Source organism: Nilaparvata lugens, chromosome 14 (assembly GCF_014356525.2).
Source record: "Nilaparvata lugens isolate BPH chromosome 14, ASM1435652v1, whole genome shotgun sequence".
Lineage (NCBI taxonomy): Eukaryota > Metazoa > Arthropoda > Insecta > Hemiptera > Delphacidae > Nilaparvata > Nilaparvata lugens.
Genome location: NC_052517.1, coordinates 12385747 through 12457835, shown reverse-complemented (window position 1 = coordinate 12457835; position 72089 = coordinate 12385747). Strand labels below are relative to the sequence as shown.

Sequence of the window (72089 nt, the reverse complement as noted above, 5' to 3'; positions counted from 1 at the left end):
CAAAGTGAAAAGTATTATATCGGTGATATACAGGTAATATTTGATAATGGATATATAGATGTTGATAAAGAAAGAATTCAATTAACTCGCGGATTACTCGAATTATTATTCAAAGCGAGACCAAACAGAAATCTTTATAATAATGATGACCTTGACAAGTACAAACGTATCTTATTACTTACTGGCGTACATTTAGATTGAAGAGGCTATGTTAAACGTAATCATGGAATTAAATCGCAATTGATTCAGAAATTATTTCCCAGTAAAAAACTTGTTAAAAAGAAGGGACAAGGTTTGTTGAATTTTGCAAAAAATATTTCTCATGAAAGAAATTACCAATACTTTGATAGTTTTGATGAACTAGTGGAAAGATTAAATTTACTCTATTCCTCAAAAGCTTCTGGAATCTGCTCATGATGTTGATATTTCATCTATACTAGAAGAGCTCAGAGAAGCAAAACTAATTATTAGTGTCACGATGACCTTGCATCGATTCGGACGGATTGAAACACCTACTGCTACCGCTTCAACTGCTGAGGTTTCCTGTAATATTGATGTCATAACACAGACTATTTGATTCAATAAATCAGCAGGGAATCAGTGAAGCTGTTAAAAGTTCATTACAGAATTTTAGTGCAATTATTGATAAAGTTATCATAGAGAGAACACAAACTCTTCAGAGTGCATTAGGAGAAGTGAAAAATTTATCAGATACCTTTTCAACCCAGTTGGTTAGTATTGACAAAATAAGTTGATAAATCTTATTTGGACGAAAAATTGAAAGCCATTTCTGATAAAATTAAAAATTTAGAGATCTTGGACAGAAACTATCTTAACACTAAACTGAAACAGCTTAGTACAGAAATTTTTACTAAAGTAAATGAAACACAACCGTCAGTAATTGATAATAAATATTTAGATACTGTTTTGGAGAAATTGACTAGTAAAAATATAACTAAGGAAGAATTTGAAAAAAGATTATCTGGAATGGCAGACGCAATAAAAGCTACTTTTTGATGGGATTAAACAATTCGTTACAAAGGATGCTGTTAATGGTCTGATTAACAAATTACTGAGCAATATGCACAAAAAACTGATTTAAAAAGATTTTATTAAGAAAGATGAATTGGATCTTGCTGTTAAAAGGTTAATGATGAACTAACAACCTTGATTACAAATTCTGAAAAAGATACTGTGATGAGACTGCAATGTTCACCCGCTTTTATAGATCATTTAAAATTATTCATTCAAAAATGGCCTACGATATTGTAAGGAATTACGCAAAAGTTAGTTTTAATATGAATTGGATAGAAGCTAAACAACATAATTTGACTGAGGAACAGGTGGGAGATTTGATTACATCGAAAATGGGTCTTGGTCAATATGCTGGGTTTGTATTAGCCCCAAAAGAAAATCTATAACGAGCGGTAAGCATTGTAAGCATAGCTGGCGAGGGAAAGCAGAGCTGGTGAGGAGGCCCGAATTGGGTGCATACCAGTCTGCTACTTGTCTAAAACACATAGGAGCGCATCACCATTTCTCTCTATAACCTTGGCATGAGCGATGGATTTCACTATGTAACATCACATTAGATAAGGAAAGTATAGCACGCGTCGAATTGCAGCAACAGAAGGTGTCATTTGCTTTGAAACGTTCGAACTGATAAGATGAGTGCTTATTTCGATTGCACAAGCTTTAATGAATTTTCAATTGATGCAGACCCACAAGCAAATTTGGGTTTTGACCATTTGGCTTACGATTGGTATACTGTAACCAATGTCACATTTCCTGTTAGTGGTGAAATTTGCATACACATAATTGATAGTGAAGGAGACTTTAAAGAGGTTATCAACTTGCCCAATGAGTATTCTCTAGTCTTAAACAAGCATAAACTTGAAAGTTTTCTTTCACTCTCGTGGGAACTTAATGTCAGTGGAAATCGAATTTTCCTAAGAGAACTGCACCGATATTGATGATGTTGATACCCCAAGTGATATAGGTCTGAGGATATCTATAAATATTTTTGGAATGCTTGTTCGTACTAAATTTACTATAGATATTCTCGGAGAGCACACTTAAAAAAGCAACGCCTGCGGTTTGTACAGCACATAGAAAATTTCAATATAAATTTGTGAAATTTTTCTTAACTGTCGGGTGGAAAGCAAACCAATCACTTAATAATTTTACAGTATAAGTTATTAGATGGATTCATTCATCTAGCATTCACTTTAATTTGTTAGTAGAGCATTAGATGGATTCACTTTAATTTGACAGTATAAAGATGGATTCACTTTAATTTGTCAGTAGAAAAGGGAAAAAGGGAAATTATTTTTTTTCCTCCCCCTCGTCCTCACTGGGAGAGGGGAGAGGGAGAGGGAGAGGGTGAAGGAGAGGGAGAGGGAGAAGGAGAAGGAGAGGGAGAAGGAGAGGGAGAAGGAGAGGGAGAAGGAGAGGGAGAAGGAGAGGGAGAGGGAGAAGCAGAGGAGAGGGAGAGGGAGGGAGAAGGAGAGGGAGAGGAGAGGGAGAAGGAGAGGGAGAGGGACAAGGAGAGGGAGAGGGAGGGGGAGGAGAGGGGGAGGAGAGGGGGAGGAGAGGGGGGCGCATGCGCAGAGGGGGTGTGGGGAGGGGGAGGGGGATTTGCGCAAAAATTTTTCCTTATTTCTCGCGGATTGCGCAAAAATTCTTCCTTGAACTGTCAATATTAGGCTACTACCGCTGATGTCACCGCTACCGCTGATGCCTCTGCTACAACCGATATCTCTGCCACAGCCTCTGATGTCACTACCACCCCATGCAATGCCACGACTACCACCCCATGCAATGCCTCTGCAACTGATACCACCACCATTGATATCTCTGCTACAACCGACACCTCTGCCACAGCCTCTGATGCCACTGCCACCCCAACCGCTGATGGTGCTGCCAACAATGCTGCCAACAATGCAGAGATGGCTGGAGCAATCTTCAGAGAGGGTATAGTATTCAAACCTGTCACCCTAGAGAATCTTGCCAAAATGCCCAAAGGAGTACAGATCAATTTACGCTATGTGAAACGTGTAACCAGTATAAATGGGGGGCGAATAACTGCCGAATAAGAAAGAGAGTAAGACTATGCACGTTGTTTCATGCCCAAAATGTATACCAACACAGCGTTCAAAAGAGTAGGGGAAGATCCATTTGATATGACTGGGTATAGTGTTATTATACATGAAGTTCCACCTTTGAAAAATCATAATCGTACACATACGTTGGAATTTTTCAAAGATGGAATTCCATGTTCCGTAGCCATAGACATGTAAATGCATGAATGTAAACTTGATAACAAAAACAGAAGAAATTGTTCAATAATATTAGTATAAAATGTTTTTCAGATTTCAAGACGCTGTCATATGGAGATAGAATGGAGTATTTCATGAACATGAGGAAAGACTTTAAAACTATATTGTTTGAGCTGATAACTGCATTGGAGAAGTATCAGTCTCATGAGTATCTTGCAAGCGAATTTAATTGGTTCATACAAGACCATTTTGGAAAAGATTTATTTGATCATTTGCCGGCATGTTACAGGCTGTCCGCAGCTGAACAGTCAAAATGCAGTTGTGCAATATTGTCAGAAAAAATAGAGGCACTCCGCATTTTCAATGTGCTGAATGATGATTTTATTGCAGGTTTAGGCGGAAAAAAATTTATTAAAAATTTACTCTTGATGTGTGCAGTGGGAGCAGGTATTTTTTATGATACAGACTAAACTGATTGGCTTGTATTATCAATAGGTATTGTGAAAGATGTTGTATACTTTGGAAAAATTTGCTTAAAATTCTTGAAAATTTGTTTAAAATTCTAAAAATGTATTGCTGTATACTTGTAGCATTATGCTTGAGAATTCAGAAATGTATTGTTTTATGAGAGTTATCTTGATGTAACAATTTGATGCTGAAAATTCTAAAAATGTATTGCTGTATACTTGTAACATTATGCTTAAGAATTCAGAAATGTATTGTCTTATAAGATTTATCTCGATGTAACAAATTCTAGAAAAAATGTATTGTTTACTTGTAATAAATTTCGTTCTCAAATTCTTCCTCTATCCAATAGTTTGACACATACAATACTTCCAGGTTTTCAAACTGTAAAATATATCAACTATTGTTCCTACAGTATACCTGTTTGATTGCCATAATGACCAATTCTGGCCCTTCTTGTAATTCCTATACTATGTATACTTCAACAACTATGTCCAAGCTCATTGCAGCTTGCTGTAAGTGAACTGTGACTGAACAGTGACTGAACAGTAACTGAACAGTGACTGAACAGTGACTGAACAGTGACTGAACAGTAACTGAACAGTGACTGAACAGTTAAACAGTAATTGAACTGACTGACTGATCAGTAATTGAACTGACTGACTGAACAGTGACTGAACAGTGACTGAACAGTGACTGAACAGTGACTGATCAGTAATTGAACTGACTGACTGACCACTGAGTGGATGACCCCTACCATGCCCTTACAGACATGTGACAGGAGGAGTGAGGGTCATTGAAAATGTCCATATTAAATATGTCATGTCTAAACATGGCGAAGATGGAGTGGGAATCGTTGAAGATATCTATCTTCAATGCCTACATTTCTGAATTCTTAAGCATAATGTTACAAGTATACAGCAATACATTTTTAGAATTTTCAGCATCAAATTGTTACATCAAGATAACTCTTATGAAACAATACATTTCTGAATTCTTAAGCATAATGCTACAAGTATACAGCAATACATTTTTAGAATTTTAAACAAATTTTCAAGAATTTCAAGCAAATTTTTCCAAAGTATACAACGTCTTTCACAATACCTAGTGATAATACTAGCCAATCAGTTTAGTCTGTATCATAAAAAATACCTGCTCCCACTGCACACATCAAGAATAAATTTTTAATAAATTTTTTTCCACCTAGACCTGCAATAAAATCATCATTCAGCACATAGAGAATGCGGAATGCCTCCATTTTTTCTGACAATAATGCACAACTGCATTTTGACTGTTCGGCTGCGGACAGCCTGTAACATGCCAGCCAATGATCAAATAAATCTTTTCCAAAATGGTCTTGAATGAACCAATTAAATTCGTTTGCAAGATACTCATGAGACCGATACTTCCCCAATGCAGTTATTAGCTTAAACAATATAGTTTTAAAGTCTTTCCTCATGTTCATGAAATACTCCATTCTATCTTCATATAACAGCATCTTGAAATCTGAAAAACATTTTATACTAATATTATTTAACAATTTCTTCTGTTTTGTTTTAAAAAAGTATTATCAAGTTTACATTTATGCATTTACATGTCTACGGCTACGGAACATGGAATTCCATTTTTGAAAAATTCCAACATATGTGTACGATTATGATTTTTCAAAGGTGGAACTTCATGTATAATAACACTATACCCAGTCATATCAACTGGATCTTCCCCCACTCTTTTGAACACTGTGTTGGTATACATTTTGGGCATGAAACAACGTGCATAGTCATACTCTCTTCCTAATTCGTCAGTTATTTCCTCCCCATTTATACTGGTTACACGTTTCACATAGCGTAAATTGATCTGTACTCCTTTGGGCATTTTGGCAAGATTCTCTAGGGTGACAGGTTTGAATACTCTACCCTCTCTGAAGATTGCTCCAGCTATCTCTGCATTGTTGGCAGCATTGTTGGGAGCATTGTTGGCAGCATTGTTGGCAGCACCATCAGCGGTTGGGGTGGCAGTGGCATCAGAGGCTGTGGCAGAGGTGTCGGTTGTAGTGGAGATATCAACGGTAGTGGTATCAGTTGCAGAGGCATTGCATGGGGTGGTAGTCGTGGCATTGCATGGGGTGGTAGTGACATCAGAGGCTGCGGCAGAGATATCGGTTGTAGCAGAGGCATCAGCGGTAGCGGTGACATCAGTGGTAGCAGAGGAATTCGGCATCTGTAATTTTCATATATATATATGTTAATAGTTTCTCATTATATTTCTACTGGTAATAGTTTGACCTATATTAGCAACATCCATAGTTGTAGGGGTACATGTTTGCAATATATAATAAGCAGTATTATTATATTATATTTTTCGTATTCATCATAACCGTCATGCATAGATATAATATAACAGGAAGAGGGTTGGAAGCATTGTTCATGCAGTGTTATTTGATGAAGCATTAAAACTTAATTTTTCAATGTCTAACCTTATTTATTCTGACGTGATGGGTGTAGCTGTACTGAGGGGTATGCTTGAAGGAAGGCTTGGGGTGGGAAGGTTGGGTCATCTGGCACCCACATTAATCGAAAGTCTCCATGGTTCCAGGATTGGAATTGATGTGGTTGAGGGCGTTGCTGAGTACTTGGGTTTCTTGAATTAGCACTGGTTTGGAAGCATGGTGGAGGAGGAGGAGGAGGAGGAGGAGGAGGAGGAGGAGAGGAGGAGGAGGAGGAGGGGAGGAGGAGGAGGAGGAGGAGGAGGAGGATGAGGATAAGGAGGAGGAGGATTTGATGTAGAACGGTTAGGCTGCTGGATAGAATTGTTGGAATGTTGAATACTGTTTGGTAGAGGAATGCTATTTGCTTTACGGTTGATATTGTTTGGTAGGGGAATGCTATTTGTTTGATGGTTCATATTGTTTGGTAGGGGAATGCTATTTGTTTGACGGTTGATATTGTTTGGTTGGGGAATGTTGCCATTGTTTGGAGTAAGATTCAGAGTTGGGAGGCTAGTAGTAGGATTGAATGGTTGTTGTGGGTGATTGATAGGTTCGCAGGGTGGGGGATTGATAGATTGTGGGCCATTGACGCAGAATGTTGGATTACAAGTTTGGGTAGAAGTAAGGCTTCCATTTTGTAGGTTGTAAGGAGCAGACCTGTGGGAATGGAGGTTATTGTTGTGGGGAGCTTGTCTAGGTTTTGGTCCAAATGTAATTCGCGGTAAATGAGAATTGTTTGGAATGAATTGTACTTCCATTCTACGCCTTGACATCAGTTCATTGTAAGCCCTTTGGTTTCCCTCATCATGAGGTACTCACATTATCACTAGGCGTCCTCTAGATATCTGGTCAGCTAGGTAGGCTGCTTCAAGCCTGCTGTTCATGTCAATACTGTTGGATCGGATCATGGCTGAAAACGATATACACACCTTCATCACTATCAATGTCAAACACACTGTGGGTACAGCCTAATTCTATGGCAAAGACTTGTTATACGTTTTTTAGGTTAGGATGAATTACAACCACCAACTCTATGTATAAGAACCTAATTGACAATTAAACTCTCAACTTGTATTGTACTCTATGTATTGGAACCTAATTCACAATTAAACTAGTCATTTTTGAATTTAATTTACTCTATGTATTGGATCCTAATTCACAATTAAACTAGTCACTTTTGAATTTAAGTCATTTTAGAATTTAATTGACAGTCTCAAACCACCTACTTCAAAATTCAAATCTTTTGAACTTGATTGTCAAATCAGGAATATAATATAAATATATATAGCTATAAAATGCACTGGTACTTACTCTTGATGATGATAAAGATGAAAGTAATCTAAAACAAATACACGAAAATCACATACACACGTACTGGTGGCACGACTGCACAAGACACAATGTCCCACTCCTTGCAGAACAACTCCTTTTATAGCCCCCAGTTCAAGATCCCCAGTGATTTATTCCCCATTTATTCCCGATTTTATGTGTTTTTAATTTTTTTTTTTTTTGACTTGGATGACCTTGAGGTTAGGTCTGATTGACTTGAGTGACCTTGAGGTTAGGTTTGGTCGACTTGGGTGACCTTGAGGTTAGGTTTGGTCAACTTGGGTGACCTTGAGGTGAAGGAGGACTCTGGGACAGTTGTGTCCCAGAGTCCTCCTTTTGTTACTACTCGCAACTTACAACTCGATATAATATTATGTATTGTTTGAAAAATATCAATTAGCACTGAGAAATTAGTTCTTTGATAATATTGAAATGGGTTATAGAATCGTTATAATACTAAACTCATTTATTGCATAAAACACACCATCTGATTGCAGGATTTGGTTTTCACCAAACGACGGGCATAATATTCTTTGATTCGCAATTTGATTGTATATCAATAGAAACTGGTATATGCCTCCACGGTTTAGATGTATGTTGCATCTTGATAAGCTTTGCAGGAACTCCATGTTACACCAAGAGGTACAGAGAATAGACTGTCTAATCTCTAATAGTTGGAAATTATAACTTCGTTGGACCTGTAAAGACTACGGAAATGGGAATCTCTGAGTGAAAGTATCAGTGTGGGATAACATCACTAAACTTAAGAGGATGGTAGCATACGCTTCATTGCACAAGGGTCGAGAATGTGCTAAATCTACCTCGCAATTGTATTGTGCTCGCTTGACCAGCCCATGCCCCTATTGAGATAGGTTTTACCCATTATAAGTAAGTTAGCAGCTCACCAATTTATTCCCAGAAAGCTTGATTTGTTCTATTAGTAGTGTTTAATCAATGTACATAATCAGTACAGTAGCAATATTTTTTAACTTCATTCATCAAATTTCTATAGATGAAAAAATAAAAAGAAAGAAACAAAAACAAAAAAATAAAGATGAAAGTAATCCAAAACAAATACAGGAAAATCACACACACACACGTACTGGCGGCACGACTGCACAAGACACAATGTCCCACTCCTTGCAGAACAACTCCTTTTATAGCCCCCAGTTCGAGATCCCCAGTGATTTATCCCTGATTTTATGTGTTTTTAATTTTTTTATTTTTATTTATTTTTTTTTTAATTTTTTTTAATTTTTTTTTAATTTTTTTTTATTATTATTTTTTTTAAATTTTTTTTTTTTTTGACTTGGATGACCTTGAGGTTAGGTTTGATTGACTTGGGTGACCTTGAGGTTAGGTTTGGTCGACTTGGGTGACCTTGAGGTTAGGTTTGGTCAACTTGGGTGACCTTGAGGTGAAGGAGGACTCTGGGACACTTGTGTCCCAGAGTCCTCCTTCTGTTACTACTGTTTTGGACCAGAGTGTTAGATTTTGGAGTATGTTTTGGAAATATATTGTGTGATTCTAAACCTATCTGGATGGGGGCAGATCTATTGTTCAATATTGATTGAGCATTGGCATGGGTTGACAGTTATTGTTTTCCATTCCACTTGAGTGGGTATTGTTCTCTCTCGATCATTCCATGCTCCCATCCAGATAGGTTTTACCCCCTATAACATTCTCTAAATATTCAAAAAAACATGTTTTTTATTTTAAAACAGCATGAATTTTCAAATTCCTTTATTAATATACAGGTATCCTACATACATTGGCGATGATGTTTTATGTAGCATATTCATTTATTTACCGCCGTGATATGATATTATAAGATCGGTTACGTCCAATGAGCGACTTTGGGGGTTAGCAGTCCGCTGAGCGATCCATTTTTCAGAATAATAATAAGGATAGGCAGACGCTAAGAATGCGAGGACTTGGGTGTCATTATTCATCAGAGGCAGGCCACAAGCGTATGTGTATAGGTACTCGCAATACGATATTATATTGATGATGATGATTGAATCAGTACCTACCCATTTTTGAAACGAAATAAATACAAGAAAATAGGATCAAATAGGGTAAGATTGGTATGATGACAATGCTCCAACTATTAATTAATGTTTGCCATTCATGTAATAGGTGAAACCAAATCCATTATTTCAATTCATTGCATATAACTACAGATAACGCAAATCAGCATTAAATATGAATCATGTTGCATGGAGAATATTCAAAGAAGTAAGGGAATGAGAATGAGAGGAACTAAATTGCAACTTGAAATGAAACAATGATTTACATTTTTCGACACTGCAAATTCTTCAAACTTTCTAGAAAATCTTATAGTACGTATTTTTCATTGTCCTACTTAGCATTTAGCAATCTCAATTGAATTCCTTTGTATCGAATAAAGATTTATTCTTCAAAGGTTATCAAAATAAGGGTACGAATTCAAATTCTTTCTTTTCCAGAGTTTTAGAATGAGAGAAGTGTTTTTACAAGAATAGCGGAAGTACTTATTTCAGTTGATATGAGTTTCTATTCTATTGCTGAAAAATTATCAAACTTAATGATTTAATTTTTTTTTTTTTTGACTTCAAGCTGACCTTTTCAATCGATTGGTACATCGAATCATGATGGGTGGACTCAATGCGTGGTTTAAATTACGTTTTTCTCATACTCTGTAGATAGCTGACGTTTTTCTCCAAAAACTTTACTTTTCTAAGAAGTACTGACGAGCTATTGAAACGTATCCACCCCTAGATCAACCAGCCAATGGAGGTAGCTGTGACTGAAAGGTTCAAGATTTATTGTGAGCTGGTCAAATGCAGTGGAGAGCGTGCCCAGTCAATTTCCTAAAAATTTATTCTGATAGAAATGAAACTTCTTTACATTAGAATTCATCTTTCGATGACGTTTTCGTGAGAGAATACACTTTCAAGTTTTGATGAGAAATAATAAGAAAGAATTGTCTATTATCCAGAATGTCTTATTGGATATACTCCCTATTTAATATCCTTTAAATCGTCTTCTAAAGGATACAATAGAAAAAACTTCACTTGTAGATTGACGCGCAATTCAAAAAGGATTATTCCTTCCAAATTCCATTGGAAAAATCCAAAAATATTGTGTTCATTTTCTGACCTATTATCAAGTATTCGTCGCTTTCACTTTTTCTAAACACTTATGACTTGATCAACAATGATTTAACAACAAAGCAACTCTTATGAACTTTTGATGCTTACAACAAGCACATATATAACTTCTCTCACCAAAACCACCTAGGACGGAGTTAAGAATTAGATAGAGTTTGTTTAGGTGTAACAATTTGAAACTACTGTTGTATGTTAATCATGCATGCATGTGTTGAGGCGATGATGCATGGGCTGCCCCGCCTATTGCGGTATTGATACAAAAGATTTCTCGGGCAGCCTTTAGAATGGGACAGGTCGCTCGGCAGAAGTCATCATAGAAGTCAATTGCCATTGTAGTATAGACAATACATTATACGGACAATAGATTATACTATGACCGTCGTCGGTTTCAGTCGGAGAGAACAGCCTTTGAAGCAGGTATCATGAAGGGAGTTCATTATGGAATTTATGAATTTTTTCCTCTTGGAATTGTATTGCCGTGCTTTATTACATGCTGCAGCAATATGAGTTAACATACTACACAGATACACACTCAGCCTTCAGAATGGATTGGGGATTTTCAATGCTGATGAATGGAACTATGATCTATAATCAATCTTGTATTACACCGGATATGAATAATCATCTCTTATACAAAGAAACACCAAGGAAATAACTAACTACCTACATAACTACTCTAATAATTTGCCCTATTATCGCCCTACAAACTGGACATGTTAGTGGTAACTGGATATCTGTCACTTCCACGCTTCCGTCAGAGTTTGTTACTGAATAGTGGCATTCTTGTGAAATAAATAAATTGCAGCATGCCGTGCACATATTAGCATGGCCGCATGGACTGCACAGCCTAGTTACCTTGTACTCTAAGCACAAGATGCAGGCTGTGCAGCCCTCTCCAGCCAGCTCACTCTCTTCCACATGTGCCGCACCAACCTGGAATTGGCCATTTTTTGTGTATTGGAATATTTTAAGTACACTCAACAATAAATTTTTCATTTTTCGACCGAATTTGACTCATGATGCATGATTTTGGACCGCCTTGACGAGCCGAGAAGAATGAAGTGTAGTACGATGAAATCTGAGCATTGTGTCAAATATTATAAGTGTTTGAAATTTTGATCCTTGAGGTGTCCTTATAAGCGTGCCTCTCCACTAGGAAATACTGAAATGAAGTGCATCTAACGGGTGATTCTTATAGAACATGATCTTATGAACTCATGTCATTTTGCGAAATATCAATGTGAGGACAATGTAGTTGGCGATTACAATGTAGTTGAAGCTGAAAATTAGGTGTTTTTCACAATACAAGGAGCATTGTTGTCAGGTGTACCTGGAAATCTATTTGAGATAGAGCGCTCTTCCTGATCTCAGATTATAGAGCACAAAAATACGCCCAGAGGGATTTTGAATTATACATTTAAATGTTAACAATCGGAAGATATTGTTGATCAAAAACTAAAATTCATCAAAATTGACCTTTACTTCAAATACCACTCATTTTTGAAAAATCATAACTCAGTACTCATTGAAGATAGAGAGTTCCGAATGATCTCATTTTATTCAGAATTTTTTAATCTAAAAAAAGGCAAGAGCAATTGTTTTCGATTACGAACGAGATTTGGCAGGAATAGCTGGAAACTGGAAATGAGCCGAAATTACGAGGTTTTGTCAGTAATGAACATGCAATGAAATATGAACCAATACCTAAGCTGAACCTCATTATGAAGTTTGAACTATTGGTTCTTGGAAAATGTAATATAACTCTTAAAAAAGCTATGAATGACTGGAGAAACAAGGCGTGATTTGAGGAAATCCATAGAGAAAGTGCATGAAATATATATGTCAGTTTACTCGCAAAAACTCCGGCACTCAGAGCGAGCGAGGAGCTTGGTTGTCGGGTTCGGTGACAACAACCAAGCTCCTTGCACGCTAGCGTCAACTAGTCTCTCCGACAGTAAATCCCCTACTGGTTCAGAGGGGACTAGTTGTCGGCACTGTAGATGACAACTAAGCTCCTCGGTCGCTGACGACAACTAGGCTCCTCGTCAGTGAAGCTCCTCTTTCAGGAGCTCAGTTGACGCCGTCAGTAAATCCCCTCGAATGTGGTTTCAAAAAGAGCTTTACTGTCGGGGAGACTAGTTGGCGCGTTCCCTATGATTGTATGTGCGTCTGTGTACACGATATCCCATCTCCCAATTAACGGAATGACTTGAAATTTGGAACTTAAGGTCCTAACACTATAAGGATCCGACACAAACAATTTCAATCGAATGCAATTCAAGATGGCGGCCAAAATGGTGCAAATGTTGTCAAAAACAGGGGATTCCGCGATTTTCTCGAAAACGGCTCCAACAATTTTGATCAAATTCATACCTGAAATAGTCATTGATACCAACTGCCACAAGTCCCAGATCTGTAAAAATTTCAGGAGCACCATCTATGCAAAGTTTGATCTTAGATTCCCAATTATCAGGCTTTAGATACAATTTAAACAAAGAATTTCAAGTGGAAAAGATTGAGCATAAAAATCTCTACAATTGATGTTCAGTAACATTTTCACCTAAAATTGAAAATATAAGCTCGAAATTCGAGAAAATATGATTATTCAAATTGCAATCTGTTGATAACTGTTGATTTTATTAAATCATTCACTACGAAGAGATAGCGGACTTCGTGTGTCTGCAGCGCTATTGTTTTGTCACCAGCTGGCTCAGATCTAAGAATAGTAGACTTGAGATGCGCGTGAGCACTAGCATTGGGTGATCAATTTTCATAACAGCACGGAAAATTGTGTGAGTGCGCCACAACAGATTTTTTTACACAAAATGACGCGCTGCATACATTTTCTATATTAGGTAGCTCAAATATATGTAGCCTACCAGGTGTTCTCTTGATCCAATTAAGTAAATAACTTTTTAATCTTAGCCATCTTCAAATTCAATTGTGTGTGAATTTTTATTGTTCCACTTCTATTTCATTTTCTCCTTTTCATCCAAATACTTTTTTTGTACTCAGCCTTGAGCAACTCCTTCTGCTCCTCAACCACCACCGCACCAGCACTACCACATTTTCAACCAACCTCTCTTCTTCTTCATCTTCATTAATAATTATGTGAATAGCCAATTGATGATCACGGCCAAATAGAACAAGTACCTGCCGGTAACCGTAACCGTAATGCATTCCCAGTATACTTTAGTGAGGTGCATGTTATAATGGTAGTGGAGAAAGGAGAAAAACGTTGCCAATCCTCAGAATATCTACAGAATATCTACAGAATATCTTTTAAGTTCTGTGCACTTATGCTCCACCATTCAATGATGATTACTATTGTATGACCTCACATAATTGATTGCAAACTGGACCATACAAATAGAGATATTTCATGTGTCGAGTTCGAGTCTAGAGTCTTTTTATTGCTGATACAGGCTTATTGATGCAATATTAACGCTCATGAATTTTTATAAATTAAGATGGAATATTTTGTTAATTAATTATTAATTCTACATTGGTAAAAGACAATCTTGCAACAGAGCAAAGCAAGAAAGAGATAGCACTATCCACTTTGTTGAATGATAGACAAGGATAGCAATACCATTGCTAATCAAACACTGCCATTATAACGTGGATCTTACTATAGATAATTGACCAAGCGTAGTGAGGTCTATGTTTTAACTCAGATATTCTCTTGTCTGTCTGTATGTAATGCAATGATGGTCAAACTCGTTGATAACATTTGATAAGATTTGGCAGGAATATTTGTTTTTCAATTGTGCATAGATGTATACATAAGTTTTTTTGAAATTTCAAAGGATAGTATGAAAAGAAAAGGAACTCCTCCATACTCGGATATCACTATTATTATTATTATTATTATCATTATTATCATTATCATTATTATTATTATTATTATTATTATTATTATTATTATTATTATTATATTATTATTATTATTATTATTATTATTATTATTATTATTATTATTATTATTATTATTATTATTATTATTATTTGAAATGTTCTACTGAAAGGGAATCTTCTTATCTTTTGTCATTCTTGCTTTTTTTTATTATTCTTCATTTTTTTTGTTTGTAAGATTTCTTTTTATAAGTGTATTTTTCATTTTTGTTTGTTATATTTTCTATAATAAACTCCCTTCTTCTGGGGGTACCAGGACGAAGGAAAAAAATATTATTATTATTATTATTATTATTATTATCCCTTTTATAAGCACGCTCTTGCGTAAATATTTTCAAAGAAGGGGCACTTTAATGCAACTTTCTTTTCATCTTTATAACACTGTTTGACTATTTTATGAACTTGCGCACAATACGTGCAGTGTCAAGGAGGACAGATTTTTGCATTCTCTTCAGCACCTCGTCTACCAAGTCAATTCTTCGACATATTTCCACAACCGACTTGAGTATCAGGCCATTGACTGTTATTACAATTGGAAGTACTCTCACTGTATTTAGCCCATACATTTCCTTCAGCTCAAATGATAGCTCTTGGTATTTTCTGATTTTCTCGCCTCTGGTCTTCTGAGCATTCTTGTCTGAAGGTACAGCGATATCAATTATATAAGCCCTCTTCTCGAGCTGATCCAATACTAGGATGTCAGGCTTGTTGTGTACTACTCGCCTGTCTGTAATCATTTGGACATCCCAGTAGATCTTGTCATGATTGAACTCAACCAGAGGAGGAGGCTGATAGTTATAGTAAGGGGGGACCTCTGCAATATTCCCAAACTTGATCTGCATCTCCAAGTGCACAATTTTTGCCACATTGTTATGGCGCAACATATACTCTCTTGGAGCTAGCACTGAACAGCCGCATACGATATGTTGGATACTTTCTACTGCACTGGCACACATCCTGCATTTGTCACTTATGGTCCTGTCTCCCATTACATGCCTCCTATAAGCATTATTATTATTATTATATTATTATTATTATTATTAAGAATAATATATTATTATTATTATTATTATTATTATTATTATTATTATTAACACGAAATAAACACATCTACAAATTTGTATTTCCTAAAACATTTCCATCCATAAATTCAAATCTTTGAAAATATCTCTGAGTATGTACAATGCCTCAATATAAGCTAAAATTAGCTTCATGGGGCAGCCACAAAAAATATAATATAAAATAGAACAATAATTGAAATCAGTAAAATATCACAGGCTAAACTTTATATTCTAGATTTATGGCACGAATCATTACCATGTGCCTTTATCTTAAAATCATATGCATTCTTTGCATGTAGCTGCGATATGCGCTTGCTAATACTTGTCGACTTGGACAATTCAATTAAAAATGTGTGCTTTAAGATCAGCTTGATAAATTAGCCACTAATAATCCAAATATATATATATTAAAATCTCTAGTACTTAGTAGATTTCTTTGTATCGATATATATTTTTATCTCAGGGTGCAAGATTCGGCACCTGACGGAATAGGTAGAGCCATTCATCTAGTGAATTAGAGCTATAATAAACTATCGCAAATTATATTGCAAAAAATTAAATATCATATGCATATGTTTTGATAGCCTAGATTTTGTACTTCTTTGAGTTAATAGAAATTTCTGAAATATTGATCTATATTTTTCTTTCAATAAAATACCTTTAATACTAATTTTACTTGCGCAAGTATTACTCTTATTAATTTCTTAATTTATAATAAAAACCCTTTCGGCGAGCTAGCTTTGATCATCAGATTAATTCGAAGCACTAGGGCGCCCATCACTAATTCAAATTTATCACTCACGTGTCGAAAATCTTCTTGTAAGCCGCCGATGTCGATCCAACTCCATGTGGTCCGGGAATATGGTAGCCGGAATCGTCTCCTCCAAGGGGTTATAAATTTAATTAAAAAATGAAAATGACTTCTGCTTCACAATAGCATCACGAAGTCTTTTAAGAATTTAATAATTTAATTTAACTTTAACTTTTACAAAATCATTATCAAGTACTACGCTCTAAAATATTTGGGGTCCTCTCCTGGTGGCATTTGGTTGGCGAGTGCTGGTTCTCCTTTCTCAATTTTACAGATCCTATTTCCGACTTTCAAATTAGCATAAAATTTAAATATCTTAGTCCTCCGCCATTAGGTTCAAATAGATCTTACAAAAAATGCCAAAATATTGCTTAGATTGTATGATTAATAATTTCTTGCATTCGAGCCATATCGATAACATAGACTATACAAAGTTTAACACAAAATCTAGTACATTTATATAAATATATAGAAATATTTTTGAATTGGCCTACAGTTGCCGCCTATTAACTGCCGTTTTACTATTGGTGCATGCAAATTTTATTCGGTATTCATGCGCCTGGTACCTCTTATTTCCTGAATACATTAAATTATTTTTATTTGGTTTTTTATTTATGCTCTTTACATGCTAGCTAATATTCTATACATTAATATTAATTCCATGCTACCTAATAATTAGCCACGTGATCAGGTGTTTTTTCACATTGCACACCATCTGATTGCAATAAAGCTCTGCCAAGGGGTTTTGGTCAGATTCTACGTTTCTCGGTTTGATCGATCTCTAGGTCACCGATCCGTGAATACATGTACATAACCTCAATCTTCAAATATTTATATAATAATCTATTTATGAGCAATAAAATTCCTTCAAATCCTTTTTAGGTTTTTGTACCATTTAGCCAGAACAAGCTGAGGCTATCTAATCTTAGTTATTATCTATTTGGCGATATTAGCCAGTTACTTTATTTTCAGACCTATTACTGTTTCTGTTAGGGATTTTTATCTACCCAAATTTAATACTTTACACGCGCCCCTGGGTTTGAATTCAAAATATTTGAGAATCACAATGTTTTTAATGAAAACCCACCCTTCAATACATCGATATACACTATACTTTATTATAAATTATACTCTCATACTTCTATCACCGTTCGCAGACATATTTGCTGCATCTCCTTTATACCTTTATCAAATACAATAACAAATTCTCCTCCTCAACACACATAAAATATCATAAATATAAACTTCTAAACGCACTCCTCCTGACAACACTTAAACATAGTAATTTTTAAATTCGCCGCTTGCAGGGCCGCCAACCTAACTACACACATTTCATAATTCTCACAAATGATTCCTTTTAGACAATAATTTCGATTCACAAAACTTCTGGGCTTATATCTTATAGTATTCTTAGGTCTTAATATAAATAATTTTCTATACATCAGGTACAATACTTTTCTTTTGCTAATGGCTCTTTGGTTTTTTGGTAGCTTGTATTCACTTTAGGTCTTTTCAGGTAACAAACGTGGCATAATTAAAAGTAATAAATATAAAACATATAAATAAATATACCGACATTAATAAATATAATAAATAACAATAATAAATAACAATAATAAATAATAATTTGGGGTAACCATACTTTTTCATAATCATATGTTTGCAGGCATTACATATTTGATTCAGGTGGCCTTGCCCAGCTGGTCACTGATTCTACAGAATTTGCTGTCGAATTTCATAATTAACCTAACTGCTGCATTTTTTCTCTTTAAAGGTAATTTACAAATTTTAAATATACTATCCCCGCTTGTGTCCTTTTTTAGTGGATGTAGCTAATTTAATTACACATTTAAAAATTATTCTTTTTCTTATTGCAGGCTTCTAACGGCTGGAAGGAATTAAAACATTGGATTGTTGCCACGCGGTCCTATGCCAAGATTAAATTTATTAAGGAAGGTCAGTAATCGGTTTGATAATAATGTTTTCCTTGATTTCTTATCGTATTTATTTCAAATTCGAAGATATAGCATGTAGAATTGTTATGGTCTTCCCATATCTTTTGACTTTCTGCTTGTAGCTATACCATAGGCCGGTTGGGTTATCTGCTATCCATTTGTTGTTTGTTGAGGCTGTCCTATTATTAATTTATCTTTCTCAAATTTAAAGCCCTTGTATCTGGTGTACTCTTTCTTCAAATAACTCCTTGTTCCTTTAATAATAATTTCTTTTAATTGATTCAAAGCTTCCTTTTATTTTCTTTCAAGACTATCCACTTAAATTCATTATTAGGCTTCATCATCATAATAAACAATTCAATAATATAACAATTCCAATCACACTATAAATTCTTTCAACAATAAATGTCTTAATTATAGCATCACTTTTCAATATTATCACAGCCATCATAACAAATATTAAACACCATATCCAAACATTTATTATCTCTTTAATAGTATAACTTCTCATCAGATAGTAGCCAGGTACTTCCATTTATTAATATTATTTTTTAATTCTTCAATCTTATTAGCCACTTTCCATTCTTCATTAGTCCATCTTCCATTTCCTTGTTGCCCATGCATGTTTTCGTGTTTATCCCATTTATTTGATCCGTTTTTTTGTTATATTTCTTTGGCCTATTTTCTGGTCACATCGTTGATCATCTTCCTTAAAACGAATGTGCCGTGGATGCATGACGTCGGTCTCCTGGGTTCGGTCCGGTGTCTTCTTCGGGCGTTTGAAGCGTGCATGTGGCTTCCATCGGCACGCGCGGTTCCTCCGTTTCTTCCGCCTCCGGGCCTTGCGGTGCATGCTCTTCTCCCGAATGCCGTCCTCTCGTTCCTGATGCCGGTCGGGTGTCCTCGGGCGCTTTCGTCTCCGGGCCTTGCGGTGGTCGCTCCTCTTGTCCTGGATGCCGTCCTCTCGGTCTTCCATCTTGGGGTCCTTGGTCCGCTTCGGTGGGGTACATTGGTGCAGGTGCATGGATTCTGTGCGCGGGTGCATGGTGGCGGTCAAAACAGGTAGTGTGGTGGCGGTCTCTTCCTGGCGACTGTTTATTTTTGGTAGTGACTCTTTGGTGGCGGGTCGCTCTTCGGTGGGAAACAGAATACTTAATATGGGTTGATGTTTGCGGCTGGTTTTTGGTGGTAGGCTGTCTTGTATTAACATCTGTTTTTCTAATATTTTCGGTTCTTCTAATAATGTTTTCGGTAAATCACTTCTGAATGTGGTGTATGACGTTGAAATATCCTGCTTTCTTGGTTTGTTTCATTTGAGCTTGTGCTTGTTATATCGGGGGTATCATATAGTCCTGGTTTATTAGCTGTAGTTTTCTGTATATCTGGTGGCGGGTTGTTGGGTGTTGGGTTCTGTGTTTTTTGGTGATTTGATCTGGACGCATGCTCTAATGTGTAGTTTGTACTTATTTGATGAGGTGGCGGTTGTAATTTTTGTCGTAATTATTCTGAGTGTTATCATTATTTGTGTTAATCGATCACGGCCATAATAATAATTTCTTTCATAGGTTGCTGTGGATAATGGTTTGTTTGACGATTCTGAAAACTTCTATTATTCCAGCTGTTATTTTGATTGATTATAGCGGCGTTTAAATTGAGGGGTAGATCGTGAGCGATCATATGGTACTGATTCATAATTTTGGCTGTTATACTGATTACTTTTTGAGTTATGCTGATTCTGTGTGTATCTCTGGTCTGAACGGTGGTTTGATATTGCCATCACAGACTGTATGCCATATAAATGATTTATCAGCTGTTTGCAATCAGTAATAGGTTGTGTGGCGAGTGCCATTCTAACTTGATACGGTAGCTTCTTTAAAATAATACTTGCTAATGCCGATTCCTTAATGGGCTCGCTCAATTGAGAATTTTTAAACTGTAGGGCAGTGACGAAAGTGGTACATGCACCGTCTAAGTTAGGGTTGAAATCGCATGATATAATGTCCGCTAGCACGTCCAACTGTTTACTTCTGCTCCAATACTGTTCCAGGAAGACAGCTACAAACTCATCCAATGATGTAAATTCATGGGCTCTACTCCGAAAGAACATCAGGGGTTCGCCAATCAATAAACTAGTCAAACGAAGACGCCAAAAATTCCAAGAGGTAGGTGCAAGAGTTTGTACTAATTTTATCTGATCAATGAATGGTTGAGGTTGCAAATGGCGATCAGTGTTATCAAATTTTCCTAGTCCTTGTAATATACTATGTACGTTGAGGTTGTCTGTTTGAATCCCTTGAGGTCGTTGTTGAATATGATTTTCTAATGCTGTTATTTTTCCTGTGTTATCTGCCATTGACTATTATGTGTAATTTTATTTGCGTTTATTTCTTGATTAATTGAGTCAGAGTGGATTTTTGAATTAGTAGAGTTCCGTTTAAAGCTTTACAGGTTTCAGTATTTTGATTGATGCTACCTTGCAGTTGGTTCATTTTTGTGGACATATTAATCTGTTTATTTTGTATTTCTTTAATACTGTTAATATTTTGTCAACTGTAGTTGTTAAGTTTGATTGGCAACGGTAATTTGTTTGTGGATTTCTTGGTGGCAATCGGCCTTAATGTTATTGGTTATTTCCTGAATGGGTGTAGTGATTTGTATGGTTAGGTTATCTATCCTTTCATTGAGTTCACATGTAACCGTATCCAACCTTTCCGATAATCCTGCCGTAACTTTATCCTGATTTTCGTTTTGTAGAGTTATCATTGCTTTTAATTCTTCCCTATGATTCTCTACTTTAGTTTCAATATTATCCAACCGTTGTTCTACTGATTTTATAGCGCCTGCGGTCTCTTTCATGCCCTGTTCCACTGTTTGTTTATTTTCCTCTTTTACTGTAGCAATCTCTTTTTAATCTCCTGCATCATATTATCCATTGTTTTTTGTAACATAATATTGAAAGTACTGCTAGTTTGTTCCATTATTACCTTTTGAAGCGGATCTAACTCTGTGATTGAAAATATACTTTGTTTGCTCAGGTGTGACTCGGCCTCCGGCGATGCGGGTTCTGCAGGCTGCTCCTCGCCCCCTTCAAAGTTGATCTCTGCTATCCGTTGATTCAATGGTGTGTCAGCGGCGTCGATTCGAGTGGATGATAGAGGTTGCAGACCTGGTGGATCGAAGACTATCGACCCGACGCTTCCTGGTTCCCTTTCTCGTGGCGTATTGGCATCTACCGTGGTGGGGTTTGATGTGCTTGGAGTCGACAAAGTGGGATCTGTGCAACCGCCGTACATATATGAAACTTCAGAGTTTGCGGGAGTGTGATTCATTATGTCAAATATGATAAATGCTAATTAAAAAGTGATAAAAATGATAAGCGAAAATGCTTAAAAAAGAGACACAAACGGGACTTACAGTGAAACAGTGATGTGTAAAGTGTTTGGATACTCATACGACAAGGTATTTATACTTAAGTTTTTATAATGCTCTAGCGCCCCCAATGTTTTGTTTTAATTTATTCTTGGCTAGTTTACAGGCTGTGACTTATTTTCCAACCGGCTTAAACACATAATATATTTTTGACTAGAAAGTAATAGCAGTTTAGGCTTATAAAATATAATCTCTCTCTATAAACATGTATTTTTTACAGTACTAATAATATAAAATTTTCTTTAAAACATATAATTTCTCTTTATTTAAAGCTATTGATTCCCCAAAAAGTAATACAAATTTCACTTCGCCAGTTTTCCTCAAAACTCGTATAAGTTATCTATAATTTTCAATATGGTTATTGACTTAATTTCAAATAATTATTCAATGAGCTTGGCTCTCATCATCAGCCCACGTTGGTACGGCATGTCTTTATGTCACGTTATTCTTTATATTTAAATAACGATTAGCCTCCTGCTTGGCATCAGTCGGTAAAGCATGAGATTTGATATATTATATAATTAGGTCGTGGTTTTCTAATAGTGTTCAGTCTTAAAAAATCTTGATAGGCCTAGGTATGGGCTTCTCCTATAACTCTTGTAATTCAATAAAAAATAAATATATATAAATATGATACTTATACAATAGTGTTGAGGAATAAAAAATAAATTGCACACCATGAACGTTTCATACATATATTACACAAATAATGCAAAAAATAAATCGAGGCAAAAAATATATAAAGAGCGATAGAAAAATATAATATAAAATAGAACAATAATTGAAATCAGTAAAATATCACAGGCTAAACTTTATATTCTAGATTTATGGCACGAATCATTACCATGTGCCTTTATCTTAAAATCATATGCATTCTTTTGCATGTAGCTGCGATATGCGCTTGCTAATACTTGTCGACTTGGACAATTCAATTAAAAATGTGTGCTTAAGATCAGCTTGATAAATTAGCCACTAATAATCCAAATATATATATATTAAAATCTCTAGTACTTAGTAGATTTCTTTGTATCGAATATATATTTTTATCTCAGGGTGCAAGATTCGGCACCTGACGGAATAGGTAGAGCCATTCATCTAGTGAATTAGAGCTATAACAAACTATTGCAAATTATATTGCAAAAAAAAATTAAATATCATATGCATATGTTTTGATAGCCTAGATTTTGTACTTCTTTGAGTTAATAGAAATTTCTGAAATATTGATCTATCCTTTTTTCTTTCAATGAAATACCTTTAATACTCAATTTTACTTGCGCAAGTATTACTCTTATTAATTTCTTAATTTATAATAAAAACCCTTTCGACGAGCTAGCTTTGATTATTAGATTAATTCGAAGCACTAGGGCGCCATCACTAATTCAAATTTATCACTCACGTGTCGAAAATCTCTTGTAAGCCGCCGATGTCGATCCAACTCCATGTGGTCGGGAATATGGTAGCCGGAATCGTCTCTTCCAAGGGGTTATAAATTTAATTAAAAAATGAAAATGACTTCTGCTTCACAATAGCATCACGAAGTCTTTTAAGAAATTTAATAATTTAATTAACTTAACTTTTACAAAATCATTATCAAGGTACTACGCTCTAAAATATTTGGGGTCCTCTCCTGGTGGCATTTGGTTGGCGAGTGCTGGTTCTCCTTTCTCAATTTTTACAAATCTTATTTCCGACTTTCAAATTAGCATAAAATTTAAATATCTTAGTCCTCCGCCATTAGGTTCAAATAGATCTTACAAAAAATGCCAAAATATTGCTTAGATTGTATGATTAATAATTTCTTTGCATTCGAGCCATATCGATAACATAGACTATACAAAGTTTTAACACAAAATCTAGTACATTTATATAAATATATAGAAATATTTTTGAATTGGCCTACAGTTGCCGCCTATTAACTGCCGTTTTACTATTGGTGCATGCAAATTTTATTCGGTATTCATGCGCCTGGTACCTCTTATTTCCTGAATACATAAATTATTTTTTATTGGTTTTTTATTTATGCTCTTTACATGCTAGCTAATATTCTATACATTAATATTAATTTCATGCTACCTAATAATTAGCCACGTGATCAGGTGTTTTTTCACATTGCACACCATCTGATTGCAATAAAGCTCTGCCAAGGGGTTTTGGTCAGATTCTACGTTTCTCGTTTGATCGATCTCTAGGTCACCGATCCGTGAATACATGTACATAACCTCAATCTTCAAATATTTTATATAATAATCTATTATGAGCAATAAAATTCCTTCAATCCTTTTTAGGTTTTTGTACCATTTAGCCAGAACAAGCTGAGGCTATCTAATCTTAGTTATTATCTATTTGGCGATATTAGCCAGTTACTTTATTTTCAGACCTATTACTATTCAGTTAGGGATCTTTATCTACCCAAATTTAATACTTTACACGCGCCCCTGGGTTTGAATTCAAAATATTTGAGAATCACAATGTTTTTAATGAAAACCCACCCTTCAATACATCGATATACACTATACTTTAATTATAAATTATACTCTCATACTTCTATCACCGTTCGCAGACATATTTGCTGCATCTCCTTTATACCTTTATCAAATACAATAACAAATTCTCCTCCTCAACACACATAAAATATCATAAATATAAACTTCTAAACGCACTCCTCCTGACAACACTTAAAACATAGTAATTTTTAAATTTGCCGCTTGCAGGGCCGCCAACCTAACTACACACATTTCATAATTCTCACAAATGATTCCTTTTAGACAATAATTTCGATTCACAAAACTTCTGGGCTTATATCTTATAGTATTCCTTAGGTCTTAATAATAATAATATAAATAGAGTACCTCTTCGAAACAGTTGTTAACTGGCAACTAAATTAATAATTTTGTCAGGTTGGCATTGAGTTGAGTTGACTTTGTTAGGTTGGCACCAAGTTGAAGATTTAAATGCATTTATCGCGGAAAAATTGATTACGCACTGCTACTTCAATCCTGGGAATATTATATTACTAGCAGTCAGGCTCGCTTCGCTCGCCATATCCGTTTAGTCTGGACCCCCGACTGGATTGTCCTAATATATGATAAAAATGCCCAAGTGAAAAATGCAGGCGAGCTAAGCGAGCCTGCTGATCTCATTCTTGGATGATCCAGTCGGGGGTCCAGGGGGCGGAGCCCCCTTGCTAGACGGATATGGCGAGCGAAGCGAGCCTGACGGCTAGTAAAATATAAATTTAAAGAAAACTGAATTTCCCAGCTGGATCCTTACAGCGAAAATATGGCCTCACATTTCAATGTAAAGATACAACCGAACATCTATTACTCAAACCGAATTAAAAATTAGTAATCTATCTATTCCCAATTACGATTCAAACACAGAAGGACTCCAATTCAGCACGTTTTAATTGATTAAAAAAAAAGGTTTACGTTTAATTTATTAAAAAAGTCTATAGTTACTAAAACCCATTCTGTCACATCCGGAGTTCCTGGGACGTTGATTTAATTTGGAAAAAGTTGTTACCTCAAAGCTGTTCCCCCAATTTGAATCTAGACTCGGTGATCGAGCTCTACACGTCCAGATGGACAGGAGACAGCATACCCCAAGCTTCTAGGACTGCCATCGATTCAGAGGCGTCTCAGTGGCTTAAAGACACACGTTCATGAACCCGTAAATTGATGGACTCGTACATTGATGGACCCATACTTTGATGGACCCGTACTTTGACCGCTGTTAGAAGAAAAGAATAAACTAGGATATTACAAATTAACTTAACTTCAGTTATATAATAAAGTCAACCTACTTTAGGTTATATAAAACTCAAATCAATACTTATTACTTTAAAACACAAATATACATTACCTACTTCAATATCTTGATTCAATAGAAAAGAATTTATTTGTAATCAGGGTCATGCCCTTTATACAAAGAGATGAGTATGTAGTATTCCATAATACCAAACTTCAATTCACTAGTTGATTGAACAGCTTTTCATAACAAGGTCTTTCGAGTTTTGTTGCTAGTTTGTTCGGTCAGTTCTCTTACATAAATTACATTTATATAGTGTAATTTAAAAAACAAATTACATGATAGGTGTTTCCTCAAGAATCAAGAAAGCTTTTTATTAGAATCAGCAAAACAAATAAATTTATATCACAGAATACTGATAGGACTCATAATAATATACTACACACATCAGTCAATTTGGATTTAAACAACAGTAATTGAAATTTAGGTTAATAGCTTCCTCTTCAAAAATAATTTAAAATCAAAAAATTTCAATTTCTTCCAATAGGTACTCTACATTTCTACATATTACACTCAAATGTATCTATCACAACAAATTTAACACTCTGATGGAAGCTTTCATCGATAATAGTTTCCTTAATTACATTATAATCATTCTATGATGTACCTTCAGTAGTGGTTATAGGAGGAAAATCTCCATTGTGAGGTGACAAATTGTTGATACTCTCTCTCTCTTCGTTACTTTTGAAAAACTTCTAAAACGCAAGCGAACTTGCTACTACAACAGAAGGTTGCAGAGCCAATAAAAGGAAAGACTAAAGCTGGCCGAAAGCCATAATAAATATCAAATCACTACTGTAAAGCGTTTATTTTACTCGCCTCACACACGTATAGTGAATCTTGCACTGAATCACCAGTGTCGAGGTTATAAATTTTGTAACTGCGTGCGTGGACGCTAAGTGTACACCAGACTGATTGATTCACTACAAGATTCAATACAATTGTCGGAATCGCGGGAGGCCTAAACACTCGCTCCCCCTTGATTCTTCTTATGACAGATTGTATGGCGATGAAATTTTTATAAGTAGTGTAGCAGTCGCTGAACACTGAATACGGATACCTTAAAATTATTACCTGTGATGAAAGAGCATACAAAATCATACAGGTCGAGCAAAAATCCCGATGTAGATAATTTACGGGACTGCGTCTCTAATAAGTTCTGAAGATTAAGATAGGGTACAAGGACCAGATATCGTTCGGAATATATTTCGAGAACAGAGTCTTGTCGGGCTTTAAGCTCTATTGTAGGAAATTATATGATCTCCGGCTGCATCTGCTCTACAGTTGATGTATTCGCTCCTAAGTCGAGGTTGGTAACAGATAAAAGCTGATATATGAGCAGGTAAGGACAGAGAATAAATAATCCCGATCTGACCCCACTCACTACATCCACTTAGACCTGTTCCAATATCCAGCTCACTTCAATCATTTCAATGATTGTATTCGATCGGTTCTTGATAATATAGAACGTATCAGACACAATAATTGACAGGCTTAAGAAATAATCGAACTCAGAAGATGAATTAACAGAATTGAAATATATTATAATAAAATATATGACAATATATATATAATATATGTGACAGTATATATAATATATACACAGTGCAGATTCAGAATTTGATTGACAGATTGAAAGTGGTTTAACATTAACAAAAATGATCAGCAATTTTCTTTTACTTGCATGACACCATGCATGATTCAACAGAATTTTACAATTGATAAAATTCAACAGTTTTGAGAAAATAGTGAAAATAAATTATAAAACATGTTAAAATGCTTGGGGTCGTGGTTCTGGCAGCGGAGGATAGTTAATCAACTACAAGTTCTTATAAATTCTATATTGAATAAATTCTAGGCTCTTAATGACTAATAAGCGCTTGTTGGCGTGGCCAATAATTTAACGAAGAAAAAATTTATATTTTCTGCACTGTAATATTTTTCGAAGCGTAGATTGGGGCCCCTTTAAATTTTAAAACTCACGTGAAACTCCTTGGCGGTCGTGGTTTTCTTCTTTAGATCAAAATCGTTGATCGGCAGCGGGTCCAGGCTTCAGTCTCAGCACGTGTGGAATTTTGATTTACCAAATTAATTAAGGGATAATTTAACTTTAAACTTTTGAATTATCGATTGATGAAAATAGATTTACGAATAAAAAATAGAATGGCCTAAAATATTGGCTCACAAATAAAACATATAAAATCAAACAAAAATTTTACAAATAGGTCATGGTAACTTTCAACGAGGTCTGAACGGTGAGGATTTCAAAAGGGAAGTGAAGTCTTTTTCTAAGCTTCTTGGCTAGAGCTTTCTTTCTGAGAATCTCGGTGTAATTAATTTGCATGAAAATTTGCCATTGGTAGAACGATTGTGACGTAGACATGATGTCAGTGGCAAGCAGTAAAATATAATTCCTTTAATTACAATAATAATTCAATTTGTATAATTCTTTAAACTACTTAATCTTCTAGACATAGTTCCTCTTATACAATGTACATGTGCTAGCATATATGATAAGGCAGGTTTGTTGTCTAATAACAGATTAACATATGATGTTTTCAAACGATCACCTTTTTGGTGCTATTTCTATGCACTATGATTGGCTTAGACTTGCCAAAGAGATTCAATCACCATGTGGTTCAGTTTGTCAAATATCGGCCTCACGTTGAAGCGTCATGTGTCAAGTTCTGCTCCTGGGAGGGGCATGAACATGCACTAAAATTGATAATTATAAACACTTACCAATTAAACCAAAACTACAATCATAAATCATGGGCAATATTCCTCAACATTTAATGCCCCACTGTTTTGTTCCGTAGAAAGAAGAGGACGCAAAATGAATAAGTGATTTATGATTAGAATAGTCTGATTAAATAAGATAATTAAACGGTTGTAATATTTGAGGTTATGATTCAATGATAGATATTTGTAGGTTAGATCGGTTGATGTTTGTTTAATCAAATTGTCGATATCACTTAAGTCGATGTATTGAAGCAGAATGACTAATATATGGATGGGACAGATTGAAAAAGTTAATTCGCACAGCAGAGGGTTTGACAGTCTACAAAGGTAGCCGAAGTAAGGGATCTGAGACTCTAACTTAATATTGTAGGTGGCTATAATATAATGAGGTGGAATTAAATTCACTTGAATAATAAAAGACAGTGCAACTTGAATCTGCTGAAAATAAATCCTGTTGTCACTATGATCAAACAGAGATAGTAACTTTGGAGTGAACCTTTTCTCCAAGTGATGATCAATATATCCAGAATCCAATACTTGTGCCGTAATTTGGAAAGATATTAGACCACATGAAACAACAGATAGAATGGCAAATCCATGCAAACCAGGTCTCTGATAAATACTATAGGTTATGTAGCGAAGTGCTGGACCAAAATAGTAAATATTTCGAGTACCGAGTTTAATTCTAACGTTGTCTATACGATCTATTACCTCTCTTTTCAACGTTGATCGGCTGATGATGCGGGATTCACTTCACCTCGGTGTAGCAGGCCGGTGGGAGTCGATTTACTATTTGATTCTGTGGGATACTCCCAATGACAGAATTTATTACTTGATAAGAAAAACGACCACCACTTACCACCAGAATAGATAATAGTCTAATGATAGATACTATACTCGCTACTGTCTGACTATTGCAAAACAGGACGTGTCCTGAATGATCAATGTGTGTCAGTCGAGAAAGAACGAATTTGGAGGTAAAATGAAGTAAATCCAGTTTAACAAAACGGTAATATGGATATATTCTGATAGATAAACTGTTACAGCAAATATGGAATAAATTAATGAACAAATTATGTGAATAATAATTTTCGATAGATACAAAATAAATATTGGTTGATAGTAGATTTGAATCTTTAATTTATAAATATTATGTAGAAAGTTCGGTATTCTTCAATTAAACAAAATGAAATGGATAATAGCCCTTAGGAAAGGGTCATAAACTGAACTAGTTAAACAAGAAAAAACAAGTTAATATGAAATAGTGATTCAGAAAATAGAATAAATTAACAATTGAAATTATTCTCAGGGTGTGGTTTCGCCTAAGGAAAATAGACCTTTTAGCTAAGTACAGCGTGGATAGTTAAATGTATTTAATATTATAAAAATTAATTATGATAAGTTTTTGTACCCTTAAGACTATAGTCATGACTTTTCTAACTGAACGAATTTATGCGCTGTACAATTTTCGCAGATTTATGGGGATCCCCTTTTATATTCGACAACTTACGTAGACTTTTGTTTCCGTTTTTTGGTTTTTCGAAATATATTCGGCCGTAGAATATATCGTTCCGGCTGGGTCCTTCCACGTGGCGAAAAATGTTGAACAGACTTCACTGATATAATTTAGGGGTTTATTTAAATGAAATTTAAAATCTTGATATCACAATTATTATAGGAACTTTGGAACAACTTTTTAAAAAAAACAGAAAACGAAGATTAAGTTACATGAAACAGAAATTAAAGCTTTTAAACAATTAGGTACGTGGACTAGGTCTGCATCCTACCGATGATCCTTGCAAAATGGCCTCGAGTCTTCCTCTTCTAATTTTCACTTCAATTTCTTCTCCAAATTTTATCTTGCCAAATTTACATATTAATTCGGGATTGGTCCGATCCTGTGACGTAACCAATACGCCGAATGGGTGGTGTCACTGTGTCCAACTTTAAAGCTTTAAATATGGTGAAATTCCTGGTTCAAAGTTGTTCCAAATTATTATATAGTTTTTATAATTAAAATAATACATAAATAATAGAATTCGTCTATGATGATATACTTTTAAATTGGTTTCAATGAACAGTTAATAATTATAAAACATAGACATGCTAGTATAAGATACAGTAGACAAGGATATATATGTTTATAACAATAACGAATAACATAATAAATAAATATTTCTTCCTATTTTTTTTTTTTTGTTTATATTTTTTTATACACTAGTATATCGACCCTCAAACGTTATATATGGCTAAGCTAGTTTGTTCATATATTTTCAACAAGTATATTTTTCTTTGTAGTTTAAATAAATAAATATTCGGGCTTATTTGGCCTAGAAACGAAAGTATAAACTGAAAAAATTTAATAATATATTATTTCTTTGATCGATGTTTAGCTGAACTGCCTTCTCAATTTGCTACTTGTTACTGAGCTGGCCTTGGTTTGTTTCGGGGTTATGTTTACATTTTGAAACTAACCTTCAAATATAACTTTACCGTTCTAATCCATTGGCATATAAACATATATGGTTTTTTCCATTGACTAATTTTTTGGAAGGCATACAATTACAGATTTATTTATTTCTTGCCTGGTGAGTTAGATAGCGATCGTCTATCGACCTCAGATAAGATTATATGTTTCTACGGTGATAGAAGCTATTCTGTTCTTGTACTAGCCTATGAACAAATTTATTTTGTATTTTTAGGGCTGTACGATCATTGGTACGTCACAAAAAAGTCCCTCTAAATTGAGTCGGCGGGTTTATGATACAGGAACAGGATCTATGAGCGCGCAGGCTCGATTTACTCAAGTACCAAATGATTGACTCGGTATCTGCTATCTTACGTAGCGGGTCTCAATTAACTGAGCAAATTTTTGGTTCATTGAACACAAAACGGGTGCAAAGTGCCCTAGATGGTGCGCAGACTCATCCGGTGCAACTTAAGGTGATAAGGTACCCCTTAATGGCACGCAGGCCATTGGTAGTAACCTTTAGGAGTGAGGTCTGTCCCTCTAGTCTCCTATGAATTAGATAGAGTCAAGCTGATTTTTTCAGGTTGATCTCTTTACAAAGGTGAGTGTAAACGATACAGTGATACATTTACCTCAAAGTATTGATTTTTGGCATTTCGCCATGCAATGCAATGTTTAAAACATAAATGTGACTTCAACAGTTAGTCGACATCGGGTAGCTAACTTCCGGCTACTTTTCTTTCGAGCAATCATGTGTACTGAGTTGATGTTTTCATTAGATACCGCCTGTCCTGGATGACTCTTACACAAAAATGGACATAGAACGTTTACAACATTTAAATTTGGCTAACTTTACATTAATCAGTAGGTATTATATGCTTAAATTTGGTACAGACTAGACGAATCGATTCTTTTCCATAATTTTGAACTATTACTTCATATCTTTGAGGTTATGGGTCGATATTTAATTCTTTTTCCATGCAATAACATAAAATAGACATATTATAATAAACATAAAATTATTTTTGGTTTTTCTCATTGGTTTTTGATATGGCATACATTTATAAATACAATATTTCCTCGAACAATTTTACAATTTTTTATATTGGGGAAGTTGGCACTTTTGCTTGATGTGTTCTTTCGCTCACAGCTGATTGTTGATTTTTATAATCTTGAAACGATTTCCTGTATATTTACAGGCTAAATGCATAACTTAATATTCTCAATTTCACACTTAATAAAATGTACGCAATTTGTGCACAGATTATTAATTGGACAAATTTATCCGGCTTTATTTTTAATAATAATTTCCTGTTCCAGGTCTGTAACAATATCCATGGAGCTTTGTTTTTGTTTGAGTTGGAACTTGACCTCGCCTCGTTGTGGACAAAATATCATAATATTTACACGGTGAGTATAACAGGCATAAAAAATTGTTTACTTTCTTTATCATCATTTGTTATACCGATGCCTGCTTATCTCGCCAACCGCTAATGTTTATTTATCCTTTCGTTGTATTTGTTTACTCCCATAGCTGTTGTACCTTTTTCTTAGGTTAGCTAGGCTGATACTGCGACTGGATCTGTGTTGACGATCTTAAATTGATAATTTAATTTTGTTTGCATACTAAATAAACTGGTGAATTTAGATGATGCTTTCAATTTGCCTGTGATGCTTTAAATGTTTATTGAGTGTATTGATAATTTCGACAATGACTGATTGAACCTGTTACATGAAATAGGTGAGGTGCAATGTTGTTGTTGTTGGAGACAATCTCAACCGCTAAGATGAAATCCAGTTTGTATAATATCATTGACATATGAAGCTTCGCTGTCATTTAATGAATTTGAATTAAATTTCCATTTTGCTGTCCCTCATTCGGTATTATTTGGGTAAGCTTGTTCCTATTTGATGATTCATTTTCATAAATTTGAAGCCCCGGTATTTCAGGTATTGGTTCAAAATATCTATCTGCCTTGTTCCTTTTACTCTATTACTGTAATTATATAATTTGTTTGTTTTATTACCACCATTCATCAGTTTTTTCCAATCACATTCCCTCATTGCTTTCCAATCATGTTTACTACACCAACTTATACCAGTTTTCCATTTATATTTTCCCATCATGCTTACAATAATAGTAAAAAATATCAAGTTACTAATCTCCACTTTATCAATAAATTTTCTCAATAACAGCATCACAATCTTTAACAATAACATCATCATATCAACATCACAACTTTTCATTAATACCGCAGCCACGCTGATAACAAACATAGTACAGCACATTAAAACATTTCCTCTCCATTTCATAATAGAATTTCTTAATAAACAATAATCAGGTACCTTCATTTCCCACATACAACTCATTAATCCTTTCGATTTCATACAGCACATTTCTATATCCAATAATTCCATATCATTTTCCTTCCAGTAACAATAATCCATGATTTCCTTTCTTTTATTTTCGGGTCTATTCCAGTTATCCTTCCGATTTTCGTGGTCACATGGATAAACGGCTTGCTTAAATCTAATGTGCCTCCTATGCATGCCATCAGTTGCTTTCTGTTCCTCATCCTGGAGCCGGTGTTTGTGGTCCATCTGGTAGGCTGCTTCACGGTGGTTCTCATCCAGTGTCCATGCATCCTTTGGGCGGTGCGGTTTGAAACGGGCATGGGGGCGTCGGCGCGTGCGTTTCTTCCCTCTCTTCTTCCGCCTCCTGGCCTTCCGATGCTGGTTCCTCCTCCTATTCCTCCCGAAGTCGTACGGCTGGTCCCACATCCTGAACTCCTTCTCGGCGGCTGGTCGCTGTTTAGGCCTGGTGTGTCTCTGCCTTTTTCCAAACGTTAATCTCCTTGGTTGGTGTTTGGATGTTGGTATTGCTGACTTTGTAGGCTTGCACTTATTTTCTGAGAGTAGCTGTGTGTATGTGAAGTTTGTTGCTTTTGTTTTGTGGTAATGTGAACTATCATTCTCAATACTTGGGGACGTTCTGCTTACAGGTGGATCCGGGATTATGTGCGGTAACTGCTGCTGCTCGTCCTGGATTTCAAGGAGGCACTGGGTCATCGCGCATATACTCCATCCAGGATCGTTGCATGCAAGGTGAGTTGAGGCAGGTGGTAATTTATCTGTTTTTTGTATCGTGGTCCCTTGTAGGTCATTCCGGGAGTCCATGCGGCAGCTTACTTCTTCTGTAAGTGAGACGCCTGCTATTTCCGGTAGGGCTTCAGACCAGGTAGAATGGATGATGTCACTTGTAGATTGTGGGTCTCTGCAATCGGTAGAGTGAGTATTAAGGGTCGCTTGTGAGTGTTGTTGTAGGCGTCCTTCTACATCATTTACCTGCTCTGATACTTTAGTAGTCATACCCTCCTTTAATCTATGGTCTTTAATGGTCATGTTAGCACGTACTTTATCAAATATGTCATCCAACCCTTTTAGGAGTTTGTTGTCACAATTGATAAGACGTCGTTTAAACTCCTCTAGATTCCGCTTTCTCTCTTCTCGGTCCCTTTCTCTCTCTTCCTGCCGCTCACGCTCCCTTTCTTCTCTGTCCTTGTCCATCTCCGCTATCATCCGAGACAGCCTCTCCGTGATTCTCCTGTGAATGGCGAATTCTTGTGCCGTCATCGCAGGTCTATGGGTGTCCTCCCGTACTAATGTTTCTTCTGTTTTAGGTATGGGCGGAGACGATATGGTATGTGGAGACGAGGTGGTCGGCGGGGTTGACGCATCGGGGATTGCAGCAACGCTGGTGACTGGCTCCGAATGATGTGCGTCCGGATGGGAAACAGACGAGTTTGTCGTCCATCGTGAACCAATAAATCCACGGATAATATTGTGAAATTTAAGCAGTAGTTCAGTAGTATGTGAGCAGACAAGTGAATCGATGCTAATTTGCTTAAAATTAGATAAGTGATGAGATAAGTGAACAACAAATATTTATCACGGTGATTAGTGCCGCGAGATGACTAGAGGATAATTCAGTGCACGTTGACCTTCAATTGTTCGAGGTAAACATATAAACATTAAAAATTAACAATAAAAATAGGACATATAGTACTAACATATAGAAATTTCTTGTGAGGTAGGATACGAAACCTTCTTGTTTTATAATTTTCGTGTGGTTTAGTCCACATACAAAATTGATCTGTTCAATCTCAAGTTCGTTCTTTCTCTCCCCTAAAAATTCATCACTAGTTGACAAATCTTTTACCCACATTGATCATGCAGGGCACGGCTTATTGATAATTGGGGTTCTGTGTCCCTCTAGTTTGATTAGGATTGTTATGATGAATATTCAGGCTAAGTTTGACAAGTTGGGATTGATCCAAAGTTTGAAAAAATTTCTGGGTACTAGTGAAATAATTATGTAATCTAATGGTGTAGCTGTACATGCCTAGGGGTCTCATCAGAGGCTAACACAGTTGGGCGCCATGTGTCAAATATCGGCCTCACGTTGAAGTGTCATGTGTCAAGTTCTGCTCCTGGGAGGGGCATGAACATGCACTAAAATTGATAATTATAAACACTTACCAATTAAACCAAAACTACAATCATAAATCATGGGCAATATTCCTCAACATTTAATGCCCCACTGTTTTGTTCCGTAGAAAGAAGAGGACGCAAAATGAATAAGTGATTTATGATTAGAATAGTCTGATTAAATAAGATAATTAAACGGTTGTAATATTTGAGGTTATGATTCAATGATAGATATTTGTAGGTTAGATCGGTTGATGTTTGTTTAATCGAATTGTCGATATCACTTAAGTCGATGTATTGAAGCAGAATGACTAATATATGGATGGGACAGATTGAAAAAGTTAATTCGCACAGCAGAGGGTTTGACGGTCTACAAAGGTAGCCGAAGTAAGGGATCTGAGACTCTAACTTAATATTGTAGGTGGCTATAATATAATGAGGTGGAATTAAATTCACTTTAATAATAAAAGACAGTGCAACTTGAATCTGCTGAAAATAAATCCTGTTGTCACTATGATCAAACAGAGATAGTAACTTTGGAGTGAACCTTTTCTCCAAGTGATGATCAATATATCCAGAATCCAATACTTGTGCCGTAATTTGGAAAGATATTAGACCACATGAAACAACAGATAGAATGGCAAATCCATGCGAACCAGGTCTCTGATAAATACTATAGGTTATGTAGCGAAGTGCTGGACCAAAATAGTAAATATTTCGAGTACCGAGTTTAATTCTAACGTTGTCTATACGATCTATTACCTCTCTTTTCAACGTTGATCGGCTGATGATGCGGGATTCACTTCACCTCGGTGTAGCAGGCCGGTGGGAGTCGATTTACTATTTGATTCTGTGGGATACTCCCAATGACAGAATTTATTACTTGATAAGAAAAACGACCACCACTTACCACCAGAATAGATAATAGTCTAATGATAGATACTATACTCGCTACTGTCTGACTATTGCAAAACAGGACGTGTCCTGAATGATCAATGTGTGTCAGTCGAGAAAGAACGAATTTGGAGGTAAAATGAAGTAAATCCAGTTTAACAAAACGGTAATATGGATATATTCTGATAGATAAACTGTTACAGCAAATATGGAATAAATTAATGAACAAATTATGTGAATAATAATTTTCGATAGATACAAAATAAATATTGGTTGATAGTAGATTTGAATCTTTAATTTATAAATATTATGTAGAAAGTTCGGTATTCTTCAATTAAACAAAATGAAATGGATAATAGCCCTTAGGAAAGGGTCATAAACTGAACTAGTTAAACAAGAAAAAACAAGTTAATATGAAATAGTGATTCAGAAAATAGAATAAATTAACAATTGAAATTATTCTCAGGGTGTGGTTTCGCCTAAGGAAAATAGACCTTTTAGCTAAGTACAGCGTGGATAGTTAAATGTATTTAATATTATAAAAATTAATTATGATAAGTTTTTGTACCCTTAAGACTATAGTCATGACTTTTCTAACTGAACGAATTTATGCGCTGTACAATTTTCGCAGATTTATGGGGATCCCCTTTTATATTCGACAACTTACGTAGACTTTTGTTTCCGTTTTTTGGTTTTTCGAAATATATTCGGCCGTAGAATATATCGTTCCGGCTGGGTCCTTCCACGTGGCGAAAAATGTTGAACAGACTTCACTGATATAATTTAGGGGTTTATTTAAATGAAATTTAAAATCTTGATATCACAATTATTATAGGAACTTTGGAACAACTTTTAAAAAAAACAGAAAACGAAGATTAAGTTACATGAAACAGAAATTAAAGCTTTGAAACAATTAGGTACGTGGACTAGGTCTGCATCCTACCGATGATCCTTGCAAAATGGCCTCGAGTCTTCCTCTTCTAATTTTCACTTCAATTTCTTCTCCAAATTTTATCTTGCCAAATTTACATATTAATTCGGGATTGGTCCGATCCTGTGACGTAACCAATACGCCGAATGGGTGGTGTCACTGTGTCCAACTTTAAAGCTTTAAATATGGTGAAATTCCTGGTTCGAAGTTGTTCCAAATTATTATATAGTTTTTATAATTATAATAATACATAAATAATAGAATTCGTCTATGATGATATACTTTTAAATTGGTTTCAATGAACAGTTAATAATTATAGAACATAGACATGCTAGTATAAGATACAGTAGACAAGGATATATATGTTTATAACAATAACGAATAACATAATAAATAAATATTTCTTCCTATTTTTTTTTTTTGTTTATATTTTTTTATACACTAGTATATCGACCCTCAAACGTTATATATGGCTAAGCTAGTTTGTTCATATATTTTCAACAAGTATATTTTTCTTTGTAGTTTAAATAAATAAATATTCGGGCTTATTTGGCCTAGAAACGAAAGTATAAACTGAAAAAATTTAATAATATATTATTTCTTTGATTGATGTTTAGCTGAACTGCCTTCTCAATTTGCTACTTGTTACTGAGCTGGCCTTGGTTTGTTTCGGGGTTATGTTTACATTTTGAAACTAACCTTCAAATATAACTTTACCGTTCTAATCCATTGGCATATAAACATATATGGTTTTTTCCATTGACTAATTTTTTGGAAGGCATACAATTACAGATTTATTTATTTCTTGCCTGGTAAGTTAGATAGCGATCGTCTATCGACCTCAGATAAGATTATATGTTTCTACGGTGATAGAAGCTATTCCGTTCTTGTACTAGCCTATGAACAAATTTATTTTGTATTTTTAGGGCTGTACGATCATTGGTACGTCACAAGTTGAAACAATAATTAATAATTTAAATATTCTTATACAATTTTTATTATGTTTGAGACTGTTATAATTAATTTCTGCTGCTTTTGTCAATAATATAATGTTCATGCTATGACCTAGTTAGTTACAATAGTACTTGATATTATAATACCATTCCTTAAATAATAAATAATTTCAACAATAATACATATATTTTATTTTTTTATTCGAAATTCTTGGTCCTTTATCGATAGTTTTTACTTTTTAGAAATAATATTATAGCTTGCATGAATTCTGGCATGACATTTTACAATATGTTGAATCAGTCAGCTGTGTTTGAGCTGCTTTAAAACATCTGATCAATATTAAAAAAGTGTAACCTCAAAATTCAATGAGTAGTTCATAAATGGTTCGTGCTCAATTTGCAGAATAATTATAATTTTATCAAATAATTCTTTAGAAAATATGCAGTACAGAACTGTACTCTTATCTGATATACAGTTACTGATAAGGAAGCTTTATCGCTCGGTCGCTAACTATTCCTTTGGCAAATTCTTTCATTTTAAAAGGGTAATCACAATTTTCTGGCTAGTTCTCTCCTTCTCATGAGGTTTATTTAAAACGATTCATCACACTACATAAGTTCAAACAAAGTCTATTGAGAGACTACATCTTCATTTCTGTTAGCAGCAATGGACAGATGCTGAATGAATGCACTACGCTTCTGTCATCTTGCCGTGGACAGCTGTAAACGGCCTCACTAGATGGGAACCTAACCAATGTTAACTGTGATTGGCAGTTACTATTTTCTAGAAAAAATTCTGCCAATAGAAAGTAACGGTACAACTATAATTTTTAGACACATTCTCCCACCAAGTGACAGCTATATTTTTCCTTGACAGCTGTGAATTCCTTGCCTTATAAGGTCATGAACTCGACTGATGCTCCAGGAAAATCGTTGATTTTCTTAGTACTATAACTTCTATGCACACACTTACAGAGTTGACACAACGCAACGCAGAAAAGCAAAACAAGCAAAACAAACTGTTATACAGACTGACTTCTCATGATAATTCGCACATTTCTCATCGTTCACAATATTGGAACAATGAATACTGCTACAGGTCTATAGTTTCAAACAAAGACCTTGAAGAGGTATGCATCTTAAAGTTCCTTGTTTCCAATATTTTGATTTGCAGTCATGGTATTATCATGTGTGCCCATCAGTATTAATATTCTCACATTAAAAAGAACTAATTTGATGAGTGCTTAAAAATAATCGAATGAACTATATTATTATGCTGAAAAAATTATAATATTTTTGATTGTAGAAAATTGATTTTTATCAGATGGGAAGATTTCCACAGTTCTGGATTAATTATGTAATTATATGGAATACAAATTCGAACATGAACTGAGTTTTTGATGTAGGAGAAAACAAATAACAGTTTTTAAGATTGAATTATGATTCAACTGTGAATTATGATTGAACTGAATCAACTAGAACAGGTGACACCAGATACTAGTGAATGAGAAAACTGCATGAGAACTACTGTTCACAGAGCCACTAGTTGACCGAGCGAAGTGAGGTCTAAGATTCAATTCGATGGTTTGGCATTTCTCTTAATGTTCAAATGTTTAAAGTGTTTAAATGTTTATATGTTTATATGTTGCGCATTTACGGCGAAACGGGGTGATAGATTTTCATGGAATTTGACATGGATGTTCCTTTTTCAATTGCGTGTTGACGTTGTGATGAATTTTTTAAATAAATCTCATGAGAAGAGAGAAAAATTGTGATTGACCTTCTTAAAATACTAAAAGACCTTCTAAAATACCTCAGTATCAGCTCTGAAGCTGCTGTGAACGGTTGATTTAACGTTGTGCTCTCTTATCTAACTACTTTCTTGTTCTGCCAAGCTTGTTTGATTCTATGTCTTGCTAAGTATTCTGTTAACCCATCCAGCCGTATTTTGTGAATGAACGGTTATAATTTATTCTATAATTTTACTCAAGTATAGCTTCACCCATCACTTTTTTTTTTTAATAATATTAAGAGTTTTTGTGTTGAGTCAGGCGTACGTTTCTGCAATGAGTCAGTGTAATATTTGCAATCAGTCGGTGAACAGAAATGCTAAAGATAAAATAGACTGTTCGCGCTGTAAAAACTTTTTTCACGGCAAATGTGTGAATTTGGGTGATACTGAGTTGGAACAATTGTCTAGTAGTAATTGGACCTGTGCTCACTGTGAGGCAAATTACAGTATTCAGCGGGCATGTTCTGATTCGACGCCAGTGAGAGGGACAGTTCCAGTGGCCAATGGTGCAGTCGGCTCATTTGTTACCGTGGAAAACTTGAACTCTTCTATAGCGGATCTTAAAACATTCATTGAGCAGTCTAATATGAAAATGCAACAGGATTTATCAGTTTCTATTCTTGCTTGCACTACGAAGATTGATGAGTGTTATGAGGCGCTAACTAGACAGGCCGATGTAATATTATATATATATATATATATATATATATATATATATATATATATATATATATATATATATATATATATATATATATATATATATATATATATATATATATATATATATATATATATATATATATATATATATATATATATATATATATATATATATATATATATATATATATATATATATATATATATATATATATATATATATATATATATATATATATATATATATATATATATATATATATATATATATATATATATATATATATATATATATATATATATATATATATATATATATATATATATATATATATATATATATATATATATATATATATATATATATATATATATATATATATATATATATATATATATATATATATATATATATATATATATATATATATATATATATATATATATATATATATATATATATATATATATATATATATATATATATATATATATATATATATATATATATATATATATATATATATATATATATATATATATATATATATATATATATATATATATATATATATATATATATATATATATATATATATATATATATATATATATATATATATATATATATATATATATATATATATATATATATATATATATATATATATATATATATATATATATATATATATATATATATATATATATATATATATATATATATATATATATATATATATATATATATATATATATATATATATATATATATATATATATATATATATATATATATATATATATATATATATATATATATATATATATATATATATATATATATATATATATATATATATATATATATATATATATATATATATATATATATATATATATATATATATATATATATATATATATATATATATATATATATATATATATATATATATATATATATATATATATATATATATATATATATATATATATATATATATATATATATATATATATATATATATATATATATATATATATATATATATATATATATATATATATATATATATATATATATATATATATATATATATATATATATATATATATATATATATATATATATATATATATATATATATATATATATATATATATATATATATATATATATATATATATATATATATATATATATATATTTACTTTTGGCAATTTCTGGCATTGAATCAAACCCGGGTCCGACAATCGATGACGTGTTCGTTAAGTTACAAAGTTTCGAGAAAATCATCTCCGATATACCACATATCAAAAGTGCAGTTACAAATATCAATAAAAACATTTTAGATTTGAAAAATGATGTTTCTTCGCTTAAAAGTGACCGTGATTATCTTATGAAAGAAAATAGTCGTCTGAACTCTCGTCTGGATCGTCTTGAGGGTTTTTCAAGGCGTAACAATTTGGTGTTCTTTAATATTCGGGAAGAGAAGGGTGAAAACAGCAGTAAATGTGAGTTACTCATAAAAGACATATTAGCTTCAAATTTGAATGTTTATCTGGATCAGTATGATATAGAACGTGCGCATAGAACGGGCCGTCGAAATGGACAATGTAGACCGATAATTGTTAAATTTGCTAATTTCAAGAAAAAGATGGAGATCTTCACGCAAAGACAAAAGTTTAAAAACTCTAATATAGGTGTGGATGAAGATTTTACGATTAGAATAAGACATATTCGTGGAGAATTGAAGCGATTCATGTCAATGGCTAGGAGAGATGGACAGTACGCTATTATGCAATATGATAAACTTCTTGTTAACGGCCGTTTATATACTCTGGATGAGTTGGAAAAGAAATTCGGGAGGGTTAACAACCAGGCAAATTCTGAAAACGAACGTCAAGTAATTGTAGAAATACACGAGAGTTCTACCCCAGTCGAAACAGCAGCTACTGAGGAATCAGAGCCAAATATTTATGAAGAAGCTTCCGATATTATATCTATTCAAACTGAAGGCGTCAATGATGAATCTCAATCAGAAATAGGATTTGAAGCCAGTTCAAGGGAGAGAGTGCAGGAGTTTGTGAACGCGTCAGCGTATAAACCTGCTAGAAAAGAACACATCCCAACTTCCAATACGCGGGCGAGGATCAACTCAGATGACAGCGCCAGGGTGCTTCGATCCAACAAGAGACAGACAACTGAAAAAAACACTCAATTGAAGGGTAAAGCTTCAAATTCTCGCTCCAAAAAACCGACTGCAATGAGAGCGTGGCTGGAACGCGAAAAGTCAGCATCACCCGCGCAGTGCAAGCGAGCTTCACAGGGGAGCCGGCCGCTCTCACAATAGCAGACCCCAGCGAGAGGACAACCCAGTAAGGTGATACACTCTAATGAAAAGGTGGGACTTGTTTCTAAATATTTTAAAATAATTTTTTGGAACTCTCATGGTATTAATAACGTGCTTAATTTAGATAAGGAACAAATAGAACTATTTAACGCTCATGAAGTGATAGGCTTGAGTGAAACTTGGTTAACTGACTCTTTCCATGCTCGAGACTTTAATGAATATGTAGCTTTTAATCAAACAGCAGATAAATTGTCAAATTCAAGAGGTAGAGCCAGTGGTGGTTTGTTAGTTTTAGTGAAAAAAAATTTGAAAGCAACGCTGATTGAAGCTAGAGAGTTTATTATAATTGTCAAGGTCGAAAATCCAAAGGGCCGTATTATTATATTATGTTTAGTTTACTTTAAGCCTGATTCTCTTGTGCACTGTCTCAATGAATTCCAGGAATGCTTGAAATATTATGAATTATTGTTTTCGTCTTTCCCTGTATTGATTGGGGGTGACTTTAATTTGAGAATGGGGGATCTAAACCAATGTTCTATAGATAACTGTTTATTCACAAATTCAAATCTTTATGCAGATAGGATTTCTCAGGATAGATATATTTCAAGGAACGCGAAGGATTTGGTGAATATTATGGAAAAGAATCTATTCTATGTTTTGAATGGTAGATGTAAGAGTGACATGCCGGGGCAATTCACGTTTCATAATTCAAATGGAAATAGTTTAATAGATTTGGTCTGGGTCAATTTCGAAAGTATTCAATATATTACTGATTTAATAGTTTCAGATATTGTATTAACTTCAGATCACCTTCCACTGATTGTGTACACTGAATTTGAATCTGATAGAGAAGCGCAGACCGTGCCAAATGAACTTCGAACGTTATATTGCTGGAGTGATGCATGCAAAGAAGCATATATGTCTGAATTAACATTCCCAATCGAATTTAATGCGAGCGAAGAAAGTGTAGAATGTTTGGCTGAGAATTTTATGACTACAGTAAAAAATAAGGCAGAGAATCTGGGCATGGTAAAAAAGTCATTAATAATAAGCAAGTTCAAAAATAAACCTTGGTACGATATAGAGTGTAATAGGCTGAAAAGGGAAGTACGTAAGGCATATAGGAATTTTAAGAAAAAAGAACATGATATAAATTGTTTTAATAAATATCTGGACAGTAAACTAATTTATAAAAATAAAATGAAAGAGAAGAAAAAGCAGTTCAACGATAACTTACAAAATAAATTTCAGAATTCATCAAATGCTAAAGAATTTTGGCGAGCAGTTCGTCTAGTAAAGGGCAATAAATCAATCGATAATGATTCTATAACTTTGGAAGAATGGACATCTTTTTTTAAAAATAAATACAGACCTGAAAAAAGAACTATTGAGTACATATTCTTCGACGTCAAGCATCCTTTTCTCGATAGACCGATAGAAATGATTGAGTTAGAAAGAAAATTGAAGAGATTGAAAAATGGGAGTGCTCCAGGTTTAGATGGGATTTCCTATGAATTTTTCAAATATTTGGCACCTGAAGGAAAACACCTGTTAGTAAGCCTGTTCAACTTGATCATGGAGACTGGGAAAATTCCTTTGAATTGGGCAAAGCTGAAAATATTCCTATTGCATAAGAAAGGCTGTAAAAAAGATCCTAGGAATTTCCGAGGCTTATCTATTGCGAATTGTATTCTAAAAATTTTTACTGGAATATTAACAGATAGATTAGCAATTTGGGCAGATCAGAGTGGGATCATGGTGGAAAGTCAATCGGGATTTCGGAAAAATAGGTCATGCTTAGATAATATTTTCGTTCTAGATTCAGTAGTCAAATATTTTATGGAAGTAAAAAAGAGAAAGATGTATGCAATTTTTATTGATTATGAGTCTGCGTTCGATTCTATCCCGCATAACAGGCTATTTCAGAAAATGAGAGAACTCGGATTAAGTAGGAGAGTAGTTAGCGTTTTTCAATATATGTACTCGAACTTCTCACTGGTAATCGAGAACAGGTTGCATGGTTTACAATCCGAACCTATCCCACTGACAAGAGGCGTTTTGCAGGGTGACCCGGCCAGCCCACTTCTCTTCTCTCTGTACACATCGGCAATAGAAACTTACTTTAGAGATAAAGGAATGCATGGATTACACATTGATAGAGACAACGATGTACTAATGTTACAATATGCAGACGACATAGTCATCTTGGCGGATAGCATTTCTGATGTGAGAAATAAGCTCAAATGTCTTTATCAGTACAGCTTAGAAATAGGACTCAAGGTCAATGCAGCTAAGACCAAAGTTTTGCCATTCCATAAGGGTCGATTGAGCAATAGCCATAGAGATTTCGTGATTGGTGAGGAAAAAATAGAAATTTGTAAAAATTATAATTATTTAGGAGTAATATTCCAATCCTCAGGTAAATATACAGAGATGTGCAAACGCTCAATTAATAGAGGTAAAATTGAATCAATATTGGCTGTCAACATTTTATCCAAGGTGAGGTCTGAGAAATGGGAGGGGAAAATGAAATTATTAGATATGGTTATCATACCATCGAGTTTGTACGGGTGTGAAGTGTGGGGTTTCGGTTGTGAGCAAGCTGTGGAAGCTGTTCAGTTGTTCTTTTTGAAGCGCTTGCTCTTGCTGGTGCGTACGACGCCGAGTTGGTGTGTTAGATTGGAGGCGAATAGACCAAGGCTCAAATTTCATATCCTCAAAAGATGTCTATCTTGGCTGATAAGAATTGCGAACATGCCAGAGTCCAGATACCCTTTCATTTGTTATCGCCTACTGTTGAAAACCAACTTCAGTTCTAATTGGTTATCTATTGTTCAGAGAGAGATGGATTTGTTGGAGTTTCAAAATTTAAGGAACGATATTGAATTTGATGCTATTGAACTATATAATAGTAGAGAGAGAATTCTTGAAAGATATGTAATGAAAATAATGGATGAGGATAGATACTTGGCTCAGAATTCGCAAAGTTCTCCTTTTTATAAATTGTTTAATCCCGAATATCAACTAGGAGAACAGCTAACGTATGATCTGCCAATTAAAATGATTCGTTGTATGACACAGTACAGAGTATCAAACACGAGTACATTCTTACACATAAACGGTCAGAGATATCAGCTTGACGGAGAGAAAATTTGCCCTGCCTGTGATTTAGATTTCGAATCGTTAATACATTTTCTATTGATCTGTCCGGAATATGAAAATATTAGATTGCAGTATATTTTACCTTATGTAAATAATGTAGTTCAAAATGTAGACAAATTGATGGTACTGTTATCTAACTTTAATGATGAGAAAATCAAACAGGTATATCAGTATACTGTGAAAGCACTTATCAAGAGAGAAAATATGGTGTCGACCACCGATAGATAAGCATGATAATTACGATAGTTATCAGTCACTGCCAGCCTTAAGATATTATAGGTTAGATGTATAGAGGTATTCATGTTTTCAATCTTTGTTATTAGTCATTCTTACTTTTCTGTACTTGGTTGGTGGCATTATGATTGGTTTATCATGATTGTTAATGCAAGTTGATTGTTGAGTGATGTGTGAGGTGTGAATGGGATTTACACTCTCTGAATGTGGGTATTATATTCATATGGTTCAATTTAACCTTATCAATTGACTTATTGTTTCCTGATTGCGGCTGGTTTAGGTTAACTATTATGAGTTTATTTCTTTTATATATTTTTTTATTTTACACTGTTTCTTTGTTATACAATAGTCATTGTTTTTCATTTTTCAAGTATTTTTGTAGTGAATAGTCTTACTTTTCATTCTTTCTTTTTTTTCTTTTTGTTGTTTGTATTTTCGTCTTTGTTCGAAAGTGGTGGCCTACTTCTCTTAGCAACAATTGGCTTCAGTCATGTCACGGTCTACGATGAATGGTTTAACTGTCTATTACCAGAACGTTAGAGGTCTGAGGACAAAGACTCACATCTTTTCGAGGTCAATAGCTGCATCGAATTATGATGTGATATTGTTGACTGAAACGTGGCTTAACTCTCGCTTCTCCAGCAGTGAACTCTTTGATCGAAGATATGTTGTTTATAGAAAAGATTGTGAAAATAGTGATTCTTGTCGGGGTGTTGGTCTTATTATAGCGGTTCGGAGAAATATCCAGTGTGATGAGTGTGTTGGTATCAACTTATTGCTCACTGATGGGAGATTTGAGAGCTTAATGATTAGAGTTATGTCGCAGGAGGGCCCTGTCTATCTTAACCTTGTGTATTTCTACATTTCTGCAAATGCTAATGATTATGACATCTATTGTGATTGCCTGGAAAGTCAATGTCATTCAGTTAAAGAGAGGTTGTTTATTGTGGGTGACTTCAACTTACCTGAGATCTCTGATAACAATTTTGAGCTCAGGTCAGGTTCGGTGGCTGCTAGAAGACTTGGTGAACTCTCTAGTTTTTATAACTTGCACCTTTTCAATTGTGTTCAAAATGCCAACAATTGTACTCTCGATCTGATTCTATGTAGCCTGCCCGTTGAGGAGGTCGCCCATGACCCTGTGCCCTTGGTACCTGAGGATCGAGATCACCATCCTGCTTTGTGCATGGAACTGATTATTGATTCTCCTAGGGAGCCACGTTTGCAATCCGGAACGCGTTCTATTTTTGATTTCAGAAGGGCTGACTATTTATCACTTTATGTGATGTTGCGAGATGTAGATTGGAGTGGTTTGTATCTGCTGAGCAATGTTGATGATGCTGTCAACTTTTTCTATGGTGAGATATTCAGGTGTTTTGAGGCCACTATACCTAGGAAGACACTAACAAATGAAACATCCAAATACCCCTCATGGTTTACTGCAGAGATTATTCAAAAGCTCAAAAGAAAGAATAGGTGTGCTCGAAAGAAGAATTACTCCAGTTTCCATAACAATCAATATGTCGCCTTGCGTAGAGAACTGAAAATTTTAATTTCAACAGCTTATAAGAGTTATGTTGATAGAGTCCAGTCCAATGTCAGTCACGATTCCAAAGAATTCTGGAAATTTATTAATAATAAGCGAGGCTCGGGAGACTTTTGTGAGACCATGCTTTTCAAAGATGAAGAGTTTACTGGCTCGGAAATTCCCTCTGGTTTTGCAAAGTTTTTCAAGTCTGTCTATACCCCAATTACGGCTTGTTACAAGATGGATGAGGACAATGGACTTTATGGTGAGGGCTCCAATAGTGCTCTGAATATTTATTCAGTATCTGAGGATGACATACGTCAAGCAATCAAGAGCCTTAAGCCGAGAGTAGCTCCGGGTCCTGATGGTATACCAGCTTTCATTATCAAGGGTTGCAGCGAGCTCTTGGTGGCCCCCTCAAGTATCTGCTTGATTTATTTCTTTGTAAGGGTGTTTTCCTCAGTGAATGGAAAATCTCCAAGATTATCCCTATTTTCAAATCCGGGAAAAGGAATCTAATAGAGAATTATCGTCCAATCTGTTTATTTTCTGTATTTTCTAAGATATTTGAAAAGATACTATATAATAAGATGTTTTGGCATGTAACTCCTATGATTTCTGACTGTCAACATGGTTTTTTAAGGGGTAGGTCTGTGCTGACTAATCTTCTCGAATTTACAATGTTTGTTTCGAGTGTGTTGAACTCAGGTGGAGAGGTTGATGTGGTTTATACCGACTTTGCAAAGGCATTCGATCGAGTAAGCCATAGTGTGTTGCTGTATCGCCTCTCTAGTTTTGGCTTCAGTGATTCTCTGGTCAATTTGTTCAGATCATATTTACTCTACAGGCCAAATATAGTGACTGTCAAGAAGATGGATTCCCCCCATTACTACAGCACCTCTGAGGTTCCTCAGGGAAGTAACTCAGGACCGCTCCTTTTCTTGCTGGTAATCAATGAACTTCCACTTCAGTTGTCATCTAAGTGTCTGATTTTTGCTGATGACATGAAGATATTCCGAGAGGTTGGTAGCCAGGATGATAGCTGTCAATTACAGTTGGATATTGATCGCATAGTTGCATGGTGTCATGCTAATAGCTTGGAAATTAATGTTTCTAAATGTAAGTGTGTCACCTACTCTAGAAAACGATGTCCTTCTGCTTACACGTACAGGATTGGTGAAGCGGTTCTTAACAGAGTCAACACTTGCAAGGACCTGGGAATCATATTTGATAGTTCACTTACTTTCTCCTCTCACATTGAATTTGTGTCTTCCAAGGCTAACATATTACTGGGGTTTGTCCTGAGAAATGCAGCTGACTTCAGCAATGTTGTGGCAATACTGAGTGTCTATTATGCCTTGGTAAGAAGCACTTTGGAGTATGGATCCATGGTTTGGAGTCCTCACTCAGACCAAAACACTCGGGTCATTGAAAGGATACAGAACAAGCTGATGAGGTTCTTATACTTCAGAACGTTTGGTGGGTTGTGTCCCCTGGGGTTCCCGACTCAGCAATTGAGGGATCTTTTCCTATTGGAGTCTCTACGTCTGCGTCGAGATAAAACATCTATCTTGTTTGTTTGGGCATTGTTGGATGGTGCTGTAAATTCTCCTACCTTGCTTGCAATGCTGAATATCAGTGTTCCAGCATTCAATAGGCGGAATGCTAACTTGTTTGCGGCTCCAAGGTGCAGAACAGTGCACCATTTTTTCTCACTTTTCATAAGAGTGCAGAGATTGATGAACAAATTGAGTTTGAATGTTCAGCTTGCTGGGTCAGAGAGAGAGGTGAGGAGTGGGTTGCTGAGGTCAATCCCTCGTTGATGGTTGGAGTTTGATTGGAGAAAGTCTTCTGTGACAGTGATCTCTTTGCTTTTTACTACTCCTTAAGTTGTGTGTTTAATTATTTCCTCTTGTTACTATTTTTTTCTCTCTCTTCCTAGAATGACTTCTGTTTAATCATAGAGACTTTTTTTTTCATTTCATTTCATTTTCATATTTTCATTTTATTATTTGCTGTGTTTATTTTTTCTGCTATCTAAAATTGTGTTTAAATTTTCGTTTATGTATATTTTTCAGAAAGACTTCTCGTAAAAATTTCATAAACTTTTCATTTCTTTCAATATTTGTATTAAATATTCATTTTTAAATTGTTTCACTTGTATTATGTGTTAAGAGAGCAATTATGGGATATTATCCTTGTGCTCTCATATGTATGTAAAATGAAAGAATCTGCTAAAGAAGTAGTTAGCGACCGAGCGATAAAGCTTCCTTATCAGTATCTGTATATCAGATAAGAGTACCATTCTGTACTGCATATTTTCTAAAGAATTATTTAATAAAATGATAATTATTCTGCAAATAAAGCATGAACCATTTATGAATTGCTCATTGAATTTTGAGGTTACACTTTGTTTACTATTGATCAGATGTTTTAAAGCAGCTCAAACACAGCTGACTGATTCAACATATTGTAAAATGTCATGCCAGATTCATGCAAGCTATAATATTATTTCTAAAAAAAGTAGAAACTATCAATGAAGGACCAAGAATTTCGAATAAATAATAAAATGTATGTATTATTGTTGAAATTATTCATTACTTAAAAAATTATATTATAATGTCAAGTATTATTGTAACTAACTAGATCATAGCATGAACATCATATTATTGATAAAAACAGCAGAAATTAATTATAACAGTCTCAGACATAATAAAAATTTTAAAAGAATATGCATTTATTAATTATTATTTCAACTGAACCACATGGTGATTGAATCTCTTTGGCAAGTCTAAGCCAATCATAGTGCATAGAAATAGCACCAAAAAGGTGATCGTTTGAAAACAACACATGATAATCTACTATCAGACAACAAACCTTCCTTATCATATATGCTAGCACATATACATTGTATAAGAGGAACTATGTCTAGGAGATTAAGCAGTTTTAAGAATTATACAAATTGAGTTATTATTGTGATAAAAGGAATTATATTATATTGCTTGCCACTGACATCACGTCTACGTCATAATCGTTCTACCAATGGCAAATTTTCATGCAAATCTATTACACCGAGATTCTCAGAAAGAAAGTTCTAGCCAAAAAGCTTAGAAAAAAGACTTCACTTCCCTTTTGAAATCCTCACCATTCAGACCTCGTTAAAGTTACCAATTCAGTGCAAGATTCACTCTACGTATGTGAGGCGAGTAAAATACCGCTTTACATGATTTGGCGCCCAACGTGGGGCATTTAAAAATAGCACTACATGATTTGGCGCCCAACAGTGATAGGCATTGATGAGGTGGATAATCGACTACAAGGATTATATAGTTGCACAGTATACTACAGCACTGACAATGGGAAAATTTTTGAAAATTCAATGGTTGTAAATTTCTTCAAATTTAATATCAACTGGTCACTAAGTTATATAAAACAGCAAGACTTGCCATACACAATTTTTGAACAAAAGAAATTTATCGATTGATGAATATTTTAGAGGAATAATCGAACTCAGAATTTCATTATTGTGTTATTAAAAAATTGGTCATATTATAAGTCATTGGTATAAGAAATACCATAAGAGAGGTCATATTATTTTAAGAGCATTGGGTCTATGCCAAAACAATTTATAAAAAATTTATGGAAAAGAGGATTGAAGTTATTTACATTTTTTTCAATTTTTCAAGGCATAAAAAGGGAAGCCAAACTAAATCCCGGATATATTGCGGAATAATTCAAGCAGGACATTGCTGCTTTTATATAGAATTTTGAGAAGAATACTAGCCCTATATAGAATTGCGGCAAGAACTTATGAGAGTAAAATGTTTATAATAATAATAATAATAATAAATTATAAGAGGCGTACCTTCGTTATCGCATTATCCATTGTGCATCCTCTATGTTATTATCATTTTATGTTAATGATATTGCTAATTTGATTCACTTCATCACTAAACATATTATTAAATCACATTTTTGTATTTCTTCATTAAACGAATTTTCACACTATTTCAATGTTCAATCATTCATTTGTAATCACTCAAATAACCTCACATGTTTGCGGTCGTTTCAACACACTTGCATCATTGTATCATCCAATAAATTATGGAAGAATCACACTGCATCCTGGAGCCCACATCGGCGGTTTCAGAGACGGAAGATGTCGCGTGGGAGAAACGCCCATGTACTACCGCTCCAGAAGTCCAGACGCCCGTGCCTTGTGCCACAGAATTTCCGCCGCTGACTGAAGACCATACACCCGTCGTCATGCAGGACCTGAGCATCATCCTGGAAGCAATAAAGAAAACAAATGAAGCAATAAACAATCTGAGTAAGAAAACCCAACAGTGGGGGGAAGAAGTCCGACAGGCAAGGGAAGCAGCCAAACAAGCAAGAGAAGAACTAAAGGAAGACAATAAACAAAGAAATGAAGAATTAAAGAAAGCAAATGAAGAACTAATTAAAGAAGCCCAACAGATGCGGAACACAAGTAAACAGAGTTTCGAGAAACCAGAACAAAAGTTGGGGGAAGCAGTGGAAGAAAGCGAGATGGTAACATGGCAAATCGAGGAGAAATGTCAGACAATTAAAATCAATAGTGGACCAGGGACTGAGCCCATACATGCGAAAGCAGACACACTCAAAGGAGAGATCATAAAACAGGCAAGTGAACATGACACATATAAGGAAGACCAACCCACCGAGAATATAAAGACTGAGATCGCACCACCCGCAGGATGCCGAGAAGAGCCAGACAACATCACCCGCCAAGCTAAGGACGACATCCAGCAAGTAGAGGGACAGCCCGTACCACCGCGCGCCGGACATCAGGAGTTCAAGGACGTTGCCCACCAAATTGAAGAGCAGCCCGGACCGCCGACCGCACGTATCTCCCATCCACCGAGGACAGCACCTGCAACACATCAAATCAGTATCCATCAAAAACAATCAGAAAACAACATTAGAACAATTGAAATCCGCATAAAGTCAAGACTACACACAAGCAGCAAACCAATTCAAGAAAGAAGAAGAATATCTAGAAGAACCTACAACTACCGCCGTCATGTGAGACCAAAATTGAATATCAAATTTCTCCCCGCCATGCAGAAAGGAAAAATGGTTTCAAGAAGAATCTATCTACACCGCTGTCATATACAGCTGAAATCCCATATCAAATCTTTTACCAACGTGCAAGAAAAAAGGAAGACGGTATCAAGAACGAACTATAACCACCGCAGTCATGTCTGGTTAAAATCAAACAGACTTTACACCAGCATGCAGAAAAGAAAACCATCAAGAAAAACCCACAGACACCACCGGCATGTAAGGTTTAAAAATGTCAAACTACATGTCACCGGTCAACAAGGAAGGACAACATTGGCTAAAGAGATCTACCTACTTCGTCGGCTCATTCGTTTTAAGCCATGTTTGATAAAACGGATAGTCACAAATTGGAATCAGACCTTGGATAATACCGAAATCAAATTTAGATGGGGGCTTAAGGAAAAAATAATGTTATAATTAACTGGAATCTACGTTGTGAATTACACAATCATCAAACTTTTCATGGTCACAGCCTACCCACCGAATCATATCTTTGCAGACTAGCATCTTTTTACTGCAGCCTAATCAACATAACCTAAACTTCGCCGCATCTCAGATAATAAGGAAGTATCACCAATTCACTTCAAATGAAGAAATCGAAATCAACTTTAATAACAGAAGAAAATAAAACCACAAAACAACTTCAAAAATTACCAACCTGATCAAGACATCCACCTCATGTTACAATCATCACAGGGAAAATCGCCTGGTACAATCCGCACAACTGAAAAACAGAAACAAGAATTATATTATCAACAGAGAATATTTGTGAATTAGAAATCAGATGAAGTTTGTAGTGAATAGGAGGAAAGAAAATAAACAAAGTTTATTTGAAAAAATACATCAATATAACCTCAAAATACAAAATCGATCAAGAAATCCATTCAGAACCAAAGCCTGTTCGATAATTTTTTCGTCACACCAGCCAATGTGTGCGAGATCACAGAAAATTGTAATGAATCAAAGCAATATCGTTATTAATTATTATAATTTATTATTTAATGTGAAAATATAAATAAAAAACGCAACCAAAAATATATATTTATATTAAATTGCACGAAATGCGCATGTTCTGTAAATGTATCTCTAAAAAGCTCAAAAGGAAATGAAATTCCTACCTTCAAATATGAAATTTATTATTGTTGCATCAAAAGATCATGAATTGTAATCCAAATCAATGGAAATAATCCTGAAAACATAATATTTGTAACCAGCATTGATAAAAGTCAGAAATCACTTCAAGTGTTACCCTGTTTGTACACAACGTACTAAGCGTAAAAAAGGAATTGCTCGAATCAAGCGGTAGACAATTGTCAAGTCACCGAAGTTAATCACATTCTCACCCAATTTATGTAAAAGCCAGGACAAAGAGTCAAAACTTGTAACAATCGGGAAAAATGATGAAAATCTATATTTGTTGCGAATATTATTTGAATCCTAAGAGGATGATATGTGAAATTTTGTTATATTTGTTATAGTTATGGGTCTGCTCATAAGCCACCCATGAATGAAAGTTGTGAAGTTGTTTTAATGAAGGATCCAAAGAGACTTCATTAATTTTTGTATTTTGATTGTATCCAATGGAAGGAACAATCAATTATTTATTTTTCTCGTAGCCAGAAGTGCACGATATATTGTTTTTAGTGTTAAGTGTGGAGTTTTTGTAGAAGTAAGGAGATGAAATGGTGTATTCATCACAATATCGGATTTTTCAAATAGTCATTGTTTCGACTCGTCTCCCAATTACCTATTTAAAATATCCTGGGGGCTTTTGTGTGATGAATTTTTCAAATAAATCTCATGAGAGGAGAGAAAAATTGTGATTAACCTTCTTAAAATGAAAGAATCTGCTTAAGGAGTAGTTAGCGACCGAGCAATAAAGCTTCCTTATCAGTATCTGTATATCAGATAAGAGTACTGTTCTGTACTGCATATTTTCTGAAGAATTATTTAATAAAATTATAATTATTCTGCAAATAAAGCACAAACCATTTATGAATTGCTCATTGAATTTTGAGGTTACACTTTGTTTACTATTGATCAGATGTTTCAAAGCAGCTCAAACACAGCTGACTGATTCAACATATTGTAAAATGTCATGCCAGATTCATGCAAGCTATAATATTATTTCTAAAAAAAGTGAAAACTATCAATAAAGGACCAAGAATTTCGAATAAGAAATAAAATGTATGTATTATTGTTGAAATTATTTATTACTTAAAAAATTATATTATAATGTCAAGTATTATTGTAACTAACTAGGTCATAGCATTATTGATAAAAACAGCAGAAATGAATTATAACAGTCTCAGACATAATAAAAATTGTATAAGAATATTCATTCATTAATTATTATTCCAACTGAACCACATGGTGATTGAATCTCTTTGGCAAGTCTAAGCCAATCATAGTGCATAGAAATAGCACCAAAAAGGTGATCATTTGAAAACAACACATGTTAATCTACTATCAGACAACAAACCTGCCTTATCATATATGCTAGCAGATATACATTATATAAGAGGAACTATGTCTAGGAGATTAAGCAGTTTTAAGAATTATACAAATTAAGTTATCATTGTAATTAAAGGAATTATATCCTATTGCTTGCCACTGACATCACGTCTACGTCATAATCGTTCTACCAATGGCAAATTTTCATGCAAATCTATTACACCGCGATTCTCAGAAAGAAAGTTCTAGCCAAGAAGCTTAGAAAAAAGACTTCACTTCCCTTTTGAAATCCTCACCGTTCAGACCTCGTTAAAGTTACCAAGACCTATTTGTAAAAATTTTCGTTTGATTTTATATGTTTTATTTGTGAGCCAATATTCTTAGGCTATTCTATTTGTTATTCATAAATCTATTTTCATCAATCGATAAATCAAAAGTTTAAAGGTAAATTATCCCTTAATTAATTTGGTGAAGGAGATATTAAATTAAAAATCCCCCACGTGCTGAGACCGAAGCTTGGACCAACCGCCAATCAAATGATTTTGATCTTAAGAAGAAAACCACGACCGTCAAGGAGTTTCACGTGAGTTCTAAGTTTAAAGGGGCCCCAATCTATGCTTCGAAAATATTTCAGTGCAGAAAATATAAATTTTTTCTTCTTTAAATTATTGGCCACGCCGACAAGCGCTTATTAGTCATTAAGAGCCTAGACTTTATTCAATATAGAATTTATAAGAACTTGATGTTGATAAACTATCCTCCGCTGCCACAACCACGACTCTGAGCATTTTAGAAATATTTTATAATTTATTTTCACTATTTTTTCAAAACTATTAAATTTTATCAATTGTAAAATTCTGTCGAATCATGCAAGCACAAGAAAATTTTTAACTCTTTTGTTAATGCTAAATTATCATCAATCTGTAAATCAAATTCTGAATCAGCACTGTGTGATCATATATTTTATTATAATATATTCCAATTTTGTTAATTCGTCTTCTGAGTTCGATTATTTCTTAAGCCTGTCAATTATAGTGTCTGATATGTTCTATATTATCAAGAACCGATCAAATACAATCAGTGAAATAATTGAAGTGAGCTGGATTTTGGAACAGGTCTAAGTGGATGTAGTGAGTGGGGTCAGATCGAGATATTCATTCCCTGTCCTTACCTGCTCATATATCAGCTTTTATCTGTTACCAACATTGACTTAGGAGCGAATACATCAACTGTACAGCAGATGCAGCCGGAGATCATATCATTTCCTACAATAGAGCTTAAAGCCCGACAAGACTCTGTTCTCGAAATATATTCCGAACGATATCTGGTCCTTGCACCCTATCTTAATCTTCGGAACTTATTAGAGATGCAGTCCCGTAAATTATCTACATCAGGATTTTTGCTCGGCCTGTATGATTTTGTATGCTCCTTCATCACAGGTAATAGTTTTAAGACTTCAGTATTCAGAGTTTAGCGACTGCTACACTACATATAAAAATTTCATCAGCATACAATCTGTCATAAGAAGAATCAAGGGTGTGCGAGTGTTTAGGCCTCCCGCGATTCCGACAATTGTATTGAATCTTGTAGTGAACCAATCAGTCTGGTGTACACTTAGCGTCCACGCGCGCTGTTACAAACTTTATATCCTCAACACCGTTGATTCAGTGCAATATTCACTATACTATATACTCTACGTATGTGAGGCGAGTAAAATACCGCTTTACAACGTATATTGAGGTTTTTGGGAATTTTGCATTTCAAGGATAATATGAAAGGAAAATGGAGCCTCCTTCATAGGCCAATATTAGATTAAAAATCAGACTTTAGAATTATTCATCATAAATCAGCTGACAAGTGATTACACAGATGTGTGGAGAAGCCAGTCTATTGCTGTATCTTCATTAGGTCTATAGTTTCAATCAGATACTTGTGGATGAGTATACTGCATGAGGTCTACTGTTCACAGAGCTACTAGTAATATGGGAGATGATAACATAACCTGAAAGGAAATGTTTATTAGTTGATGTTTCAAAAGTAGAAGAGTAGGTTGAGAGGTAAACGTTTCGTCTTTTGATCAAAATATGTTTGTTTTATTCATGGTGTTCTCATCCACAAGTACCTGATTGGAACTATGGACCTTATGGAAATACAGCAATAGACTGGTTTCTCCACACATCTGTGTAATCACTTGTCAGCTGATTTATGATGAATAATTCTATAGTCTGATTTTTACTCTAATATTGGCGTATGAAGGAGGCTCCTTTTTCCTTTTATATTATCCTTGAAATGCAAAATTTCCAAAAACCTTGTATATATGTTGACGCGCATTTAAAAAAGGAGCAAACCTGTCAAATTTCATGAGAATCTATTACCGCGTTTCGCTGTAAATACCCAACATATAAACATTTAAACATTCAAACATTAAGAGAAATGCCAAACCGTCGACTTGAATCTTAGACCTCACTTCGCTTGGTCAATATTATGCCTTATACTGCTCAGCAACCGTTATCGTAGAGAACGGAACTGATTCAATGAATACGTTAGCCACTCATGCGCATTACAAAGCTGAGTTTGGCACAGATTTCATTGTCAGAGCTCTAGTGTATATCGAGATGCTCACTGTCACTCATTCAGTTGCTTCCAACTTGTTGCTTTCTTGAAGCAGTTTATACTGTTGCAATGGGTGATTGCAGTGTTGGCGACTTTCTGCTGGTCTTACTCCTGTTGGCCATCCCTCACAATGGGTAAGTTCCACTTGACACATTCTCATCAATTTCCACTCTTCCTCACCTATTTTTGAAATATTGAAAAAACTATTTTCACTACTTCTACCTATTTTCACATACTGTACTGTATTTCACAATGGTTCTTCAACATTTCTATCAACTTAATTTTTTTCTTGTGCGTATCTGAGTCTAACAGTAGAATTTGTCAATTGAGTAATTATTATAGAAAATTATTACTATAGTCAAGTCCACGTTCAATGTCAGTGTTAGATAGCAATGGTCTATCTTTCAACAAAGCGGATAGCACTATCTGTTTCTTGCTTCGCTCTGTTGCCAGATCGTCCTTAGCAATGTAGAATTGATAATTAATCAACAAATATCTCATTTTGATTATGATTATGAAAATTTATTATGAAATAGTTGAAAATATAATTTCCTGCTTGATAAAATATAGTTATCGATTATTTCAAACGAGAATGAACAGATAATATTACATTAACAAACCTGTATCAGCTACAGTTCATAGAAAACAGAGGTTGAGCAACGTTACTCTCTTATCTTTCTTCACTGCCATTATGACGTGGACCTCGCTAAAGCTATACTCATTGGTAGGATAGTTGAATCTTGTAAAGTCGATTAGTGACAAGGAAAACAAACTTGATAAATTAACTGCAACTGTTACAAGCATTTTTTGGTAGAATTTCTCTGCAGGATGTTTTTAGAGATTTTGGGAAGTAATTGTTTTACTAAATTCTTCTTCCATGTTCAACGAATTGAGAAATGGAGCACATAGTTTCATCAACTAAATTTGGAAGAAAAATAGCAAAGGAATTGCCTCATTATTCTATCTTCTAATTTCACATTCTTATTTCTCTCCTTCTTCTTCTTCTTCTTCTCTTCTTCTTCTTCTTCTTCTTCTTCTTCTTCTTCTTCTCCTCCTTCTTCTTCTCTTTCTTATATCTCTCCTTCTTTTTCTTCTTCTTCTTCTTAATATTTCTCTTCTTCTTATTCTTTTTTTTCTTTATTCTCTCCTACTTCATCATTCATCATCATCTTCTTATCTTATTCTGTTTTTCTTAGAGTAGGATATACAAGAAAATATAATACAAATAGTTAACATATCTGCGTCATCTTGGCTGAAAAATAAGATATTTTCCAACACTAGACAACTTACAGCATAATCGTTGCAATTTATTGATTTGCTACCAAATTGATTCAGCTGTTGTTTTTGTAACCGGATGATAATGAGATAGCTTGTCTATCCCTTTACTGGTATGGCTGGGTCATTTTTGACCCAGTTTGACCAATTTTTCACCCACAATAATTATACAGTGCAGGAATTTTCCTGTCGATCATGTTCTCCCTCCATGTATTCTCCTACTCCTTCTACTCTATTAAAGCGCCAGCATGCTCATACAGCTCGTGCGCGCCGTTTGCTGTTTATGAGCGTTTTGGGTCTGTTTTGACCCAGCCATACCGTGAGTTGTGAATTTGGTCTTTATTTTCTGGGTTACTTTTGACCCATCCATAGACTAAACAAGTTAGTACTATTCCATATTATTAGTATTTCTTCCATAAATGATTCTTGGGCCCTATTACAGTATTATACAGAAAGACTATTTGAGGTACAGGAATAATTGTTGACTGGGTCACGCTTGACCCAGTCATACCGGTAACATAGTCCAGTCAAGGAAAGGTTATAGAGGGAAGAGTTGGGAAGACAACTTTTGACCCCACAGTTCTGTTTAGGGTAGTAAGGAGGTGAACAAATCAAAAGTTCCCACCCCTACCACCTGTGCTAAGGGGTTGGGGGTGGTTCAAAGGTACCATTTTTTGGTTTCTTGCATAAAACTCAAAAATATGTATCCTAAGGAATCGACTGTCATATAATATGAAATTCTCATTGCTGCAACAAGTGTCAACTCAACGGTTCAACACCTTCAACAGAAGGGATAAAGATGCACACTTTTGCTATGTTCACCTACTACCTAGTCCACATTGAGCAGCAAACTCAAAAATTGTGTCACAGACACCCACTTCAAATGTCATTGTCAAACGATCAATTTTTGCAGCAATGGAGATTTCACACTCAACACTAAAGCTGCTGCTAAAGGTGTAGGGGTATTTGTGAAAGCGTGAAATCATACATCAAATTGAAGAGCATTCAATGCTCTATAACCTTATAATCAGAATGGTTTTTTCCCGTCAATTTTTGAAGAAATTTATGAGCAAAAATAGAAAAAAAATGGTGGCAAATGTGATTTTTTTTTAATGTCACACCTTCAAGAACGGATATCTCAAAAACCATAGAGAAGATATTGCAATGTTGTATTTGACCTACATGTGCAAAGCTGGCAGTCTGGGGGTAGAGCATGTGAAATTTGAATATTTTTGATATTTTGACACCTGCTGAAATAAGGACACCATACGGTTCTTACCAGCTCTTCGAGGAGCTTATACCAAACTCTGCTATCAATTGCTGCAAACTGCTGCTTCTTTATCAATTGGCAATCTTCGCCACTGCATTGACTGGCTTTACAATTATAGATGTTGAAGAGGTTGTAATACTGCTTCGACTCAATACTATGACCCTGTATTATGCTATACTATAATACAATGTTTTGATAATGAAATGCTTGAGGGCTGATGTGTTTTAATTGAGCTCCCAGTTCTCCTGATTTTATAGTGGGTCTTCACTTTGGTCTTTTTTGTCACTATCAGTCCACTTGAAGAATGGTGTCTTTAAGAGAGCTCAAACTAAATCTATTGATGGTTCCATAATATAACTACTATTCAGTATTCACACTACAAGATTAAAACACTACACTAACTGTAACTAACACTATTACTTCCACAGATACATCATTTACACCGGTATATTTATAGAATAATGTTCAATAGAATAAATAATTCTCAATAATAAGAATCAGCGCGATGTGTACCGTGTTGTTTTCAAGATTTTTATGATAACCTCAAACTGTAAACAGCAGACATGTGGTTCTTCAACCGAGCGCTTTCAAAACTTCGATTGTGCCAACCTGACCGATAGAATTTTTGCAAAACACATTCCTCGTTTTTACGTTATGTTCTGCATTTTCATATTGCAAGGTTGGTAGTAAGGGGATGCTCCAACTCGTCTTGCAGTACCTATATGCTTCACTAATGTAGAGTCTATAAGAGTATGTATATATCGTTTCCATGGCATCGCGTGTGTATAGTACTCCTGTAGCGACCAAGGTCAGTACTGCAAAATAGAACACGGCATCCCCTGAGCAAAATGCAGCTCAGAACGAATATCTCAGTAATATGGGACAACAACAAAACTCACCAGCGACAAAATGCTTCACATTTCATATTCACAGCCAGCCTTATTCAGATTCAGCTAATGAGATTAATGATAAGTTATTGAACAATAAATAATCGTAACCTTATGAATATTCTGGGAACTTTATTTACTTATTCTTATTATAAAAACATTATTTTGTATTAGAATATTTTGGTACAGCCGGGCAGTACTTGATTCCCCCAACAAGCCGCCATTGGTTCAATACTCCAGGAGAAATAATATTCGTTTATCCGGTGTTCCTGAGGGCGAAGGAGAAGATGTGACTGGAGCCATCGTTAGCCTGCTCAACGACAAGCTGAAGGTCGGGATTGTGCCAGCCAACATTGACAGATGCCACCGTGTCAGTCGCCCGATCGCCCCTGCTCCGGCCGGCGGCGTGAGCCACGCCACAGACAGATACTCATCAAGTTTGTAAGCTATCAGAAGAGGAATTTAGTTATTCCAAACAGGCGCCAATTGAGGGGTTCCAGCTTATCCATGTATAAGGATCTCACTATGAAGCGATGTGTCTTGTTTAGAGAAATGTGTGGAAGATTTGGTTTTAGAAATGTGTGGGGCCGTGATGGTGTTGTGTTTTGGAGGCTGAACGGGAGAGTGGTCTCTCAGTTCTCAAAAGGCCATGATAGTGTTGTGCATGGAAATCAATTATTGCAATGAGTGTGTATAATTCACGGGTATGGAAGTGATTTTTTTTTCTTTTTATTGAATCTTCTGTATGTGTATCCTAAGTATATTCTCCCCACTCTCCAGCTTGATAGCTGAATACCCTGTAATTTCTTAATGTTGTGGAGTACAAATAGCCCCACATTACGAGCCAAATTGTGTGAAGCTCTTCTTGGGGGAATTACTATCGCCTCCAAGGTTAGGTCGACACACGTATAACGAATCTTGTACTGAGTCACCAGTATTGAGGCTAGGAATTTGAAAATGTGCGCGTGGACGCTAAGTGAACACCAGACTGATTGAGTCATTACAAGATTCGATACAATCGTCTGAATCGTGGGAGGCATAAACACTCGCTCACCCTTGATTCTTCTTATGACTGAATGTATAATAATAAAATTTTCAGAGGTAGTGTAGCGGTCGCTAAACCCTGAATATAGATATCTTGAAACTATTACCTGTGATGAAACAGCATATAAAATCATACAGGTCGAGCAAAAATCCCGATGTAGATAATCTACAGGACTGTGTCTCTAATAAGTTCCGAAGGATTAAGATAGGGTACTGAGGACCAGAGATCATTTGGAATATACTTCGAGAACAGAGTCTTGTCGGGCTTTATGCTCTATTGTAGGAAATTATATAATCTCCAGCTGCATCTGCCATACAGTCAAAAAATTCGCTCCCAAGCCGAAGTTGGTAACAGATAAAAGCTGATATATGAGCAGGTAAGGACAGAGAATAGGTAATCTCGATCTGACCCCACACACTACATCCACTTAGATCTGCTCCAATATCCAGGTTGAATCAATTATTTCAACGATCGTACTTGATCTGTTCTTGATAATATAGATAATGTCAGACATAATAATTGACAGGCTTAAGAAATAATCGAACTCAGAAGATTAATTGACAAAGTGGAAATATAATATAATAAAATATATAATTTGACAGTGCAGATTAAAAGCTTGGATTACAGATTGAGAATAGTTTAACATTGACAAAATAATTAGAAATTTGCTCGTGCTCGCATGATTTTATAATTGACAAATTTAACAGTTTTTTTTCAAATAATGAAAACAAATTATAAAAGATTTTTAAAATTACTCAAGGTCGTGGTTCTGGCAGCGGAGGATAGTTAATCAACTACCGTACAAGTTCTTATAAATTCTATACCAGATAAAATCTAGGATCTTAATGGTTATAAGTGCTTGTCAGTATGGCCATTACTTTAACAGAGAAAATGTTCATATTTTTCTGCACTATATTCTCTTTCGAAGCGAAGATTGGGGCCCCAGAAAAAAAAACTTACATGAATCCTCTTGGCAGTTGTGGTTCCTTTGGAACAAATTTTGTATGATCAGTAGCTGGTCCAGGCTTCGGTCTTAGCACATGTGGAATTTTAATTAAATATTTCCTTCACCAAATTAAATTAGAGAATAATTAAATTTGAATTTCTAGAATAATCAATTGATGAATAAATTTACAAAATAATAGATAAATTAGCCTAAGATATTGGCTCACAGATAAAAAATTAATAATTATATAATTAAATTTGAATTTCTAGAATAATCAATTGATGAATAAATTTACAAAATAATAGATAAATTAGCCTAAGATATTGGCTCACAGATAAAAAATACAAAAATCGAGCAGAATTTCACTAATAGGTCTTTGGTAACTTTTTAACAAGGTCTCAACGGTGAGGATTCTAAAAGGGAAGTGTCTTGCTTTCTTCTAAACCTTTGGCTAGAACCTTTTTCTGAGAATCTCTGTGTAATTAATTTGCATAAAAATTTGCCATTGGTAGAATGATTATGATGTAGGCATGACGTCAGTGGCAAGCAGTAACATATAATTCCTTTGATTACAATAATAACTTAATTTGTATAATTTTGTAAATTGCTTAATTCTCTAGATAGAGTTCCCCTCTACAGTGTACATGCACTAGCATATATGATAAGGCTAGTTTGCTGGCTGATAACAGATTAATATATGTTGTTTTCAAGAGATTTTCAAACACTTCTGGTGCCATTTCTATGACATATGATTGGCTTAGACTTGCCAAAGAGATTCATTCACCATGTGACTCAGTTGAATCAATAATTTATAATTTAATATTTCTATACAATTCTCATTATATTCGGAACTATTATAATTAATTTTTGCTGCTTTTATCAGTGATAAAATATTCATGCTATGACCTAGTTCGTTATAACAACATTCAACATTATAATGTAATTTCGTGAGTAATAAATAATTTTAACAATAATACATACATTTTATTTTTCTATTTGGAATTCTTCATCCTTTTTCAATAGTTCTTAATTTTAGAAATATTATTATAGCTTGCATGAAAACCTGGCATGGCATTTATAATATTGAGTCAGTCAGCTGTGTCTGAGCTGCTACAAAACATCTGATCAATTGTAAACAAAAGTGTAACCTCCAAAAAAGTTCAATGAGCAATTCATAAATGATTTGTGATTTATTTGCGAAATAATTATAAAATTATTGAATAATTCTTTGAAAAAATGCGTAGTATGGTACTCTTATCTTATACTCAGCTGTTGATAAGAAAGCCTCATCGCTCGGGCGCTAACTGTTCATTTGGCAAACCTTTTTTTTTAAGGGTAATTATGATTTCTCTAGTTAATTCTCTCCTTTCATGAGATTTACTAAAAGAATTCATCACAATGTGTATGAATTTCTCTGGATTAAAACGGCCACACCGGAGAGGTTTATTCATATTCATATGAAAAAATGATTAGCATTGCTGAAAATGATAGATAATATACTATGTAATATGGTTATAAGGTATGTTAACATTGAATTCCGTATCCCCTCAATAAATTATCATGTTACTTCAAACTATTTTGTTTCTGAAGTTTTTGAGTAAAGTTCTATATCATATTTGATAGGCGAAACAATTTGATAGAATATGGAGAAGAGTAAAGATGAGTATCATTGAAAATGATAGTTCTAGGTAGTCAATGGATTTAAAATTAACTAATTGCTCTGCTATCACTGAATTTCTAATTATTATTATTTCTTTTCAGCAATGATTTTTTTTTGACAATCTACATGAAGTAATTTTGATTTAATAAATTTGTAGATTCTCTATCAATGTGGTTGGAGAGTCGGATTCAAAGTGTGTTTCTATTTTCTCGTGAGTGAAGTTTGCTCAATGGATAGAAAATAGGCAGAAACGATACTACCGTTTTATTGTTTCATTTCATTTACATATACAATCAGTGCTGTCATTTTTGTTTATATCTTTCTAGTAAGTAAAATTTACTTGAAACCCTGTTCCACTCTTCATTTCTTATCTGGATTATCAATTTTTTATCGTTATCTACTTTCACCAATCTGATTGATTAAAGCAGGTTATTATTAAATGACTGTGGAGACTCAACTATAAATATATTGTCGGCCCATTTATATTGAATTGAGCTTACTTACAAACATTTAATTTGTTGTATATATTTGGACATAATAAGTATTTAAATTTTTTTCCTTACTATAGTCGATAAAATATCAACTTTCATCCAATTTGTAGCTTTTGTTTCTTGGTAAAATGTCTGAATTGAGCTTTTACTATCAAAATGTTAATGGATTAAGAACTTCAATGCTATAGGTTTGTCTGAAACTTGGCTTCACTCTCATATATCCGACCAAGAGCTATTTGATAATAGGTATACATCTATATATCCTAATGACTTAACAAATGACGGAAGAAGAGGATGGGGAGTTGTTGTAGCTGTGAAAGATTGCTATAGCTCTGAATTGGTAGCTTCTTCCCGTGGTGAGGGTTTCCAGTCTTTGTGTGTCAAACTAAATTTCGGTTATTGTAATGTATTTTTGATTGTTGTTTATATTCCGCCTGCTTTGAATATGTGTATTTTTGAAAATTTCTATGATCATGTTGAGAGTCTCAATGGGTTGAATGATGGTAATAGAATAAATGAATAAATAAAGGCCCTTATTGAACATTTCAAAGAAATCATTACATAATATTATTGTATATTTAATTGTAGGCAGATCTCCATGGCAAAGTGTCATCAGGAGGAGTTATTGGAATTGACATACATGCAATAAATTAACTTTTTTTCAATTACAATATTAATGTCTTTCTTCAAAAGTTGTATTCCTGCACAAGAGATTATCTGTACTGCCACGCTTCTCTGCAGTACCGGCCTACAGCTTCCCAGTCCTGCCCGTTTAGTCTTAACCTCAGCTCCTGAGTTGTGAGGATACTGTTGTTCAGTTGTCTTCTCCGAATTTCAGAAAGGATGGGACATCTTGCAATGAAGTGTGGTACGTCTTCTTCTTCTTTCATGTTGCATAATGAACAAATATTTGTTCAGTCAGATGAGCTCAGTTCTAGCCTTCAGGAACCACTTCACCAGTGTGAAGTCACCCTGATGATGAATGTAATCCGTGAAGTTTGCCAATTCAGGGTAGATTGAACATCTCTGGCTGCGCATCCTTCTCCTTCCGAAGCTCTCGCTGAGCCCCTCCTTCACCCTGTTCTCCACCGCCAGCACGTTGCACGATGGAATGCTAGAAGCAGGGATGCCGAAGACAGTTTGTAGCTCCAGCCAGTCTTTATATATAAAGATCTTCTTCTCTATCACCTTCTTCATTAGTATGCAGGGGTATCTGTGATCGGGTAGGCTCAGACATCAGTGTACGTACTTGAGATGCAGCTTCAAAGTGTGGACTAGCAGTGGGCTAACTCCAGTTTCAAGGAATAAACAATAGTCAGGGGCCCACAATGGCAGGTTGAAGACTTTTTTCAGGAAGAGCCGTTGCACTTTTTCCACCACATCAACCATCCTTCCTCCCCAAACTTGTGCTCCATAGCATATAATGGATCTTGATACAGCTTCAAAAACATCAAGTTTCTGCTTGAATTGTATATTATTCTGTGCTAGGAGCCCGTTAAACACGTTCAAAGAAATTTTTGCAGCAGAGGCTTTCTCCTTAAAGTGCCGACTCAATGAGAGTTGAGATGACAAATTCACTCCTAAGTACTTGTAGCTTCCAACAACTTTAATTGGCTCATTAATTATATCTCCAAGCATCATGCCTACTAATCCTACCACCTCTTCTAAATATCATGATTCTGGACTTTCGAAGATTCACCTAAAGATTCCACCTCTCACAATATGTTTCCAGGTTGGCTATCATCCTTCTCATTGATACTCTATCTGGGGCCAGAAGAACAATATCATCAGCGTAAGCTAAGAGTTTAATGCAAATGCCACCCACACTGATCCCTCCATCTAAATACTCCTCCAGATCATTAATAAACAATGAGAATAGTAGGGGGCTCAATAAACAGCCCTGTTTCACACCTGCACCTGTCTCAAACTTTCCTGAGAGGCCCTCTTGTCCCCATACTCTTGACGTTGATCCTTCATACAGCTTCTTCAGTGTATTCAACATTTTTTGTGACACTCCAATTTCAGTGAGTTTGTAAAACAGAGCATTTCTATCAATTTTGTCAAAAGCAGCAGAATAATCGACAAAGAACGCATATACTTTTTCCCCTTTCTCTGCCAGCTTGATATTCACAATGCTCATAACATTGAATATGTTATCAATAGTTGAGTATGATTTTCGAAAGCTAGCCTGAAACTCTCTCAAAATATTGCAGGAAGACGCCCATTTCTCCAACTTATCCAGCAATATTCCTGCAAATAGTTTTGCTACTGTATTACCAAACGAAATGCCTCCATAATTTGCGGTATCATTGCTGTTTACTTTTTTTAAGATTGGGTATATGATGGATTCCTTGAAGTTCTCTGGGATGTCAGAAGAATTGAAAAGCTCACTAAATATCTTCACCAATTTTTCCAGAAAGACGGCCGGCACATACTTGAAGAACTCATAGGCTATTCGGTCCTCACCCGGTGCTTTATTCTCTTTGACTCTTTCAAGGACATTGGTGAGATCTTGAAGGGAAATCGGTGCATTCAAAATTTCATCCCCGAAGCATGGTGCTGCATATAGTACTTTGTCTGCCGTGATTGAAGGATTAAGCAACCGGCTGAAGAGAGCCACCCACTCTTCCAATGCAATATTGACTCCCACAATAAAATTCTTCCTCCCAAAACAATGTACAAGCTTCCAGAATTGACAAGAATCTTCTACTCCCTTAAATTTTTCTGTCAATTGGCACCAAAAATCTTCCCTCTTCCTCACGCATGATTGTTTTAAAGCTCTATTTGTCTCAAGATACTCTGCTCTGATTGTTTCCGAGTTTGCTCTCCTGAATACCTTCAATAAACGAAACGATTCTCTTCTTTTTCTTTCACATTCAAAGTCATACCATTACTGTCTCCCTTCACACCTTGAGTGGCCATCTGATTGATCAACAGAAGCAAATTCTTGAATTATTGAGAGCAGGAATTTCAGATCACCCTCAGAATTATTCCACTGCAGACGTCTATTAATTCTTGAAGCTAGCACTTTCTGATACTTGAACTTATAATTTGGCCTCCTCTTAAGCTTTCTGCGGATAGGTACTGGGCAGATATCTGATGTTCTGGTCGCCCCTGGCAGGAGTATTGTTGTGAGAATCGGTTGTGTGATCGGAGAATATTTCTGGAAGCACCTTAAATGATTTGACAAGTGGGAGATCATCTACTGAAACAGCACATATGTCGATCACAGATGAGCCCTGAGGTCCAATATACGTGAACTCACCATCAGCGTCCTCACTTGCACGACCATTCAAAATTACAAGGCCATAATCATCTAACATGGATAATAATTATCTTCTGTGGGCGCTCATTGCTTGATCCTTTGATTTTCTATCACAATTCAATAGACAAGACAAGTTTGATAGCGCATCCTCTGGTATGACCTGTGCTTTACCAATCCTGCCATTCAAGTCACCAATCAATATGAATTCAGACTCGCCGCTCTTCATCAACAAATCTCTAAGCCTTGTAAAGTCATCCAGCCATCCATTACAATTCAGGTAAGTAGGAACGATGTAACAACGCTGTGAGCAAAAACACAATTCTATGAGATTATAATCAGAGGTTGTTTTGAATTTGATGTATTCTTTACGATTTTTATCTTTTCCAATGCCGTAAATTGTTCCTCCACTAGCACGACCGCCACTTGCTGTCCTTATCACAGTAGTCCACATTAACTCATAATCGCTGAGCATCATCTTAAATCTCAAAAAGATGTCTTCATTCTCGATAAATGTTTCAAATAGTAAAAACACATCATAGGTCTTAATGAATCATATGAATTCAATATTGTTCAATTTGTTCATGATTCCAGCTACATTATATGCCACAATACTCAGGGTTGAATCACTATCATTACTAATTACTCTAGGCCCAGTTTTGTGTGTATTTGGATTGCAGTTGTTAATTATTATCGCCGGCGTTATTGGCTGAGGGACGAAAAAACTGTGTTATTTCAGACTTTTGGCTTGATTGCGATGAATTAACTTTCCGTGACTGCCTCTGTAGTGCATCTCCATTCCTCTTTCTCAGGTTCGGCAACGATGGGTCGCCCATATTATCAGATTGCATATATTCACGTTTAACGTCCTCGTAGCTTACAATCTTCCCATCGATCTCCAAAGCATCCACTCTTACTTTAACATTGTGCTTATCTTCTAGTAGCTTTCGTGCCTCATTTAGTTCTCTGTGTTTCTCTCTCGTTTCCTTATCCAGGTCTCGAGCGACGGAAATTTTGGATTTGTTGAGCCTGCCGCAGTTGTCCAGAGTACTGTATTTTTCAACTCCAGAGACCAACAACAACATAATAGGACGAACTTTAGAATTAGTTTTCACGCCTAGTCTTTTAACAAAGTTTATATCATCTATTCTGAGTTCCACTATTATTATTTATTACATAAATCCCTGATTTTTCCCATGGCCTGTTCTCGCGTCTCGTTTTCAGACTCTTTAACTCCGTAGAATATCAGATTATTTTCTCTTTTAATACTCTGAATGGCAGTGTTATGCTTTCTTAGTTCTCGTTTGAGCTTCTCGTTTCCTCTGCCCAGCTCTTCGATTCTCCTATTTTGTCTCGGCTATGATTGATGAGAGATTGAGCACACTTATCTCTTGCTTGATAATTTTCTATGTACTGGCATAAACATAATTGCTATCTTCTTTAAATTTCTCAAACATAGCTGTCAAAGTATCCATATCAGCTACAGCAATTTCAACTGAAATGGTATTGTGGGGATTTTAGCTAAGCAATATTGTACTGCAATCCAGTGAAAGATTTCCTTCATCAAATCCCAGTCTCATTTATCAAGAACTGTGTTTTTGTTTAGTTGAAAATTAATTTACTTTGCAATAGCTTGTTAAACAGATAGAACGAGATGTAAAGTTGAAAGAATTGTCGAAAAGCGTTCACAAGCAGCTATATTGAGAATTACTGATAAGAATGGAAAGTACGAAGTAAGAGAGAGCCGATAAAGTTGACGAAAAAGAATCAACAGACTGGCACTACTTCGGGCTATGAAACTCGAGAGAAACAGTACATGAATTCAAGGAGATAAGAAGACCAGTGATAAGCCGGCCGGCGAATAAAATAAAACTGTTCAGTAATTTAACCCTAAATAATTTTAAACTCGCATTTTATATTTACCACTTTTTAAAAAATCCAGTCCATTCATCCGACAGACGAGCTCCAGCTTTACATGACGCACTATTCAAATTCACGAAAACACTTAGAAAAACCACTAAAAATCAAAAGAAACACAGAGCGTAACAATACTTGACCAATCCCGGCAGAATGCTCTGCCTAACTCCCTAATTGATGGTAATATTATTATGGTTGGTGATTTTAATCTTCCTGAGATTAACTCGGCTGATTACAACTTATTTACTGGTTCCTTACGTGCACGTAGACTGAATAATTTTTCAACACTGTTTAACTTAGAGCTCAAGAATAATATTCTCAATGTAAAGAACCGTACTTTGGATCTAGTACTTAGCAACATTGATTTGAGTGTCCAGCGGGATGCATCACCTTTGGTTTTCGAGGATGCTCATCATCCTGCTCTTGAACTAACATTTATCATACTGTATCTCAATTTAAGCCGTAATTCCAATTATTTCTCTCATAACCCTATTTATAACTATAAAAGAGCTGACTATTTAAACTTGTACACTATTTTGAATGATATCGATTGGTCCTCTCTCTATTGTATGACAGATGTTGATGAGGCTGTAAATCATTTCTATAATACTTTATTCTCTGTCATTGATTGTTGCTTACCTAGAAGGAATCCTGTAAAAAGGCAAGGTTATCCCTTATGGTTCACAGGGGGAATAATTGGGGAAATAAAACTCAAGAACAGAATGGCAAGGAAGAGGAGACATTCTGATTTTCATAATCATAGATTTATATTGATTAGGTGTTCATTGAAAGCCAAAATACGTGGAGCCAATAAAAGGTACCTAAATACTGTTCAGTCCTCAGTGAGAGGTAACATATGTAGTTTCTGGAATTCTACTGTAGGATTTATAGCATCTTATCTGAAGGACAGAAAACAATTTGTGTCATATGCTGGTTGTGATTCTGATCTATATGCAAACATATCTGCTGTCATTGCCTTCATGCGATTGCTTCTCAGATCTGCACTTGTCCGTCTCTTACTTTAGTAAATAGTACCCGTTACCTTGGCATTATAATTGATAGCAGCCTGAGATGGTGTCCTCACATAGACTACATTTCAAAAAAACTTCAAGCGCTTAACGCTAAAGTCTTTTATTTGCATAAAAATATCACCCCTGACTGCCTATATCTGATTTATAAGTCCTTGATGGAACCAATAATAAGATATGGCATTGAATCATGGGGAAGTGCAGCCGATTATCTTTTATCTAGAGTTGAGCGAA

At 34.9% G+C, this 72089-nt stretch overlaps 2 protein-coding genes across 2 annotated transcripts; both read left to right on the top strand.

Moving 5' to 3' along the window:
- The first annotated feature begins 30788 nt into the window (after window positions 1–30788).
- LOC120354192 lies at window positions 30789–34691 on the top strand. The gene is made up of 3 exons (XM_039440766.1): window positions 30789–32312; window positions 33905–34007; window positions 34583–34691. The coding sequence occupies exons 1-3, from the start codon at window positions 32145–32147 to the stop codon at window positions 34675–34677; spliced, it is 366 nt and encodes a 121-aa protein (XP_039296700.1). The 5' UTR covers window positions 30789–32144; the 3' UTR covers window positions 34678–34691.
- Window positions 34692–58121: 23430 nt separating this feature from the next.
- Window positions 58122–62980, top strand: LOC111051974. Its single transcript, XM_039440768.1, has 2 exons — window positions 58122–58208; window positions 61696–62980. Exons 1-2 carry the CDS (start codon window positions 58144–58146, stop codon window positions 61949–61951), a joined length of 321 nt encoding a protein of 106 aa, XP_039296702.1. The 5' UTR covers window positions 58122–58143; the 3' UTR covers window positions 61952–62980.
- Window positions 62981–72089: the final 9109 nt, after the last annotated feature.

Excerpts from the sequence above, each read along its gene's own strand:
- LOC120354192 (XM_039440766.1), top strand. The coding sequence starts at position 32,145 with ATGTACGCAATTTGTGCACAGATTATTAATTGGACAAATTTATCCGGC. Across the intron at positions 32,313-33,904 it reads AATATCATAATATTTACACG|GTGGATCCGGGATTATGTGC; the intron begins GTGAGTATAACA and ends TTCTGCTTACAG. Across the intron at positions 34,008-34,582 it reads CCAGGATCGTTGCATGCAAG|GTATGGGCGGAGACGATATG; the intron begins GTGAGTTGAGGC and ends CTTCTGTTTTAG.
- LOC111051974 (XM_039440768.1), top strand. The coding sequence starts at position 58,144 with ATGGGTGATTGCAGTGTTGGCGACTTTCTGCTGGTCTTACTCCTGTTG. Across the intron at positions 58,209-61,695 it reads TTGGCCATCCCTCACAATGG|CCGGGCAGTACTTGATTCCC; the intron begins GTAAGTTCCACT and ends ATTTTGGTACAG.